Source organism: Triticum aestivum, chromosome 7A (genome assembly GCF_018294505.1).
Source record: "Triticum aestivum cultivar Chinese Spring chromosome 7A, IWGSC CS RefSeq v2.1, whole genome shotgun sequence".
NCBI classification, from domain to species: domain Eukaryota; kingdom Viridiplantae; phylum Streptophyta; class Magnoliopsida; order Poales; family Poaceae; genus Triticum; species Triticum aestivum.
In genome coordinates this window covers 577,285,385-577,357,473 of record NC_057812.1, presented here as the reverse complement: position 1 = coordinate 577,357,473, position 72,089 = coordinate 577,285,385, and the positions used below count along the sequence as shown (strand labels likewise).

Below are 72,089 nucleotides of genomic sequence, written 5' to 3'. Positions count from 1 at the left end.
CCATGGAGATGCTTGATGTGGATGACACGGCGTGTGCGAAATACTTCACCATGATACTTGAAGGAATGGCCCGTACTTGGTTAAAAAGCTTGCCAGCTAATTCTATCAGTTCATGGGCCCAATTACGAGCCCAGTTTATCAGCAATTTCAAGGATACCTGTAAACAGCCCATGTCGATAGTGGACTTAGCTGCATGCGTCCAGGAGGAAGGAGAGTCAACGACTCATTGAGTGCGCCGGGTTTCACAAGTGTTGCACTCCTCAGACCGCATCAACACTGACACCGCAGTATTAACCCTAGAAGGCAACTGCCGGTTTGGGCCCCTGAAGTTGAAATTGGGACGAATGAAACGTCATTGCACCGACATGGGGACCCTCATGGCCGCTTTGGTGAAATATGCTGATTCTAATAGTACCAAGGATCCCGAATCTGATGATGACAAGACAGGGAAAGGGAAGAAGAACAGCAGCTCCAAAGGTCAACAGCATCACTGGGTAGGCAATGGCGGAGGAGGCAAGCGTAAAGTGGATGGTAACATGGACTTTGTGGCTAACACCAACGCACAGGACAATGGCCAGCGATGCAAGGGTAGGCCGAAAAATCGTAATGGAGCACCCAACCCTAACCCAAACCGCCTAAACTATTTGCTAAGCCAGCCCTATCCAAGACATGGGACGAAGGAGGCACCAGCAAACCACCTTTGGAAGGATTGCTTTATTATGCAGGAGTTCAAGAATTCTAATAATTCCCGGTATGATCACGAATCTGGCGGTGGCTCAGGATCCGGGCCGGGTTACGGTGGAGGAAGTTCCGGTTCAGGATTTAATGGTAATCCGGGCGGACATAATGGTCAAAATAGTCAGAACAACCAGGGTGGTTACAACCAACAGCAGCAACAGTCAGGTTACCAGAGCAACCCAAAGCAGTTGAGTGGTGGGCAATACCATGTCTTCACCACTAGCTTGGACAAGCGAGACCGAAAGGTTCAGAGGCGGGCAGTCAACTCTGTTGAACCGGCCATACCTCGTTATCTACGTTGGTCTGAACAGCCAATCATATGGAGCAGAGAGGATCACCCACCCCAGGTCGATAATCCGGGTCAGTTGGCTCTGGTGGTGGCGCCTCAGGTGGGAGGTTATAAGTTCACCAAGGTGCTCATGGATGGAGGGAGCAGCATTAACATCCTGTACTATGAGACCTTCTGTCGTATGGGACTAACAGATAAGAATCTCAAACCGTCTAGTATAGTATTCCACGGTGTAGTGCCTGGCAGATCAGCATATCCCGTTGGTAAGATAGCTCTGGAAGTGGCCTTTGGGGATGATCATGCTTCCAGGTCGGAGACATTGATGTTTGAAGTGGTGAAAATCCAAAGTCCATATCATGCCCTGTTTGGGCGATCGGCCTACACCAAGTTTATGGCTCGGCCCTGTTATGTGCATTTGCAGCTCAAGATGCCGGGTCACAAGGGGACAATAACGGTTCACGGAAGCCGCAAGATCGCTTTGGAATGCGAGGAAGGAGATGCGGCTTATGCAGAGTCGGTTTGTGCCACCGAGGAGTTGAAGTACTATAAAGACAATGTTGATCCGGCGGACATGACTCCGTTGAAGAAGCCAACTACGGAGCATGATCCGGCCCTGAAGTTCAAATCGGCAGCAGAAACTAAGCTTGTTGACTTCGTACCTGGCGATTCGTCCAAGCAGTTCAGCATCAGTGCCAACTTGGATCCGAAATAGGAAAGCGCGCTCATCGAGTTCATCCGTGAGAATCGGGACATTTTTGCATGGAAGCCCTCTGACATGCCAGGTGTACCGAGGCAACTCGCTGAGCACACACTTAATGTGGATCCTAAATATAAACCGGTGAAACAGTTCCTCCGCCGGTTTAACGAAGAAAGACGCAAGGCGATTGGAGAAGAGGTAGCCAGGCTCTTAGCAGCTGGCTTTATTGTTGAAGTTTTTCACCCTGAGTGGCTTGCCAATCCGGTGCTGGTCCTCAAGAAAAACGGCACCTGGCGCATGTGTGTGGATTACACAGATCTTAATAAAGCTTGTCCAGCAGATCCTTTTGCCCTCCCCCGTATTGATCAAATTATTGATGCTACGGCGGGTTGTGAGCGTTTAAGTTTTTTGGATGCGTATTCTGGCTATCATCAGATCAAAATGGCAGTTAAGGACCAGGAGAAGACAGCATTTATAACTCCCTTTGGAGCCTTCTGCTATGTGTCTATGCCCTTCGGGCTCAAGAGTGCCCAGGCAACTTACCAACGGTGTGTACAAAATTGTCTTCACAAGCAGATTGGCCGTAATGTACATGCTTACGTGGATGATATCGTGGTTAAATCCAGGGAGAAGGAGACTCTGATTGATGATTTGAAGGAAACCTTTGATAACCTGAGAACATACAAGATGATGCTTAATCCGGACAAGTGTGTCTTTGGTGTACCGGCGGGCAAGCTATTGGGTTTTCTAGTGTCCAACAGGGGAATTGAGGCTAATCCGGAGAAGATCACGGCTATCACCTCCCTGGCTAAACCGAAGTGTATCAACGATGTTCAACGCCTGGCAGGCCGGATTGCTGCGCTAAGCCGGTTTATCAGTCGCCTGGGTGAGAAGGCAATCCCTTTGTATCAGATGTTGAAAAAGACGGATCAGTTTGTCTGGAGTTCTGCTGCTGATGAAGCATTTGAGGACTTAAAGCGGCAATTGGCCAATCCGCCTGTGCTCGCCGCTCCCATTGACAAGGAGCCGTTACTGCTATATGTTGCTGCTAATGTTCGGGCGGTCAGCGTAGCTATTGTGGTGGAGCGAAAGGAGGCAGGTAAGGAGCATCCGGTTCAACGTCCGGTCTATTATATCAGCGAGGTGCTCATTGAGTCCAAGCAAAGGTATCCGCATTGGCAGAAGCTGGTGTATGGAGTTTTTATGGCAAGCCGGAAGCTCAAACAATATTTCCAAGGGCACTCAATTACGGTGGTCAGTTCTGCTCCTTTGGGAGATATCATCCAGAACCGGGAAGCAACTGGCCGGATTGCAAAGTGGGCCATAGAGCTGGGGCCGTACGGTTTGAAGTATGTGCCTCGGACAGCGGTTAAGTCTCAAGCACTTGTTGATTTCATCAATGATTGGATGGAAATGCAAGCACCTGAAGAAAAGCCGGATCATACGTATTGGACCATCCATTTTGACGGATCCAGGCAGTTGGAAGGCTCGGGGGCTGGAGTCGTATTAACTTCCCCACGAGGTGATAAGTTTTGTTATGTTCTCCGTTTAATGTTCCCTTGTACTAACAATGCAGCTGAGTATGAAGCCTTGCTCCATGGTCTCCAGATGGCTAAGGAGATGACTCTAAGTCGAGTTAAGTGCTTCAGTGACTCGGACCTTGTGGCTCAGCAAGTGTCTGGGACTTGGGACTCCAAGGACCCACTCATGGCAGCATATCATCATGAGGTGGATATTGTTGCAGGTTATTTCAGAGGCTATCAGGTGGACCACGTGGGCCGGCGGAAAAATGAAGCGGCGGACGCTTTAAGCCGGTTGGGCTCTCAGCGCAAGCCGGTCCGGCCCAATGTTTTTCTGGATGTGCTGCACAACCCGTCGGTGAAGATCCTTGGTGAAGAGGATTTGGCTATTCCTGATCCGGGGGCTCAATTGGTGGCAGTTCTTCATGTTATTCCGGATTGGACGCTTCCTTACCTGGCGTACAAGAACCGGGGCAAGTTGCCAGAGGATGAGATTCTGGCCCGGCAGATAATCCGGTGATCCAAGTCCATGGCTATCATCAACGGCGAGTTGCATCATTGCAGTGTATCAGGAGCTTTTCAGCATTGCGTGTCTCCTGAAGAAGGCCGTGAAATTTTGCGTGAGATCCACGAAGGAGATTGTGGTCACCACGCCGGTTCAAAGTCTCTGGTGGCTAAAGCGTTTCGCCATGGCTTCTATTGGTTAACTGCTCATGCTGATGCGGAGGATCTGGTCAGACGATGTGATGGTTGCCAAAGGTTTTCAAGACGTGCTCATGTACCGGCTCAAGAATTGAGAATGATTCCAATTACTTGGCCATTTGCGACTTGGGGTTGGATATGGTTGGGCCTTTCAAAAGGTCCAAAGATAAGAAGACTCACCTCCTGGTGGCGGTTGACAAGTTTACAAAGTGGGTGGAGGCAGAACCTATTAGCAAGTGTGATGCGGCCACGGCAGTTCAGTTCATCAAAAAGGTGATTTTCCGGTTTGGCTTTCTGCACAGTATTATCACAGATAATGGTACCAATTTGTCCAAAGGTGCTATGAAGGAGTTCTGTGAACGGGAGCACATCCGGCTCGACGTTTCATCAGTGGCACATCCACAATCCAATGGTCAAGCAGAAAGAGCTAATCAAGAGATCTTGAGAGGCATCAAGCCCCGGCTCATGGTTCCTTTGCAGAGAACGCCGAGTTGTTGGGTAGAAGAATTACCATCTGTGTTATGGAGCATCAATACAACGCCCAACAGATCAACAGAATACACACCGTTCTTCATGGTTTATGGAGCGGAGGCGGTTCTCCCCAGTGATATCTGGCATGATTCACCTTGTGTCATAGCTTATATTGAAACGGACAACGAGACAGCACGGCAAGATGCTTTGGACCGGTTGGATGAAGAGCGTGACATCGCAGCCGCCCGATCGGCGATTTACCAGCAGGATCTTCGTTGTTATCACAGTCGCCGGGTCAGAACCAGAACCTTTCAAGAAGGAGATTTGGTGCTTTGGCTCATCCAAGATCAGACTGATATGCATAAGTTATCCCCACCTTGGGAGGGGCCTTTCGTGGTCAGCAAGAATCTGCACAACGGGTCGTACTATCTGATCGATATTCGAGAGCATAAGGACTCACGTACATCAGAGGAGGAGACTAACAGGCCGTGGAATATAGCTCATCTTCGGCCTTACTATACCTGAGCCATTGGCTATACTTATGTACATATTACGACAATGTATATATTATGATTAAATATAATAAACTGGAACCTCAGCTAAAGCGGGGTATCTGTTCTTTTACATCATGTGAGGTTACACGGAGTTGCTCTAAAGCGGCCTCCGGTTTACCCCTTGAGTTCGCTTTGCTAAAAACATCGTGTTATATCACTTGGAGGATTGGTTGTGTCCGAACCAATACCATGCCTCTTGATAGGCGAGAGCCACCAGATCACTTGGGGACTTGGTCATGTCTGAACCAGTCATGCCTATTGATCGGCCTAAGGCCACAGAATCACTTGGGGGCTTGGTCGAACCCGAACCATGACCATGCCATTTGGTCGGCATAAATGCCACGGTTTCATTTGGGGACCTGGCTGACTAGAACCATAGTTACACCTAACGGGAGCTTGGTCGTGTTTGGCCATGGTAACGCCATTTGATCAGCTTAAATAAACCTTTTTTGGCAAACGTTTTTGTCGTTGCTTTTGCTTCACACTTTTCTTTGAAGGTTTTTTTTTGCTTTTCATTGTGTTTTGTAAACCGACAAAGTTTTTTAACTAATCAATTGACGGAACATAGTTCATGTCAATCCAGAGACTATTTGTCCGGTTTGATCCTTATTGTTAACATCCTCTTATGGAGTAACACGGTGTTTATTATAACCCGGCACGGTTTGCATGGTAAACCAGCGCCATATATATACAGGAGCTGTTATCTCCTCCAACAGTGTGGGTTTGCAAAACTCCGCTTCAAAGTTGGCCAAGCCAACTTCACAATCAACGATGGCAGGTATTATGTATCTCAAAAATTTTATCATATACTTAAAATTTTGTTTTGGATATTTTGATTTCATATATACAGACATCATATTCCGCCTGAAGGTACAACCGCGGTGGCACTTGACGAATTTCTTATTTCAAAAATTGTTTTGGAAAGTTCATTACCACAGGAAGAACAAGTTATGCACGAAGGCACATCAACATCAAAGGTATCAGCTAGCCTATTACAAGGCAACATGGTGCCCATAATAATATAATTGTTTTTCACAAAGGAGAGGCAGTTTTAAACCGGCTTCTGGTTCAAGCCTGGCCACCAGCCTGGCCTGATGGTTGTGGGTCATCCTGCGCCGCTTCAGCTTCCGTTTCTCTACCCAATGGCTGGAAATCCACAGTTGTCCAGTCGATTCCCATTAATGCTTGAAAAACAGCTTCATCATGGATCAGCAATGACGGGTCAATATCGGGAGCGTAAGTATGCTTACGGATTGGAGGGATCAGATTTTCCGATTCATGGATTGGCGCAGCTATTCGCTTGTTCTGACTGTCATATTGTGCTTGATAGTGAGACAAGTCTGCTTCCTCAGCCAACTGACAAGCTAGTGGACGCACCTCCCGGTTTATTGCTCGCAGATCCGCTTCACCAAATTCTGACCCGTCTTCCTTCAAGCTGGGATAGCCCTGAGCCGCTTCAATAGCATCAAAATCCGGCACCCAGGCTTTGGCCCGGATTAAGGCATTGATTGCACCAGTTCGAGCAGCAGATTTCTTCAGCTCTTCAACCCGGGCAGGAAGCACTGACAGTTTCATCAGAGTATCTTGAATCAAAGTGGGCGCCGGTTTGTTATGAGACGCGGTACAGATGATCCGCTGGGCACCAGTATACAATTGTTCAACCAATGTATAGGCGGCCTTCAATTTCTTCCGCACATCTGACCCCAAGTGACCAATGCGTGTCCCTGAAATACCATAAAAGGGTTAATAAACCGGCGACTCTGTAAGAAGGCAAAGCCAATTCAGAAGGCAAGCTGACTTACCAAAGATAGCAGTGGTCATGGCATCAACGTGCCGCTTTATGCTGGTCAGTTCATCCGTCACTGGTTTTAGCGCAGCCTCGGCATCTCTGCTCATTTGATCAAAGCGGACTTTTCAGTGGCCCAATCCGCCCGTTTCTTCTTGAAGTTCTCCTTAAGTTGTTCCATGGCGCTTAAAGCACTGGCCAATTCCTATTTTGCTTTGGAGGTTTCAGCCTGTTGGGTTTTCAGGTTTTCTTGAAGATCGATGACTTGGTTTTCTTTCATCTTCAGCTCCGCCTGCATGCATATAGACATATGTTTCAATAAATCGGTAGAAGGATTCAAGTACCAACCACATAACAATGTATGCGCTTAGCACTTGGGGCTAATGCATATTTGATCTTCATCTTTCAATTGTTTACAAAGTCCCAAGATCAATACAAGTATTCAACTTGGCACTTGGGGGCTAATGGCTATTTGATCATATATATTCTGATGTGGCGATTTCAATTACTTAAAGTACCGGTTTAACTACGCTAAGTTGAACCGGCCCTTGGGGGCTACATCAGCAAATTTCAAAGCATCAAGATTTATATTATTAAGTCCCGTTTGAAAGAATATTTCAAACCGGCCCTTGGGGGCTAGGAGAGTCAGCAAGAATGGAAGCATACAAGCAGGAAGGAGCATATGGAAGTTACCTCATATTTATCTTTCATCATGTTAACCAGACCGGCTTCGTAGTCACGGCTGGTATACAGCCGGTTCAGATAGCCGGAATGGATATCTTGGGTGTTCAGAGCAGCGTAAGTCGTCAGATCAGCGTTCCACTTGCCTTTGCCAAAGGCAGCAAATTCTTCCTTGGCAGAATGTTTGGATAAAGCGACAGGATTGCTTGGCTCAGTATGGCCAGTGCCAGTAATGACAACCTCATCATCCTTGGTACCGCCGGTTTGCACTGGAGTTGTTGGCTTGTTAGTAGGTTTTGCTGGACCGGTGGAGCTTTCAATCCGGGTGGAAACTGTGGGCTGATGGGTAGGACCTGAGGTATCAGTAGGTCTCTCTTCAGCAATAAGATCATCATCTTGCTGCGGTGGATCGTTGGGAATATCCTCAGGAATAGCCACTTCAGCATTGGTTGTCTTGTCTGCTTCAAGAACAACATCTTCTTCGGTCGCTTTGTCCAGGCGGGCCTTCTTGCTTGGCCTAGGTTTGGCCCTGAGAAGAATAACAAAATCAAATACAGCATATGTTCTAAGGCAATGTACTGCAAACATCACAATAAGTATAGCTTACCCAAGCACCGTTTTGAGTGGTGGGAGCTGAGTAGCCGATGACTCGCCAGAAGATGAGTGGGAAGTAACCTGGTAATCGGAGTCAGACAGATTAAGAGGTTGACGAAAGCAGCCCGCTTTAGGACAAGCACTGGCAAGCAAATTAGAGACCTCGGAGTGGCGTTTCCGAACCGGACTGTTCGGTAAACCGGTGGAGGTAACTACCTGGCCGTTGTGCCGGGTGGTGCGGCGAGCTTCATGTTGTTGGGTCTTCATAAGAAGTTTAGGATCCAAATAAGCAAGAGGATGAGAAAATTTAACTTTCCGGTTTGCCTGACGGATTTTTTGTGAAGGCAAAGTTTCTGAATCGGAAGAGAGAATAATTACCTCTGCAACATCCGCGTGGCTGGCTTCGGCATCATCCTGACAAATATCATCATCAATAAGACGCATGAAAAATAAACCAAGTGAGTCAAGCTCTACCTCAAAGTCCGGATTATCAACCTCATCGCCAGGGGCCGGATTAGAAGATGCAGTGGTTCTTTTCTTGTGGGCAGTCTTTTTCACAGCTTTAGTCTTTTGCCGGGTTGTTCTTTCCGGTTTGTCTGGTTTTTCTGGTTTCTCCTGCGGCAGTTTTTTGCTCCAAAACAGATCATCGCCCTGATTATGCAGACACGGATATTAAAAACAATGACCAAAGATATCAATAACAGATTCAGCAAAGAGAAAAATTAAAGTCTTACAGCTGGCGGTTTGTTGGTGACACAGAAAGGAAGCAGACCAGTTCTAGCGCAGACGTGTTCCGGTTCATTCAATATCTTATGCACAGCCTCTGTGGTTTCTTCACCGGAGAGCTGGAGTTTTGAATGTCGCAGGGGGTCATCAACCCTGTTAGTATACTCGCACATCAAACCGGAGCGCTGACTAAGGGGCAGTATGCTCCATGATATCCAACAGCGAGCAAGATCAACCCCTGTTAAACCATTGGCCATAAAGGCTCTGAGCTTTGACAGCTGAGGAGCATATTTACTTCTCTCCTGTGCAGTCAATCTTTGTGGAAGAGGGTGTGTGTTGCTGAGCCGCTCCGGTCGAAAGCCAGGCAAGGGATTCTCAGCAGCAGGGGAGGTGTCTTTGCAGTAGAACCATGTCTGATTCCATTCTTTGGGGTGGCTATGTAGTTTGGCGTGAGGGTATGTGACCTCTTTCCTTTTCTGAATCGCCACGCCACCCAACTCCGTATTGGAGCCGTCGGTAAACTCAGTACGACGGTTTAGATGGAATAGGTCTCTGAACAATTCCACTGTGGGCTCCTCTTGAAAGAACACTTCACAGAGCACTTGGAAGTGACACATATTTGTAACAGAGTTGGGGCCAGTATCTTGTGGATGGAGATGGAAATCGGCTAAAACATCCCGATAAAATTTAGAACCGGGCGGCTTAAAGCCCCGGGCTAAGTGATCTACGAAAACAACAACCTCTCCTTCTCGAGGTGTGGGAGGGAATTCTTTGCCAGGAGCCCTCCAATGGATGGTATCTTTGCTGCCTAAAGCGCCAATTAGGACTAAATCGTCCAGTTCAGCCTCTGTGACGCGAGAAGGAACCCAATTGCACTCATACACTTGCTTGGCCATGATGGAATCTACAAGGTAAAAGATCCCGGTTCAAAAATGCATTGATTAAAGTGCACTGGTATGTACAATGTAAACCGGAGACAGCTCTATCTAAACCGGAGTTTCATGAAGCAAACAACATCTGGCAGTTCAACAAGGGGACTAATGGCATATACCGGTTTGGAAAATTTTCTATAAGGTTAAACCGCCTGATCTAAACATTGAAGCAATTGAGATTGTGGATGGTTAAGTAAGCAGAAACAGGTTTCACAAGGTCTTGTTACGGCGTTGGATCTGAAGCAAGTTCAGAAAATAAGAAAAATAGTCGAAGATCAAAGCACAACAGTATTGAATCAATGGGCAGAAGTATTTGTGAGATCTATGGTTTTGGGCAGGAAACTAACGGCGGATACTAAAAGTTACTGCTACACAAAGCAAGGGTTCACATGTGCATCCAGGAGCTAGTACATGAGTATGAACAGGTGATGAACACCGCAAGGACACGAAACCCTAGATCAGATCTATGTTGAGAAGAGCAGAAGACCTACCAGAGCTGAGGAAGACGCGGAAGGTCGCCGCGGTTTTTCTGGTGCGTTCAGGTTGATGCAGCGGCCAAGGATGATGCAGAAGACAACGGCGGCAGCGGAGCTCTGAGACTGGCGACGCGAGGAAGACGAAGAGGAAGGGCACGAAGGGGAGAAAAGAAATGACCCTTCGGACCTATTTATAAGGCAAAGGACATGTGTCAGGCGCGTGAATCAAGGGACCGCAGATTTTGGAAGTGGAGCTGTCACCTCGGTTATTGCGAATCTATTAAACAAGAAGATATCATGGATGTTTTCTTTATGACACATGATGTCACGCCGGTTTACAGCAAATAAAGAAGATGACATCACGGCGGTTCAACAACTACAAGAAGATGTTGAAGACGAAGATTTTTGCTAAGGATTGACATGAACCTGTTCAAATCAATCTGGGGCCTAATGTTGGGGATATTACTACTGGGCATAAACCGGCCTACCTGGGCCGGATTAACTTCATCAGTAGTTCAAAGGTGTTAAAGCCCAAAGAGGCAGATAAGGGCCTAAGGCCCGTAGTCGGTTTAAAACCTGCAGCCGTGCATCGACGTTTGTACATATACTTGTACTGTAAGTTAGGAACAAGGAGAGGCCAACCCGGATACGAGTATGAACCTGTGTTGGGACTCTCTGAACCGACAGGCATCACCCGTGTATATAAGGGGGCGACTCGGCGGCGGTTCAGGGAGAACGGACGACAACTCGAGACATAGGCGAAGCTTGTTTGCTCCCTAGTCATCAAAACCCCATCAATTCCATCACAATTAGACGTAGACTTTTACCTTCATTGAAGGGGCCGAACTAGTATAAACTCTCTTGCGTCCTTGTGTCCGCTTTAACCCCTTCAAGCTAACCCGTCGCGATGGCTCCATGACTAAGTCCTTTCTCTAGGACATCTGCCGTGACAAAACCACGACAGTTTCTGTGGTGATGTTCTGCACAGGAGCTCACCCGCGAGATGGAGACTGCCGTTGTCCGCCACTTGGGCACTGGCTCTAGTCGCGGTACAGAGGAGACCGGCCGATCTCATCATATTTGTTTCCTCTGACTCGCGGTGAGTCTCGCCACCTGTGGATGTCTACGAGCTTGCGGAGCGGTCTTCCTGGCACATGTCTCCTACTCCGTCGGCGATCCTCGCAGTTGCGTGATGCCGTGATGTGGGATGTGTTGGACACGAAGTTGTCGAATTGGAACAGGGGTGGTGTTCGTGCGCTGCACGGCCATCGAGTAGTCCGCTCTAGCGGCAAAGAATGGTGTTGTGCGAGGAGCAAGCACGAGCGTCGGCTTGGACAGTAGCCGTGCATGTCCACAAGGTACTCGACAGAATGCATGTGGCTCGGGATCGGGAGAGGAGAAATGGGAGAAAAGGGGATGCCTGGGCATGCTTCTGGGAGACAGAGTGAATCGATCTAGCATTCTAAGAGCAGCACCGGCTTGGCAACGGACGCCGTCCAAAGCCGATCGAAACACACGGCATACGCCTCGGCCTCCACGGGCAGAATGTGCAAGATCGGAACATCGTGGACGGCCGCATTCACACGCAGACGCTATAGCGACAAGCGCATAGCACGAGCTGGTTTTGGGAGCTGGCAATGGAATCGGCGAGAGAGATATGACCTATGTGATCAGGAGAGAAACAAGGGATCCTGGTCGGGATTGTCCTTCCAAATAAGTCTAGAGTGGATTTAGGGTTACAATTGACCGGGATCAACAAGATCAGCGTACTGACTTCAGGGATTTGGACGTGGGGGTTTGTTCGCATCGCGCGCTACAATTTCAGGGTTTAAAACAGACTTCACTCAGCTTCTCATGATCAGATAAAAGATTGTTATGTTGATCTTGAAGGGTGTCATACTTAGTATGAAGTCTCTGAAGACTTTCAGCCAAAGCTTTTAACTGATCCATTTCTTCACCCAACATATCATCGCTCTTATTTAGCATGTAGTAAACTTTTTCCAAAGCTCTTTGTTGTTTAGTGGCAAGGGAAGCAAGTTTGACATAGCTGGGTCCAAATTCATCACCAGATTCATCATCACTAGACTCGGATAGGTAGCATTCAGTTACCCCAGCATCTTTTGCCATAAGGCATGATGCAGAAGATGATGATTCTGATTTGAATGTCATCGCTTTGAGAGATTCCTTGAAGTCCTCAAACCAAGGATCATGACAGGTTCGATGACCTTCATAGACCTCAGAGAGACCGTCCCAGATGAGCTTCGCATGATTGAGATGCATGATATTCCTGAACTGATTTTGTGACAGACTGGAGCAGATGACATCCTTTGCCGTGAGGTTGAGAAGAGTGTACTTGCGAATGTCATCAGCTTTCGCCATCTTGCACAGATCGGTCAGACCAATCTCAGTGACGGTCCACAGATCGTTGTTCATCGCCATGAGGTGTTTCTTCATCATGGCCTTCCACTCGGGATACTCGTGACCGTCAAAGATGGGGCATGTCACTTTCATCATACCTGCGGTCGACATAACTAAAACTCCAGACGGTTAAACCAAAATCACACAGAACAAGGGAGTACCTTGCTCTGATACCAATTAAAAGTGCGTTATATCGACTAGAGGGGTGTGAATAGGCGATTTTTATGAAATTCTTCACTGAGGAATTTGCCGGTGAGGAAATTCCTTAGCGAAGAACTACTAGCAGCGGAATAAGTACTCAAAAGTAAACATAACAGAATACAAGCATAGTCATCATGATGAAATGAAGACAGGCACAGAGTATAGGAAGCATAAGCACAGGATAACACAGGATGAAGACAAATAGACTGAAGAAATTGAACTGAGGAAATTGAGAAAGTCTTCAGTCAAAGTCTTCAAACACAGATATGAACAAACACACAACACAGTTATGAGGAAATGAAAGAGTTGAGGGAATAGAACCCGTAAGCTTGGTGAAGACAATGATTTGGTAGACGAATTCTAACTGTTGTCTCAGTTGTACGTCTGGTTGGAGCGGCTGAGTATTTAAACTCGAGGACACACAGTCCCGGACACCCAGTCCTGAACACGCAGCTCAGGACACCCAGTCCTCACCGTATTCTCCTTGAACTAAGGTCACACAGACCTCGTCCAATCACTCGTGGTAAGTCTTCAAGTGACTTCCAAACCTTCACAAACTTGGTCACTCGGTGATCCACAATTCCTCTTGGATGCTCTAGACCATGACGCCTAACCGTCTGGAAGAAGCACAGTCTTCAAAGGTAACAAGCGTCGGATCCACGCAGGATCAATCTCTTCAGTGATGCTCAATCACTTGGGGTTTGTAGGTGTTTGGGTTTTTCGGTTTTTCCTCACTTGATGATTTTCGCTCAAAGTCCTCGGAGGATGGGTTGCTCTCAAATGACAAATGTCAGTTTCTCTCAGAGCAGCCAACCAACTAGTGGTTGTAGGGGCGGCTATTTATAGCCTAGGGAGCAGCCCAACATGATAAGACATAAATGCCCTTCAATGATATGACCGTTAGGTGGATAGATATTTTGGGACAGCTTGCGCATAGCACAACAACGGTCGGAATTTTGAGTAGCAAACTCCTCAGGGCTATCATGTTCCTCACTGTGTAGGCAATCCGCACTGGCAAATTCCTAACTCCTCAGTCAGGACAAATTCCTCAGAGACCAGAAGAATTTCGTGTCTGTCACTGAAGAAATTGACTGAACTGTATGAGATTTCCAATGGCTTCACTCGAAGGGATTGGTAGGTGTAGGATTTTGAGTTGAGCATCACATGGAAATTTTTCCTTAGTATTTCCTCGACCCCCTTTAACAGTACGGTGTTTCCTATGACTCAAGAAAGAGAAAATGAAACTACGAAAACAAAAGTCTTCACGCTTCATGTTCCTCGAATGAATACCAAGTCTTCAAGGTCACACCAATTTCTTCACTTTCAAAGTCTTCAGAAAGTCTTCAGAAATTCAAAGTCTTCAGTCGAAGAACTTCATTTTTAGGGGTCGACTTTCTCTGTAAATATCAAACTCCTCATTGACTTATAGACCTGTGTACACTCACAAACGCATTAGTCCCTTAACCTATAAGTCTTCAATACACCAAAAACACTAAGGGGCACTAGATGCACTTACAATCATGTTAGCAGTTGTCACATTTTATGAAATCTGGCAAATGGATGTCAAAACTGCATTCCTTAATGGATTTCTTAAAGAAGAGTTGTATATAATGCAACCACAAGGTTTGGTCAATCCTAAAGGTGCTAACAAAGTGAGCAAGCTCCAACAATACATTTATGGACTGGTGCAAGCATCTCGAAGTTGGAATATATGCTTTGATAAACTAATCAAAGCATATGGTTTTATACAGACTTGCGGTGAAGCCTATATTTACAATAAAGTGGGTGGGAGCACTACATTATTTCTGATAAGTATATGTGAATGACATATTGTTGATCGGAAATAATGTAGAATTTTCTAGAAAGCATAAATGAGTGTTTGAAAGGAGTTTTGTCAAAGAAATACCTCGGTGTAGCTACATACATATTGAGCATCAAGATCTATAGAGATAGATCAAGACCCTTGATATATTTTTAATAGTACATACCTTGACAAGATTTTGAAGTAGTTCAAAATAGAGCAGTCAAAGAAGGAGTTCTTGCCTATGTTGCAAGGTGTGAAGTTGAGTAAAGACTCAAAAACCCGACCACGACAGAAAATAGAAAGAGAATGAAAAGTCCTTCCCTATGCCTCAGTCATAGGTTCTATAAAATATGATATGATGTGTACCAGACCTATTGTGTACCTCACCATAAGTTTGGCAAGAGGGTACAATAGTGATCCAGGAGTGGATCACTAGACAACGGTCAAAAATATCCTTAGTGTAATAAGGAAATGTTTCTCGGTTATGGAGGTGACAAAGAGTTCGTCGTAAAGAGTTACGTCGATGCAAGCTTTTGACACCGATCTAGATGACTCTAAGTCTCGATCTAGATACATATTGAAAGTGGGAGCAATTAGCTAGAGTAGCTCCGTGCAGAGTATTGTAGACATAGAAAATTTGCAAAATACATACGACTCTGAATGTGGCAGACCCGTTGACTAAATATCTCTCAGATGCAAAACATGATCACTCTTTGGGTGTTAATCACATAGCGATGTGAAATAGATTATCGACTCTAGTAAACCCTTTGGGTGTTAGTCACATGGAGATGCGAACTAATCACATAAAGATGTGAACTATTGGTGTTAAATCACATGACGATGTGAACTAGATTATTGACTCTAGTGCAAGTGGGAGACTGAAGAAAATATGCCCTAGAGGCAATAATAAAGTTGTTATTTATATTTCCTTATATCATGATAAATGTTTATTATTCATGCTAGAATTGTATTAACCGGAAACTTAGTACATGTGTGAATACATAGACAAACAGAGTGTCACTAGTATGCCTCTACTTGACTAGCTCGTTAATCAAAGATGGTTAAGTTTCCTAGCCATGGACAAAGAGTTGTCATTTGATAAGCGGGATCACATCATTATAGAATGATGTGATTGACTTGACCCATCCTTATCTTAGCACGATGATCGTTACAGTTTCATTGCTACTGCTTTCTTCATGACTTATACATGTTCCTCAGACTATGAGATTATGCAACTCCTGTATACCGGAGGAACACCTTGTGTGCTATCAAACGTCACAACATAACTGGGTGATTATAAAGATGCTTTACAGGTGTCTCCGATGGTGTTTGTTGAGTTGGCATAGATCAAGATTAGGATTTGTCACTCCGTGTATCGGAGAGGTATCTCTGGGCCCTCTCGGTAATGCACATCACTATAAGCCTTGCAAGCAATGTGACTAATGAGTTAGTTACGAGATGTTGCATTACGGAACGAGTAAAGAGACTTGCCGGTAACGAGATTGAACTAGGTATTGAGATACCGACGATCGAATCTCGGGCAAGTAACATACCGATGACAAAGGGAACAACGTATGTTGTTATGCGGTTTGACCGATAAAGATCTTCGTAGAATATGTAGGAGCCAATATGAGCATCCAGGTTCCGCTATTGGTTATTTACCGGAGATGTGTCTTGGTCATGTCTACATAGTTCTCGAACCCGTAGGGTCCGCACGCTTAACATTCTGTGACGATCGGTATTATGAGTTTATGTATTTTGATGTACCGAAGGTTGTTCGGAGTCCCGAATGAGATCAGGGACATGACGAGGAGTCTCAAAATTTTTGAGACGTAAAGATCGATATGTTGGAAGGCTATATTCGGACATCGGAAAGGTTTTGAGTGGTTCGGGTATTTATCGGAGGACCTGCTTTCTCTTGCAAAAAGTTAAAGGGTGCCAAAGAGGACCTGCTGCCATGATGCGCGGTTCAAACATGGATATCCTGCCTTATTGGCTTATCATATTATTGATCACTTGGGGGCTTGGTCGTATCCGAACCATAGCAACACCTTTTGATAGGCGTAAAGCCACAGCATCACTTGGGGACTTGTGGTCACGTCTGAACCATAGTCACGCCTCTTGATGGGCGAGAGCCACCAGATCACTTGGGGACTTGGTCACGTCTGAACCAGTCATGCCTCTTGATCAGCCTAAGGCCACAGAATCACTTGGGGGCTTGGTCGAACCCGAACCATTGCCATGCCACTTGATCGGCATAAATGCCACGGTTTCATTTGGGGACCTGGCTGACTTGAACCATAGCTACACCTATCGAGAGCTTGATCGTGTCCGATCATGGTAACGCCATCTAATCAGCTCAAATAAGCCTCTTTTTGCAAATGGTTTTATCATTGCCTTCGCTTCAATATTTTCCTTGATAACTATTTTCTTTTATTTTTGTTGCGTTTTTAAACCGACAAATTCTCAAACCGGTTCGACTATCAAATTACAAATTGACTGAACACGGTCAAATCTTAATCCGGAGACTATCTTCCCGGTTTGATTTTCTGTTACCATCCTATTATGGAGTAAACCGGTGGTTATCACAACCCGGCATGGTTTTATCATAAACCGGCACAATATGGAAGGAGTTATCAATACTCAAGATTGGAGTTATCACTTTTACTACAAAAAGTTGGTAAAACCAACAACGTGATTCAATGCCACAGGTATGATCTATTTCATATTTGATTATTCTTAAGTGCAGCCTTGGTTATAAACTCGGGTTATATGTTGGGCATTATGACCCGTCCGGCGGTAAACCGCCAGGACACTTTAAACTTGTTGTATGCAGAAACACGTTTGTTAAACCGGCCTGGCTTTGGACTATAAGTCGCCAGTATATATATTTGGATTGCGCCATTGGAATCATGCGCTTATAAATCATTAGGTTATATTATTCAAATAGCCAAACTTGGCTGGATTTTCATTATGATATTGAATGAATAAGGTTTTCATACCGGATTATATTATCTTGAATAGGCAACATGGCTGGATTTTTTTGGTTATTAATAACCGGTATTATTGAGTTTTCAAAGTCGCTTTAGCGCAATGGTTATTATTTTATCAAAGGATATGATTTATTCTACAATGGAACCCGAGTCGCTGCAGGCTTACAACCCGGCACTTGGGGGCTACATTATTCAAATCGAGATTACATGCAAGTTTCATGTCGCTGCGAGCATGCATCATGACACTTGGGGGCTAATGCCAAGTCATTTTTAGTCTTACTGAAGACCCGACTCATCATATTATAATGAGCCGGCCCTTGGGGGCTACCAATTGCTCCTGTCAACAATTCAAGGTACACAAGTTTTTATCCATTATGTTGAAGGGTCCACTCCTTAGTTGATAAAGCACAAAGCTCTTAACCTTGTGGACGTGGGTTCAAGCCCCATGATGGGAGTTACATCATATGATGTTATTTTCAATGAAGTATATATAAAGTCCCAGCTCAATATTATCTTACTGAACCGGCCCTTGGGGGTTACACTGATTGAAGTTTATATAAGCAATTACAAGTCCCAGATTGCTGCAAGCATGACAACCCGGCACTTGGGGGCTACATATATGGAGCATTCAGTTTATATGATTGAGATGAACTAATCGGATTTCTTCAAGGTTGAAACACTTATTGGAGCAAGTCTTAAGTTATCACTATGTTCTCCTCTTAAGACTTGGGGGCTACAGATATTATGCATATAAAGGAGGAACATCTTCATTTTATCAGTTTTGAGCAAATCAGGAAGATCAATTACATGACCCGGTGTCGACAACAATTATGACCCGGTGCCATCAATGTTTATAAACCGGCCATTTTGGTAATATTAAACCGGCAAGTTTTACATCTTCAAACCGGCTGAATATCAGATAAGTATTTTTAGACCCATATTTCTTAAACCGGTGCTTTGGGAGCTGAGTCAAAGGAATTATTCTTCACAATATTTCTCGGTGACAAACCAATGTCGGCAAATTGAGTATGAAGTTGGCTTATTGATCTGGATTTCCCAGAAGGAGGAAATAACAAGGACTTAAGGATGATTAAGTACCGGTTTACAAAAATTCTTAACCCGGAGCATAACCTGTCAAATTTGTTCTTGTGTTTATTTTGCAGCATAAGTTTACCATGAATAAATCCAAGCTAAACTTGGGGGCTAATGTCGAGGATATACCCCGTGGTGTAAACCGGCCAGAAGTTAACCCGGCCGGACTTGGCGGTTTATCTGAAGACCCCGCTAACACTTGGCGAGTTACTGGCGACCCGCCCTGAGCTAGCGGTTTACAAGCAACCCACCTGGTCTTTATGACTCACTGGTGATCCGGCATGCGGGAAGACGGATGACAAGGCCCGCCCAGAAGGCCGGTTCACGTTTAACAGTGGGCCGGTTTAAGAGGAAAGGCATGAGGAATATTTGTCCTACAAGGAGTTAAGACCTGGACTTGTATCCGGTTTGTATTAGAGATAGACTAGTCCTAATCCTAATAGGACTCCACATGTAAACCGCCCCTTCAACATATATAAGGAGGGGCGGGGCTCCCCAAAAGGGGACAAGATTCACAAGTTCCACAAGAGGGATAAGTTAGGTTTAGACAATAGCTCTCGAGATAGAGCAATCTTGTAACCGTGGACATCATCATCAATATCAATGAAGCAGGATGTAGGTTTTTACCTCCACCGTGAGCGGCCGAACCTGGGTAAAACGTCGCGTGTCTCGTCCCGCTCAACCCCTCTCAAGCTACCACATAGATGTGTTGGCCTCGCGACTAAGTCCTGACACTAAGGACATCTACCGTGACAATTCCACGATAGTTCTTACCTACGCGTCAAAAAACCACAATGCAGTATAGTGATTGCTTTTTGATCTTCAGAAAGAACCATGTTCATTTAGTCCGATTCAACTAAAGTTGGAGAAACAGACACCCACTAGCCACATGTGTGCGAAGCACGTCGGGAGAACCAGTCTCGCGTAAGCGTACGCGTAATGTTGGTCTGAGCTGCTTCATCCAACAATACCGCCGAATCAAGAATCAACAGTCTCGCGCAAGCAATATGTATGTACCCACGCCCACAACTCATTTGTGTTCTACTTGTGCATATAACATCTACGCATAGACCTGGCTCGGATGCCACTGTTGGGGAACACGGTAATTTCAAAAAAATTCCTACGCACACGTAAGATCATGGTGATGCATAGCAACGAGAGGGGAGAGTATTGTCTACGTACCCTCGTAGACCATAAGCGGAAGCGTCATGACAACATGGTTGATGTAGTCGTACGTCTTCACGATCGACCGATCCTAGTACCGAAAGTACGGCACCTCCGCGATCTGTGCACGTTCGGCTCGGTGACATCCCATGAACTCACGATCTATCAGAGTGTCGAGGGAGAGCTTCGTCAGCACGACGGCGTGATGACGATGATGATGATGCTACCGGAACAGGGCTTCGCCTAAGCACCGCTACGATATGACCGAGGTGGATTATGGTTGAGGGGGGCACCCCACACGGCTTAAGAGATCAATGATCAACTTGTGTGTCTATGGGGTGCCACCTGGCCACGTATATAAAGGATGGAGGGAGGAGGAGGCCGGCCCTCATAGGGCGCGCCCAAAGTGTGGAGTCCTACATGGACTCCCTAGTCCTAGTAGGATTCCACCTCCTACATGGAATAGGAAAAAGGGAAGGGATAAGGAGAAGGAAGGAAGGGGGCGCCCCCTCTCCCTAGTCCAATTCGGACCAGTCCATGAGGAAGGGGCGCGGCCACCCTTGAGGCCTTTCTCTCCTTTCCCGTATGGCCCATTAAGGTCCAATACGAATTCCCGTAACTCTCCGGTACTCTGAAAAATACCCGAATCACTCAGAACCTTTCCAATGTCCGAATATAGCCTTCTAGTATATCGATCTTTACGTCTCGACCATTTCGAGACTCCTTGTCATGTCCTTGATCTCATCCGGGACTCCAAACAAACTTCGGTCATCAAATCACATAACTCATAATACAAATCGTCACAGAACGTTAAACGTGCAGACCCTACGGGTTCGAGAACTATGTAGACATGACCGAGACACATCTCTGGTCAATAACCAATAGCGGAACCTGGATGCTCATATTGGCTCCTACATATTCTACGAAGATCTTTATCGGTCAAACCGCATAACAACATACGTTGTTCCCTTTGTCATCGGTATGTTACTTGCCCGAGATTCAATCGTCGGTATCTCAATACCTAGTTCAATCTCGTTACTAGCAAGTCTCTTTACTCGTTCCATAATGCAACATCCCGTAACTAACTCATTAGTCACATTGCTTTCAAGGCTTATAGTGATGTGCATTACCGAGAGGGTCGAGAGATACCTCTCCGACAATCAGAGTGACAAATCCTAATCTCGATCTATGCCAACTCAACAAACACCATCCGAGACACCTGTAGAGCACCTTTATAATCACCCAGTTACGTTGTGACGTTTGGTAGCACACAAAGTGTTCCTCCGGCATTCGGGAGTTGTATGATCTCATAGTCATAGGAACATGTATAAGTTATGGAGAAAGCAATACTAGTGACATTTTATTTGTCTATGTATTCACACATGTACTAAGTTTCCAGTTAATACAATTCTAGCATGGATAATAAACATTTATCATGATATAAGGAAATATAAATAACAACTTTATTATTGCCTCTAGGGCATATTTCCTTCAGCGCGGGGATTCAAATCTCGCGATATCCGAAATAAACAGAGACTTCGACGCCAAAGATCCGAAGATGGCGGCCTATCGTAACACCATACTCAAAATATCATCTCGGTTCGAGGGACTCAAGTTTCATCATGTGGCTCGAGAAAGTAATCAATTGGCGGATGTCCTTGCTCGCATGGGTGCCAAGCGTGACCCCGTCCCTCCTAACACCTTTCTGGGAAGGCTCTTCAAGCCATCCGTGGTGTGGCAGGACGAGAGCAGCAACACCAGTCCGGATCTCATCATACCCTCAGATTCCGAACATAATACCAATATCATCGGGGGCTCAGCCACCGAAATAACACCATCGGCCCATCTAATAATGGCAGTAATTGCCCCATGGACCGAACCCTTCTTAGCCTATCTTAATAGGCGAGAGCTCCCTGAGGATCAGAATGAGGCTCGCTGCATTGTTCGGTGCTCGAAAGCCTACAAGGTCCATGACGGAGAGCTCTACAAGAAAAGCGCTACCGGAGTCCTTCAATGATGTATCTCCGAAGAAGAGGGACGACAGCTCCTGGCCGAAATCCATGCTGGTCCCGGCGGTCACCACGCCACGACTCGGGCCCTCGTAAGTAAAGCCTTTTGTACAGGTTTCTTCTGGATGACGGCCCGAGCAGATGCACAGGACCTTGTCCAACGTTGTGTCGGATGCCAGCTTTTCGCCAATCAAAGCCATATGTCGCCTACCGCTCTACAAACAATCCCCATTACTTGGCCTTTCGCGGTGTGGGGGCTTGATATGGTCGGACGCCTTAAAGGAGGAAGCCATAAGAAAAAATATCTACTCGTCATGGTAGATAAATTCACCAAGTGGATAGAGGCCAAACCAGTTAAAACGGCCGAAGCCGGACCAGTGATAGACTTTATATCCGGTGTCGTGCACCGTTATGGTGTCCCACACAGCATCATCACCGATAACGGCTCCAATTTTACAGCCGATGAAGTGAAAACCTGGTGTGCTAACTTGGGGCATTAAGCTCGATTATGCCTCCGTCTATCACCCATAAACAAACAGTTAAGTCGAGCGAGCTAATGGTCTTATCATGAGCATCATTAAGCCTAGACTAGTACGATTTTTGAAAGAATCAGACAAGCACTGGGTTGAGGAGCTCGACTCCGTACTCTGGGGGCTGCGGACCATGCCCAATCGCACTACCAGATACACACCATTCTTCATGGTGTATGGCGCAGAGGCCGTCTTGCCCCGCGACATCATTCATGACTCACCTCGAGTGCGCATGTACGAAGAGAGAGAGAGGCTGAGCTTGATCGGCAGGACAGTCTAGATGCCCTGGAGGAGGAGCGCGACATTGCAAAAGCCCGTTTTGCATTCTATGAACAACAGGCTCGCAGATACCAAAGCAGAGAAGTGCGGGCCAAGACTTATAATGTTGGTGAACTCGTTCTACGCTTGCCAGAGAAGAAAAAAGACAAACTCAAGCCAAGTGGGAGGGTCCCTTCATCAGAGATGAAGTTCTCACTAGAGGAGCATACCGCCTGCGTGATGCTTCGGACAACCGCTTAGAGCCGACCCCGTGGAATGCCACCAGACTCCGAAGATTCTATGCCTAGATCCGTACTCTTTGTTCGTCTTCTTCTCCCCTTGTTTCAATTTTTCTCTCTTTAATTTTTTTTCTCTAGCTCTATAGCTCTTGTGCGGCCAAACCGCACACCCATGACGCGCACATCCTTAAATGTACATTCTCATAATACCTGGGGGCTCCTTTTACAGAAGCTTATTATTATTTTCCACGCATCAAGCTCACCACATATGTGTCTTTTCCTCATATGTACATTTTCTTCGCCATTATATGCACCATTATGACTTAAGTTTTTTCCAAGCTGGGAGCACCTCTGCGATTGTTACAGCCGGATCATCCGGACTTGTACCTCAGACTGGGTGAAGCCGAAAGCTAGCGTATTTAAGGGAATATTCGGTCGGTGGACTAAAGACGTTATACCCTAATTACACTATGAACCCCCGGATGTTACGTATACTGTGATTTTTCAATCACAGTTCGGGCGTGCATACTAACGCATGTCCACCTAGGGAAAGGAACCCTTAACGGAACTATTCTCCCTGGAAGATGTTTCTTACAATCAACAAGTAATATAACATAGCTAGCCGGATACAACTTGTCTGTTCAAGCAACTATGACCCCTACGTCTGGTTTCCACACATACCCCGGGCTATGCTGCCGATCCGATATTCGGAAACACTCCGCACCTTCGGGTCCAGAGGCCGAAGCGAAAAGGTCTGCCATGAAAATTGTTTTACAATCCGGCTAGGGACAAATTTGTCAACTGAAGTACATAGTCACTTGGACTCAAAAACTTCTTCCTCTATGCCATCCAACAAGCTGTCTAGCTTACAATCCTGTTGGGAAAACTTGGCTGCTATCTTTACTTGGTCATATACCAAACTAACTGGAATTTCTTGTCCATCTGATCCCCGAGGTCCGACCCGGGCCATATGATTCGGATCAAGCTTGGTGTACCATGTTTTTACCATGGCCCAGGCCTCTCGCTCACCTTCTCGGCAGGCTGATATCTTCCATAAGCGAAAGCGCCGCCGAGCCCCTTGGAATAGCTTTACAAACTCCTCCATACTTCCTGGAGGGGAGGTGGATGGCCACAAAGCTTTGGCAATGCTCCGCATTGCTTGCCGAGCTCGCTCGTGCACCTGGGACAGCTCTTGCAGCAGATCGCCTTGAGCTCCGAGCATTTCCTCTCCGGGACGGCCAGTCAGCATACCTGCAGACATAAATCTGTCAGCTCATTTTTTTCGCTAAATTATACGGAGGTAGGTTCAAAAGCATACTGAATATGCCGCCTCGTAGCCTCCTATTTTCCTTTACGGCGTCAGCTAGCTGGGCTCGTACATCTTTTAGATTTTCGCCCAACAGGGTGTTGGAATCCTGCAGCTTGTTCTTATCATCCCTGACTCATGTCAGCACACGTTCGCCTGCGACCTGTCGCCTTTCGGCCTCTTGTTTACCTGCCTGCGCGGCTTTCAATTCCTCTTTTAGTTGATCTGCGGATCCTGTCATCAGAAACACAACAGTATTCACATTACTGGTACATGATTATACTTTTTCTGGATGACGGGGAATATTACCACGTGGTGCCTTCTTGGACTTCTTCAGTTCGGCGGTAACAACAGCTAGCTGAGACCGGCACTTTTCCAGCTCATGAGACAGCATGTTGTTCTTCTCCATGAGTACATGATTATACAATGATCCTTAAATCAGTTGTTTCAACTATTTCAAGTCTCAGGGGCTACTGGTACATGATTACCAGATCTGTATGATGTGTACTTACCCGCATATCTTTCAAATGCTGGTCAGTGGCTCTGGCAAGCCCGTCCCGAGCAGCTCGGATGTACGCATCAACTGAGCTGAAGGCATTGAATGCCTCTTTAGTAAAATCAGGGTCGCGAAGAACGGTCCTCCGACGCCGATGATTCATGGCGCTCTCCACTTCAGAGTTCGTGACAGATACATTTTCCGAATCCTTTGAAGGAGGACAATCCGGCGTCGCTCCCGTGTCAGCCCCCGCCCTAGAGGCGGGGTCTGGAACCTGACTGGTGGAAGCACGATCGGCAGGATCCCCGGACATAGTCCGGTGAACACTCTTCCTGATAAAACATAGCGGACAATGTCACAGTTCGATGTGACTGCCAGAGGGAATATTTAAAGCCATACCTCTTTGATGAAGGCTCAGCCATGTTGTCATTTGCCTTCCTCTACAAAGACCCGCCCGGCGTAGGAGCCGCTCTCTTATGAGATGCCTCTGGTGCGGCATGACGCGTCGAGCGCCTCCTCTTTGGAGCACGAGATAGTGCAGTGGGTGAGGCGTACGAGGAAGCTCTTTCGGAGGAGGTGTCTCCTGGTTACTTACATGTGAGGCAGGAAGGAGGCCAGGATAATCGGCCACGATGGGCACTTCTGTGCTGTCATAGCTCGCCTGGTAGAAGACTCCCTCTTTGAGTTCTACAAATATGTTTGGATCCTCTTCAAATCCAGGATCGAGGTCCCGGTTATGGTCCTTCGGCTGTGGACTGGGACTATAAATCTCCGTGATAGCCTTCTGCCATTCCTATTAAGAATGGACGGGTAGATGTCAATTAAACATGACTCGGGAAAAGGATTGAGTAAGGAGGTGGGATTAAAACTCACCCAGCTACGGGGATTGTACATAGAGAATCCCTCTTGGCGTTTGAGATGAGTAAACTCCTCTTTTTCCCCTTTATACAGATCGGCCAATATTGTGGCCAGGGCGGCAGGGGTATCCGGACCCTTCCGTACGTAGCGTGAGGCGTCATCTTCCCCATTATAGTGCCACATGGGGAGCCCTCTGAATTGGAGTGGCTGAACACCTCACATTATGGAAATTGCTATTACCTCGCTTATTGATAATCCGGACTGGGCAAGTGTCCTTATCCTGCCCATTAACATCTTGACCTCCGCACTATCTTCCTCCTCGAGGCTCCGAGGGCGCCAGCTGTGGCGCTTCTTCAGTGGAGCGCTGGAAAACTCAGGAAGGCCTTGCCAGATTGGGTCCAAGAGAACGACATCTTCGATATAGAACCACTCTGAGGGCCACTCTTCGAACACCTTCTTAGGCGTGCCAGATAGGTTTCCGGCTATGCGCCATATCTCGGCGCCGCCCACCTCGAATATAGATACCTTTTGGGAGCGAGGGACGAGGCAGGACAGTTTCCTCCATAGCTCAAAATGAGCCTCGCAGCCCATGAATAGCTCGCAAAGAGCAACGTAGCCGGCGATGTGCAGAATGGAGCCCGGCGTGAGATTGTGCAGTTGGAGGCCATAATACTCCAGGAGACCTCGGAGGAAAGGATGGATTGGAAATCCAACGCCTCTCAAGAGAAAGGAAACAAAGCACACTCGCTCCCCTTCTGAAGGATTCGGGAAATTTTCCGTCAGGGCTTCGCCCGTAAAAGAAGTTAATCCCGCTCGCACCGTGACTAGATCTGCAGGGGGAAGGTAGCCTTGCACCTAGAGCTTGGTCAGCTAGGCATGGGATACTGAACATATTTCCCAATCGCCTTTTTCGGAGCCGTGAGGGCGGGAGGAAGAATTGGGGGCGCTAGCCATGTTTGAATGGTTTCTTCTAGCAAGCTCTAAGGCCGTTTCTGGGATGCGGTGGTTGTGCGCCCAACGCGCGGCCGCATCCTGTCCGCGTACCTTTTTCTTTGCAAGCCCTTAACTTTTTTTCATCATTCACTTTTGGTACATGGGAATACATCACCAAATTTTGAATAGAAAAGTAAGACCAAAGAAAGAAAGAACCACAAGAATACATTTTAGAAGATATCCAACTTCCATAACTGCTCCTGTAAGTTGGATTAGTGCCTTCTCGATGCATTCATTGTTTATCTGCAGAGGAGGCTCGATCTTACATGCTTCTTTGTTCTTCGAGTCTAAAGAAGTAGAGGTTGCTTCCTCGCATCTAGTCTCGTGTCTAGCCTCTAATCTAGCAACAAGTGCACTTGTCTCATCTACAACCTCTATGCTAGCTAAAAGTGCACGAACATCTACTAAATTGCGCTCTATCAATATATCGATGTACTATTCTTCCCAATACCAAAACTTGCATCCATGCTACACAATAAAATTTGAAGTTAGCACAACTAGTCAAATCTAGAGCACAAACCGAAGCTAAAAAGAGCACATACCCCATCATTTAAGCACTTGATGAACACACATCCAGGATGGCTAAAAAGAGCACATACCCCATCATTTAAGCACTTGATGAACACCCATCCAGGATGTTCCGGTGTTGTAGACACGCGGCGCACGACCTTCTTTGGGCAGTGGTCGCACTTAATGAGTGGCAACGGTGCACCGACGAGCTTTTGGGCTAGCACCGAGCCCGGCCGACCGCCATTCGTGTATCTGCCGGCGGACCACCGACAGTGTAGATTCGAGCGGCTAGAGGAAGAGTCACTGCCTGCACGTGGCCTTGCGGCCCTGCCGGGCCTTCCGGCCCGGCGCCAGGCCAGTCCATGGCGCGGCGTGGCCTCCCACAGCCGGGCAAGCTCAAGACCGACCGGATCCACCCCAAATCCGGCCGGCCGGTGCGCAAATCAGGTGGCCGTGGTTGGGTAGCTCAGGGGCGTCGAGGGGAAGGGGCTGGGCGAGCGTGCGACCGGCGGGTGCGCAAATCAATGGCAGCAGCGAGGGAAAGAGTGGGGAAGAGTGGAGAAGAGTGGAGGGGTGCGGCCGGAGGGAGGGAGGGGGCGGATAGAAAAAGGCGCCCCTGTGCCACCGACGGGCGGGCCAGGGGAGGACACGCACAGACGGCCCGCTCGTCCGCGTGCTGTCCGTTTCATCCCAAAAGCAGTGCAAACTTGGGCTGAGGATGGGTCGAAAGCGGACAGAAAACGGACAAAAGTCCGTTTGCGCCCGCGCGCTGGGCCGTTTGGTTCGTCCGTTTTACCCCAAACGGACGCACGCGGATAGGATGAGGTCGCGCGGTGGAGTTGGCCTAACGATATCATTGGTCGTTCGGTGGTCCATGAAGCTTGATGTATATTTGAAGTGCTTTATACTTAGGGTGAACATGTAATAGAGTGAGTACTTTTCAGAAAAAGAACTCTCAGTCAACATTGGCACAGTCCGATTCGGAATCAAGATCTGTGCAAACCTTGTGCTGGTCCGGGCTAGACGGCACGGTCTGAGCTGCCGAAATGGTACGGTCTGAGCTGCCGGAATGGTACTGTCTGTCTCGAGACTCAATCCTACAGAAGTCAACTGTTGATTCGTGGTGTTTCAGTTGGAGCACATTTTTCGAAGCCAGACAACAAAGTACTCCCTCCGTTTTTATTTACTCTGCACATTAGAATTGACTGAAGTCAAACTTAGTAAAGTTTGATCAAGTTTATAGAAAACAATATGAACATTTATCATAACAAATCTATATGATGTGAAAATACATTCATTAATAAATCTAATGGTATTGATTTGTTATTCCATAGATTAAGATTTTTGTTTATAAACTTTGTCAAAAATTACAAAGCTTGACTTTGACTAAAGCTAATACACGGACTAAATAAAAACAAAGGGAGTACAGAAACAGGGTTGCATGATGATACCAGCTTCTAAGAACTCAACTGTTGATTCGTGGTGTTTCAGTTGGAGCACATTTTTCGAAGCCAGACAACAAAGTACAGAAACCGGGTTGCATGATGATACCAGCTTCCTCTATTTATCCGTGGTGATAAACTTATACAGTTGTGAAAAATGCTAAATACATCAATTCTCCTGGAAAAATATAATGCCTAGAACTTTTCTTGCAAACGGATTTGATGATTAGGGGTGGTATAAAAGGCCGTTTCATGACCAAACAAACCCTCTTCGGAAGAGGAATCTACCTCGAGGTAACAGCAGAACATAAAAACTCAAGGGATAAGTTTTCACAAGGAATGCTGGAAATTTGAACGGCCTTTCTAGCAACAGTTCGCTCATGTGCTGAGTCAGCAACCCAGATACACACAAAATAATCTTACAAGTAATATAACCGCTTATGTTACTGCTTTTGCCGTCTGCTCCTTTTCCTCGTGGGCATTTGGCTTTGCTCCAATAGTTTTTTCTCCTTGAAAGCCTTCACCATATTGTAAACCTGAAGTGAAAGCATCCATGTTACATACAGTTCTGAACAAACCTGGGAAATTTTGACATTCCAGATATTTGAACTGCAATTACCTTCCGAATTCCCGATGTCAAGCCCATGGAATCGATTGAACTTTCATCGACAAGTTTCAGTTTCGTGCTACCTTGTCCCTTGTTGCATACTTGACCCACATCACCTACAATAGAAGAATTAATTAGGTTGCAACATTAGAAGCCAACTGCTAGTGAGGGCAGCACATGACCCACCTTTGATCTTGAGAACCATCAGCTCCACATGCATCGTCAAGCGAATGTGGGAGAAAATGTGAACATGCTGACCAACATCCTCCCTGAGGACCAGATTGGATTCCTGTTCAACATCTATGTCAACCAACTGCTTCAAATACCTATCCATCTCTTTTCTCCTGTTGAGCGGGTCGGTCTTACGTTCGTCAACAAGAACCGATGGGAACTCCCAGAGCCCTGCAAGCAGGCCCTCTTCTGGCCTCTTTATCAAGAGAAAGGAATTACATTTGCCGGCTGCCGTCTCTTGCTCCAAGCCTTGTGCAATTTGAACAACACAAACAGCAGCGAAATCACGACGCGGTTTAGCTTTCGGAACCACCCGTGGGTAGTCTGTAACTCCGACCAACGGATTTTCATGGGAAAGCGCAAGCGCTTGGCAGTGGCCAGAGACAGGGCACTGGGAGCAATCAGGCTTAGTCTTGCTGCACAATGTTGCTCCTAGTTCCATCATTGCTTGGTTGAAGTCTCCTGGCCTTGATGGATCGACCAGTTGACCAGCGAGCTCCCTATGATCCAGAAATGTATCAATATGGAACCAAAACTGGATACAGCTTGCACTTAAGTTGGGTGGAGATTGGCAGCCACAAAACAAGCTTATAAATTGATACATCAGCAATTGGTAATGTCCATTGAGGGTATAGCACAGTACTGTGCCGATTAGCTGTTTGGTGCAGAACAAAAATGACAATAAATTACCACACTGATGCTATTTTACACTAAATGTTAAGCATTATTGCAAATATATGACAACATAAAAAAATTACTACGACGGTCAACTCTTTCATTGCTCTCCAAGGGATCAAAGAGGATCGTGCTACTTACCAGAATCTCTTTACTGTTGATGATTCTTTTGGGTTATCAGCAATAGCAAAAAGTCTGCTGATAACACGTACAACATTTCCATCCACAAGTGGGGTGACCTATAGTACAGAAATGAAGCAAAATCATTTGAATATGCAAAAAAGCACAAAGATGCTTATTTCAAGACAAGCTATATGGTTGCACAACCTCATTGAAGGCTATGGAGGCAATGGCGCCTGCTGTGTAATCCCCGATGCCGCGAACCTGACGAAGTGTTGATGCTGTGCTAGGGAATTCCCCCTTTTCCACAATCTGGTTTGCTCCCTATTTCCCCATAAATAGAAACACGTCATCCACTATGCTGCAACGTTCTATGACCAAGAAGCACTGAAGATTTTTTTGTTTTTGTTTTGAGGATTCCACTGAAGATAATTTATGAGATGAGGAGTCAATCAGAAGAAAAAGGCTCAATTACTGAATACCCATGTCACCTGAACTACCCAAAACGTTATCCAATGAGCTGACAACTTGGCACTGGCCACTGACCGTAATGCAACAAGACTCAAGAACCTCCCTCATTTGAGACTAGTCACAATGGGAGTAACTTAACTAGTAACATCACACATTTCAATACAAAATTGCTTATGTGGCAGCTAATTAATAAGGAGAGAGGGGTTTGTGGTAACTTTAGGTAGTTCCTGTAACATCACACATTTCAAGGCATAATGAGTCTATAGCCTAATAAATGAACTCTTTCATGATACCACTCATATGTTACTACTCACTAGTATGAAGGTAGTAACATATACTAGTAACATCGGCAAGTTACTCCCCACTGTGAGCAGTCTGAAGGGAAAACAAGAAACTGAATCAACTTCCAAGCTCTCTCAAGCAAAACGTCAAACAGGACATGGGCACTGCGAAGGTTGCAGAAACTACTGAACAGTGCTACAATGGGCACCCCTTTCCTAGGGTTCTACGCGTAACAGCTTATACAAATCTCACCTCCAGAAGAAAGCGTGCCCTCCGGTAGTACCCAAGACCGGCCCACATCTCATTCACCTCCTGCAACAAGGAAACCCCGAATCAACCATTCGATCTCCACCCGCAAAATATGCATCAAAGACTGAATCTTTCGTGCGCAGGGGGTGAGCGCGTTTCTCTCTTACCTCCTGAGTGGCGGCGGCGAGGGTCTCCACGGTGGGCCACCGCGCCATCCACCGGGAGTAGTAATCGATGACGACGGGCACCCTCGTCTGCTGCAGCATCACCTCCGACACCCACACCGCATACGCCCTCTTCTCCCTGCCCTCGCGCCCCGGCGCCGCGGAGAATCGCCACGGAAGGTCGCGCCGGTGCGCGTCGTACCACCGGAGCAACCCCGAGCGCAGCGCGGGCGCCGCCGAGGTGGGCCCCGCCAGGACACCCGACGGCGCCAGGTCCTCGATGTCCGCCGAGGGGGGCACGGCAGCGGGGGAGGCCCGCGGTTTTCTGGTGGGCCGCCGGCTGGTGGTCGCCTTGGGGCTCTTGGCCATGGGCGGAGCTCGATTTTGAAATGTCGAGGGCCTTGGCGCCAGTAGGGATTGGGAGAGGAGTCGGGAGCGAAGAAGAAGAGTCTTTTTATGTCAAGGCGTCCCCAAACGAAAATACAAAAGGAGAACCTGGGTACCCGCGCACTCTATATAAAAAAAAGAAATTAATAATTTTAAAAAAGGTTCAAAAAATTCCAAATCTTTTTTTATCAAACATGATCAAGTATTGTAGTCGTATAAAAAGATTCATCGGAGAATGACTTCCGTTGCATTCTGGGTTGAAGATTTAGCAAAAAACGCTATATATAAATACTATACACGCTATATTATCGTCATAAACTTCTCTTTTTTGCCCTGAAGTCAAAATGAATCATTTCTTGTTCAAACTTTTTATACGAGTAGAATACCTGATCATGTTTGATTCCAAAGAAGATTTATAATTTTTTGAACTTTTTTCTAATTACTAAAAAATTTGGCGCATATAGGGTGTGCCAGAACCCGAGAGCACCAAGTTCCCGTCCGTCCCACAAACGCTATCTTTCGGCGGACGCATCCGGTGCAATGGCCGGCCATCCAATCGTATGTTCAAAACGCTCACTCGCATTTAAAACGAAAATTGAATCAAACAGCTAAATTCATGCAAACCAAACGAATTTATTGTAGACCGAACCTAAAAATTTGATATATTTACATAAACCGTACATATTCATCCGTTCAATTAAAATTTTTAAAAAAATCTAAACTAAACTACATCAGGTCTCGGACGATGAACTCGTGCGCATGGCGGGGTTGGCTGGTGGCACCTCCGTCATTATCCGGTCCGTTGATGTCACCGCTCCAGTCGGAGTCGGAGTCGGAGTCGTAAGGGTCGCGGAAGGGCAGGTAAGGCCGCGGCAGCCCTGACCGGTCATCGCATGGTGCCTGGCGTAGGGCTGTGTCAGCCGTCGATGCAGCCACGGTCTGCCTGCCCCTAGCATTGCCATTGCCCTTGCCGGCCACGACGACGGCGATGCGCAGGGACTCGGGCACCCCCAACTTGAAGAGGGCGTCGGAGATGCGGCGTCGGCACCACACAGACATCTTCGCGGTGGTCCTAGATTAATCCTCAACCCATGCTAACCAAGCAGGGGCTGGCATCACACCAAGCAGACATCATCGGAGAAGCACCACACGACAACGAACAACTCGAAATCCATCACCACGGACGCCGCGAGCAGCCAAGACAACAACTTAATGAAGGGGATGGCGTCGTGACACCGCTACCGTCCGATCCAGATACTCAATTACAGCTACATGGTCGACTCGGTCCTTGTACTACTCCGCCTCCTCAGCCCTATATAAGGTGGGCCTAGGGCGCCCTTGAGCGGGCAGAAAGCATGTGGGTAGATACACATGTTGATATTCATAGATTCAAACACTTTTAAATCATCATACGAGACTTGATGAAAACACTCAGCAAGAGTAGGATATTACCTCTAAGACGGAGGACCCGAACCTAGGTAAATCACTCATGTGAATCCCGTAACTAGATCCTCCTCATGCGCCTTGCTTCACAAAATACCCTAAATCATGAGTATTGCCGTGAAATCCCCGTGGCATTTACTTATTAATTAAAAGTGTTTGGATATTTAAAAATACATTCATGCAACTAAGAAAATCATTCGCTGCATATAATGATAAAAGGATGTTCACATATTTAGAAATATTCATGTAATTTTAAATATTGTTCACGTCTTTCTAAAATGTTTGTGTACTTTAGAGAAGTGTTCAAACATTTTTTAAATTTCCATGAAATTAAAAAAAGCTTTCATGCATTTATTCATAATTATACAATTGCTCTAATATTTTAGAAAGAAGATCATGTACTTTTTAAAAAGTGTTCATGTGTTTTTTAGAATGTTCACATATTTTTTAAATAATATATGTGCAAACTTCAATATATGCAACTAGGTATTTTTTTAGGTCTCGTTATTTCCGAAAACAAATTAATTTTACATTTGTGTTTGCCCACGATCATTTTGTGATTTTTTAGATATACATTTTCAAGCACCGAAACTTACAAATATCTTTCTCGAGAGATAGAAATGAATTTTCGTGATGTCAGGGCAGTGCCGCTGTTAGAAAGCGAACATGACCATAGAAAAGAAGAAGAAAGATGATTGGTCAAGTTGATTGATTTCCAAGAACAAAAGAAGACGAAGCAGAATCACACATTCACACTTAAACTTGATTGTTTTTTCCTATTTGAACTAGGGCGCCTAATCTTGATTAATTTTTTGATGGGTGCTAACATTTTTTTTGTTTTGTTTCGAGAACTAATCATGTAAACATACATAGAACACTAAGAAAATACTAATTAAATTCTCCCCAAAAAAGTGGTAAAACCAATTCCAAGAGCAGAAACTTCACCATAAAGAAAGACTACACAGTCAATCTAATTCAAACTGACAATCTTATCATCCTTCGCAGGCACGTAGGTCGATCTGCTCTTGATGAACTCCAAGCAGTCTGCTATGGCCTCGTTGTAGAAGGAACTCTGATTCCTCTCTGCCGGCGCCGGACGGCGACGGCAGCTACCGCCAAGGGACGCCGCCGGCCTGCGCACTCTCGACGTCGAGCAGCCGATCTTGCCACGGGCGGAGCAGCATCTGAGCTCCTCCACGCTCCTGACGAGCAGGCCGACGATGCCGGACAGCCGCACGCGCAGCCGGAGCAGCAAGCCCAGCCGGACACCACCACCGCTGCGGCGCACACGCCGGCGACCTCGCCGCCGGGGCTTGCTGCAGTTCGTCTGTTGGATCAGCATTGATCGTCTCTTAACCACTGCTGGGACTGGCGCGAAGCTGTGTACAAATGGGGTATATGATGAGCTGACCGCATTGGTGTGCTTATATATACAGCGAGATGCCTTCACTGGTGTAAGTTATTGTTGGACTAGACTTAGGAGTGGGATGTGGCAGGCCAGGGGTGCACCGGGACGTACACCATGTAGACCCATGTTCGTAGTCACCGTTATTCAACATATTTCGGCAATGATCAGTCCTTACCCGCTTCCCTATGGGCAATTACTCTATTTATTTAATGATTAGAGACATGGATGAACTAGTTTAACGCACATGAGAAACTCTTGGATACCTTACCCAAGAGGTAAGACGGGGATGGGATAGAATAGCATTACCCGTATCCGTTACCCACTTTATCCGTAAAGGCTTTATATGTGAGCTCTAATTCAGCAAGCCCCAGGTATTTTCCACTCATTTCCAGCCAAATTTCTACCCATCCCGACCATTTGGCCCCAAAAGGACAAAGAAAACCTTAGCCTAGCCACAAAATATGCCCAAAATGCGTTACATGTTGTTTATTGTACTAAAACAATGTTTTTTCTGCTGAAGGATGAAAAACCCGACATGGACATGGATGGTAAAGTTTTTATCACCGCGGACCAGGATGAAGACGGGGATGTGCATGAGGAGCCTATGACGAGGACAGGGATGGAAGTCCAATACCCGTCTAGGTGATCCCCATTGTCGGAAATGTGTGGGCTGTACTATACACTTGGTAGACTATTTGATTATACTCATGAGGTTTGTAGGAAAATGCGCACCACTTGTAAAATGCCACTACTTCCATAGGCTATGTTGTCAATCTGAGGCTGGAGGCTGAGGCTGACTAGTGAGATGTGAGATTCTTGCAAATACAATGGAACAAGATCTTCATCAAATAACTACAAACGTCAATTAGCTATTACCAGATCTACTAGACTTTTTGTGTCCTTACACTAGAGCATTTGACATGACATACCACCAAATATTCCAGATCTAACCACATTCCTTCCTCAGCCTACATAATTAACCGGGAACTTGTAGATAGTATAGCAGGGACGGAATCTAGCATAGCACCAACCCTATACTCAGACAAGAACAAGAGAGTAAACTGATCGTTGGCATCTCTCGTGTGCGCACTGTTGCAAGTTTGCTCGTGTGAACAAGTGCACAGTTTGCTCTGCAAACTCCCAGTCGGCTAAATTTCGTGTTTTGACCCTTTTCTGAAACTTATTCAAGATTTGATCCTAGTTTGAAAAAAATTCGAAATCTGACCCTTTTGCTAACGCCAGGGACCATGGCAGTAGGGTATAACAGCCCACCATCAATGTCCCTGGCGGTAGGGTTGCAAGCCCCACCGCCAAAAACCTTCTAAGTATTGAACATAATGTGTGCTCGTGCCTACCGTCAAGGTGCTTGGCGATAGGGTTGTGCAGACTACCGCCAGCCCAGTTGGCGGTAGCGATGTTTCCTACCGCCAAAGTCCCTGGTGGTAGGCTGTTAGACCCTACCGCCATAGACTCTGACGATAGCAAAAGGGTTAGAACTTAAAAAAAATTCAAATTATGATCAAATTTTGAATAGGTTTTAAAAAAGGGTCAAAACACAAAAATTTGCCCTCCCACTCACCCAGAGGACCAGAGGCCCGGAACCGGGACAAACGCGGAGTTTAGCGAGGGCCCGTGAGATGTTTCCGTGCTGGGTGAACCCGGCGGCAGCGCAGCGACACCGATGGCGAAAGGCTCGTCCTCTGCCGCCGCAGCCCGTTCGCTCCCAATGCTCGGAGTCGAGCGTGCGCTGCGGCGGCCGAAAGATCGTGGCGCGCCGACGGACCGCACTTCGCCGAGTCTCACGTGGTGCCGATGTGACTGAGGACGTGTGTTTTTCCGTGACCGGCCGGGGCACCTGCGCTTGTCTCCGGTGTCTCTCATTGGACGTCAGATCGACGTGGAATCGGAGGAGGTGGAATTCGGTGATTGGGCGTCGCCGTCGTGTCGTGCGCCCTTGCGGCGGCTGGCCTACCGGCCGGTCGAGGGGCCGCGGCTCGTTCTCGTTGGCTTCTGAAGTCACGGGAGCAGCTTGTCACGAGTAATGATGGCCGCAAACTCGACCAGCTACACACCTCGTCCGGCCAACTTGTATGACGGCTTTCATTCACTTTCAGCTCTCCGGCCGGGCGGTAGGCAGAGATCGACGTCGTTGACGCATCGACGTGAAAAAGGCCAGCATGAACTCAGGTTCTTGAAACCATGCGGTTTTCCCACGTTGTTTGGCGAGAATCGCGCATGGTGCGCTGCACCAAGCCAATTCCTCTGTGCTTCACGTTGTTATCGTCGCTCATATCTGGTCGTGTCCAGAGGGTGCTCCGGGCACGCTCACCGGAGCCCCTGCATCTTCAAAGCAGACCCGTAAACCGTCTGCATCTTTTCAGTTCGTAAAAGTTATCTAATGTGGTCCTGTATCGATCCACGACACGGTCCGGACACATTTTCGCCTACAAATTAGAAACAAAGTGGGGAAGGTTTATGGGAGTCCGGACAACATACACATAGGACTCTGACATCCCGCCCAACCAATCCCCCTCCCAATCCTCTTTTCTTTCACTCCGTTCTTTCTTTCCTTGCTTTGCATCTACACCCTACACCTCCGGCGTCATTGTTGTACGTCTCCGGCCGCCACAGAGGCATTGCCGGATGTCCGAAACCAGCACCGACGCGCCCGCTCGCCATTACAACGGAGTTGTCCATCATAGAGCCGTTTGTACTCAGGTACACTCCGTCCCCTTGTCCACGAACTCCATGGCCGACACCACGGCCAGAAGGTGTTTGGTCAAATGTCGTTGAACTTATTTTTAAATGTTATGTCGTTTTTTCGAGTACGAAAGATGGTGAGCTACTCGGCCATGGAGGATGAGTTGTTGTGCAATGTGTGATTGGCCGTATCCGCGGATTTCGTAGGCAGGAGCAAAGGGGAGGCCTTCTGGCAGCAACTGCATGAAACGTTTCAGACACGAAAGCACGCTGCGCTCTATGACATGTACATCATTCAACATTGTAACGGGAGGTCATTGTCGTACCATTGGCACACTATCCAGACCAGCGTCACCAAGTTTTGCGACGTGATTCGTCAGCTCAAGGCAAGGTGACCATTGCATGCAGCAGATCGTAAGTTTTGCTTCCTCTTGCTCAACTTGTTGATTAATTCATTCACTCAATGTTGTTCTACGCATTATATGTAGCCGGCACGCGTTGCCGTTGTGTACCACATGGCAGATGGGCGACCATTTACGTACACACATTCTTGGATAAAGCTGAAGAAGGAGTTTGTGTGGAAGGACATGATCCGCTGATGAAAAACTTGTTGGACATTCAGAATTTAGTCGAATTTGAGCCATTGTTGTACTAGATTTAATTTGCATGCCATGTATGAATAATTTGTACTATTTTCTATCCGAACTTTGATGAATATACCCGCTGGTTTGCATGAAATTCGTTCGATTTGCTTAAATGCAGGTTGAAATATACATGGCTATGATTGAATGACGTCCTCTTATATCCGTGTTCGTGGGCTGTATATAAAAAGATGCGGAAGAAAATTTACGGGATGTCGTTGAAGATGCCTTTACGTTCATGGCACACACAAAAAAGATGACATGTTTACCGTCAAAACATTGCCGGCCTGCTGCTCGTACTGACTTCGCACAAAGTCAGGGTGGTAGGAATCACTTCTGACAAAATGGAATGGACGACGTGATCCTAAGGCAATTGTCCAAGCTCTAGCTCTCAGAGCAGGCCTGCAAGCAGTACGAATATGTCGTCATATTTTCATCTTATGGTCGTCGCATGCGCGAGCAACGAGTAGTGAACATGTCATGCCAATAATAGGATGCTATGAAAGTAAGAAACACCATGGTTGGCACCCCTAGGTAGGTTGGGTATCCTCTAGGCAAAATGACAATCCAGTCTCCGCCTCTACTAATTGTTTAGGTAACAATCATGCGAAAGTAGCAAATTTTCCATTAGTAAAAAACCAAACATAGCACAGCCAAAAAAAACAAAAAACATAGCAAACGAACTGTGGTAAACCTACGTTTTGTTTTTACGGTAAGGTACGTACTACACCTACGAGGGTCGCCAAGTTTTCCTAGGGAACGAAACATCCACATCTCATAGACCGATAGAGGAAGGAATTCTTCTTTTACGGGGAGATAAAAGATGGACGACGATAACTGTCACATGTGCAGGCGTTAAGAAGTCCACCCACACATTTTGTGTGGTTTTTAAGAGAATCAGCCCATACGCTAAGTGTGGGCAAAACAACTAGCGTCCACACGCCTGCTTTTACGGGAAGATAGAAGATTTCACATCTTTTAGAGAGGAGACATGTAAGAGTGTCTTATATCTGATACCCCCTCCGTAAATTTTTATAAGATCTTTTAGATTATAAAAAATTACAGAGAGAGTAATTATTAAGAAAAATAATAGGCAGTATAATGAAGAGACAACAGTGACACAAAGCGACGAGTAAAAAAATAAATCTACATTGGAAAGTGGAAATCATATTGCCGTCTTCTTTTGATTGCAGGTCATCCATCGGACCCTGCAAATAACGCTGAACTGGCAGTAAAAGAAAGCGAGACATACAAAAGCCTTTGTTGTATCATGTTTTGAAAACCGCAATAGCCACTCATCACTAGAAACAAGATCAATAATCGGTGAAGGAATCGTTAGAAACATACTGCAGGCTTACTATCTTTCAAGGGTTTGTCTACGTCTCGGTCAACTAAGATGAAGTCTCAGTCAGCTGACGTCACCTTTTTCTTTTGCTTTATTATCCAGCCCATACCATGTCGCAGCTGGTTCTTTTTTGGGCTGCCCTGTTTGTCTTTGCTTTGTGTGTTTTTGAGCTGCGTTGGGCCAGAGATTGGGCAGTATTTTTGTTCCGTGTTGCTGCTCCATTGACTATGTGTGGTGCACCGGCCAGATGTATTAGTTGGTTGTTCGTGCAAAAAAATTAACATGCGGTCAACTATCAATTTTATCCGGTTTTACTTTTCAGTTTTCTCCTTTCATTCATATTTACATTATTTTTGTTTCTAGAAAATGTAAGCATTAGTCGTGATATTTTTAAAAAATATGTGTTCATGCAATTTCACAAATATTTATCATGTATTTTTTTAAATAGAGTGCCATTAGAAAATGTATAGTATTATTTGAAAAAAATCATCATGAAATTAGAAAAAATGTTAAGCATTATTTAATGATGGTTTTACCTTGCCATTTTTCTTAGATTGGGTCTCATCTACAATATTATTTGAAAAATTCATCATGAAATTAGAAAAATATTTAGCATTATTTAATGATAGCTTTACCTTGCATTTTTTTTCCTTTGATTGGGTCTCATCTATTTGTAATTTTGCTATCATCCACAAATAGACAAAATAAGAGAGCCAATCATATTCAGTTACACATGCGATGTAGAGGTGCAACTGGCGTTTAAAAAAATATCAAAACACCTCTTTTCAGATAAATAGAAAAATAAAAATAAAAAGATATTAAATATGAAAACAAAGTAAATAATGGGGTGTGGATACGGTCCAGTCGATTGAGATTTAAATAAGTCTTAATCAGCAGGCACCAAGGCAACATGCAGGTGTAGTCCGAGATGACACTTGCAATTGTAGGCCTAGTGGCAGGCATGCAAATATCCCTCTCCCGACAATACACCACAGAGTTGCATTTAGTAGCAAAACTAGTGTCAGAAATGCAAATGCCCCCTCCCGACAAGACATCACGGAGTTGCCGTCGCATTGAAGACATGCTGAAGATATGCAGTTGCAGCCAGGGGGCAACACTTGCAGTTGCATCCCTAGTGGCAGATATGCAACTGCTCCAACCCCGACAAAACACCATAGAGTTGCAGTCGCATTAAAGCCATGCACTTGCAGCCTGGGTGACGTTTGCAGCTACAGACCTAGTGGGAGACATGCAACTTTCTCTTGGAGAAAAACAGTATATCCTTGCAGTCGGAGCGACAGTGTACTTGTGTGCCTAGTGGTAGACATACAGCTTCCCTCCCTCGACAAAACACCACAAAGTTATAGTTCACGTTGAAGAAAATGCAATTGCAGTCGGGTGCAACACTTGCAGTTGCATACCTAGTGATAGAGAGCAATTGTCTCTCCGACAAACACCAAAGAGTTATCGGGTGCGTCATTGGCAGTTGTGTGCCTAGTGGCATGCTTTCAACTGCCTACACCCCCGACAAAACCCCACGGATTTGCAATCGCGTTGAAGACATGCGGTTGCGGTTGAGTGCGACACTTGCAGTTGCATTCCTAGTGTCGGACATCCCGCCCCCTCTCCCGTCACCTCTCCGACAAAACAAAGGTCCAGTTGCAACCATGTTGGGGGACATGCAGTTGGGGTCGGGTGCGGCGCTTGTAGTTGCGGGGATGTTGTCGGGCATGCAACTAGCCCACTCCCTCTACCGGCGCCCCTCCGACAGAACAAAAAAGTCCAGTTGTGGTCGGACTCGAACACATGCAGTTGTGGTCGGTTGCGACACTTGCAGTTGCATTCGTAGTGTCGAACATGCAACTGTCCCGCTCCCTCTCCCGCCGCCCCCTCCGACAAAACAAAGGTCCAGTTGCAACCATGTTAGGGGACACGCAGTTGCGGTCGGGTGCGGCGTTTGCAGTTGCGGGGTTGTTGTCGAGCCTGCAACTGGCCCGCCCCTCTCCCGGCGTCCCCTCCACAGAACAAAAAAGTCCAGTTGCAGTCGGGTTAAAAAGACATGCAGTTGCGATTGAATGCGACACTTGCAGTTGTGAGGTTGTTGTCGGGCTTGCAACTGACCCGCCCCCCTCTCCCGACGCCCTCTTCGACAAAACAAAAGTCGAGTTGCAACCATGTTGGGGGACATGCAGTTGCGGTCGGGTGCAGCAATTGCCGTTGCGGGGTTGTTGTCAGGCTTGCAACTAACCGACCCCCTCTCCCGGCGCCCCCTCCGACAAACAAAAATCCAGTTTGCAACCATGTTGGGGGACATGCAGTTGCGGGGCTGTTGTCGAGCTTGCAACTGGTCCGCCCCCTCTCCTGACGCCCCCTCAGACAAAACAAAAGTAGAGTTGCAACCATGTTGGGGGACATGCAGTTGCGGTTAGGTGCGACACTTGCAGTTGTGAGGCTGTTGTCGGCTTGCAACTGGCCCGCCCCCTCTCCGGGCGCCCCCTCCGACAAAACAAAAGTCGAGTTGCAACCATGTTGGGGGACATGCAGTTGCAGGGCTGTTGTCCGGCTTGCAACTGGCCCGCCCCCTCTCCCGGCGCCCCCTCCGACAGAACAAAAAAGTCCAGTTGCGGCCGTGTTAGAAGACATGCAACAGCCGGGTGTAAGAAAAAATATATGCTAATATTCTTTTACGCATAAGCAAGGAAATAAATGAAAATGCTGGTAACAAAAGTCATGGTTTAAAAACCCGCTAACAACCAACATACCCACTAACATTTATGTCTACATGGTTCAAAAATCCCCACTCGTCGAAGAAAAAACATTTCCTACATTATACAAGCATAAATAAACAAAATGCATACATAAATAAATCCACAAATATAGATCTGGCATAAAAGAGGGGAAAACAGAAGAAAAAAATGCAACTGAAGAACCCCAAGGGGCAAAGACCCCTCCCCTGAGACGAGTACTCCGCGGTAGATATGGTGTGTACACGGCAATTGAAAAGTCCAACAACAACAATGAAAAACGCCTCTCACAACCAGCACATCGCGCATCAATACCAAACACGAGAAAGAAAAGAAGCGGGTGCTAAAGAGGTCGGGGTAACACTAGACAAGCAGTGTGGCGTGAATCTTACGGAAATAGTGATCTAACGACTGTATATGTGTACCGGGACTTCGGTTAAACTCAATCGACTGGATTTTAGCAATCCATCTAATAAAATTTCAACTATTGCAGCCAACATTTACTTACAAAGTATCTGATGAATGTGCAACTGAAAATGATTAACAAAAAAATTGGTGGGCAATTTTGTTGCTAAAATAGGGCAGCTAGAAAGTTGGAAAATATGCTAAAATCAAATAAAATAAAACACAACATTAATAAGCAAGGACAAAATAAAAAAATGAAAAATTAAATTAAATAAACAAGAATAAGAAGGAAACAAAAAATATGAAACGGGATAAGCAAATAATAAATAAAAGAAAAAGGTAAAGGAAAAAGAAAAAGGAAAAAGAAAAAATATTTTGGGAAAAAGAGAAGGCACCGTGACTTCCTTTCCTACAGGCAAAACTCACTTGTGTAGGGCGAGAAAAAAGAAACAAAACAAAGTACTTTTTTGTAGGCTGACAAAAATAATTAAAAAAACACTCTCGGGAAAGTTGGGCTGCACAGCAAAGGAACAAGGCCCAGAAGAAAAATAAAAGAAGGGCTCTCTCATCTCCACCGCCCGTGCAGTGACAAAGAAAAGAGCTCGTACGAGCCAACATACACGTACACGTACACCAGCCTGTGCCATCGACTGAGACTTCGCTAAATCTCGGTCGACTGAGATTTAGCGTAGCCGATCTTTCAATACTAACTGAAGAAATCGGGTCATACCACAGAACAAATCGAAAAACAAGGTCGAAGTCACCGCATCAAAAGGCAGCCAATTAATTATATCGGGTCATATCACAGAACAAATCAAAAAACGAGGTCAAAGTCACTGCATCAAAAGGCGATGCAGCCAATTGCTTCTCTTAATTGACACTCCAACCACCAAGATCAAAAGAGAGCCAACAAGGATACCCCTTCTTCCAGTACCCCCCCCCCTCGAGCGGGGCGACCGGGGCGGCCCTCCCTCCCCTCGCCACCCAGCCCCCACCTCCTACTCCTTCTCCCGCCGCTGCCGCCGCCGTGCGTTGTTCGGGCGGTGCCGTGGCGAGGCCGGCGGTGGCGGCCCTCTTCTTCTTCCCCTAGCGGTTCATCGGCTCGGGCGATGGTCTCCGGCGACGGTGCGCCTCGGCGGGCGGTGCCCCAGTGTAGATTGGGCGCAGGCATGGCGGCGGCTGGCGATAGGGGTTGGCCGACGGAGCCCTGCAGGCCCAGATCTGGGCTCTTTTGGGCTTGATCTGGTCAAGGCGGGTTGGTCTGGTCTCCGGCGGGTCGTCTCCGGCTAGGCTGGCGAGATGCGGACGTTGGGTCGGCGGCTACTGTGCTGCGTCGGCAGGAGCTTAGCGGGCCCGATCTGGGTCCGGCTGGGCAGGGGGTCCGGCATGCTCCTGCTCCTGCGTTCGGTCTGCTACTGCTTGTGCCAGTGGAGGTTGTCCCCTCCCACGTGGTTGCGGTCCTACCGGTCCCTATCGTCGGTGGCCTCGTTTGGTTCGGCCGACCTCGTAGCGTCTGCAGTGGAGAGATGACGGTGGTGTCCTCGTGACTGTGGTGGCGCATGTTGGTGGGCGGTTGGAATGGTGGACCCGCCGGTTGGTCTTGGGTTGTGGGTATGATGGGTAGGGCGAAATCCCTCTCGGGTCTGCCCGGCACCGACACGGTGACGTCTGCGGGTGCCATCAACCTTTTTGAAGGGCGTCGGGTGTACCTCTCCTCTGCTTCCCTTTGTTTATCAGGAGAAATCGTAGGATTCGTTCGGTCAGCAGCGTCGTTGTCGTCGCAGTCCTTCTTGAAGGTGTTACTTGATACGTGACGACTCAGTGGCATTGGAGCGTGGTGGATGTATCCGGTGGGCGCAACGGTTGCAGGATACTACAACTTTCGTTGATCCGGTGTTGCTGGCATTTCTTTCTCTTGTTTTTCTTTTGGACGTGATTGTGTTGTTTGCCCTAGCGTTGGACTTCTTGTTGTATCGGGCGGTTGCTATATTAACATAGCAGGGCGAAAGCCTATTTCGTCAAAGAGAGCCAACACATCTAGCAACACCTACCCTCATACTCTCATTATCGGCGACAATCAAACATTGTCGAGGTTGGAAGAGGCTGGAGAAACCTTATTCCAGCACATCATATTGATTGTGTGTCATGTTCTTATCATTGTTCATATCTGGTCATGTCTAGAGGATTCTCCCAGAGTGATCACTAGCGCCCTTGCGAAGGCTTTCAACGATGCAAGGTATCGAGACAGACTGGCTTATGTGTCACTGACACAACAAAAAATGGGCATATTCAATGGAGTCTATCAAATGGACGGCCCCAAATATTCGTTGACACGTTCAAATGTGTCCACGGACATCAGATCGAACGGAGGCCATCCAACACTATCCCCCATTCCCATCTTTCAAATATTTCAAACACGCCATTCATATGAAAATTTACTGAGTTTGACAAATTTCATGCAAACTAAACAAAGTTTAACAAGTTCAATATATATGACATGCAAACTACCCCAAATTAAACTAAACTAAACTAATTCAGAACTAATGAGTGGCAGTGACCTCATAGGCATCACTTTTGAGGCCACTCAGACCGTAGTTTTTTGTCGTCGTTGTCGTCACTAAGGAAGTCGGGCCAGCCACGGTCGCAGCACAATCATGCTTCAACAGGTGTGCATCCGCCTCCACCTTGCGCTGCCCCTTCCCCTCCTTCTCACGGAGCCCTCACTTTGACTAGAGAATGCTGAGGTGGAGGAGGTCCTGGCTGGTTTGATGGCGGCAGCGGGCAGCGTTCTCCTTGGTGGTCTTAGACTGGTCCAAGGCTCACACCATCGTGAGCTCCTCGTTGGCGAGGACCTAGTCTGTCGCCATCTACGTCTTGGCGAAGGAGATCGAGCGCTGCTCCGCCTCAATGAGGGCCTTCGAGCCCCCAGAGAAGGTGGAGGACGCGCTACACGACCCGCCGCCTTTGAAGTAGTATTCGAGGCATGTGCATGACTAGGATGACGAGGAGTATAACTCCTCCTTGACGGTGGTTGGGTGCCACTGGATGCATGGCTAGCGACGCGACGAGGATGGCGGCTCCTCCATGACGCATCATTCGATGTAGACATCGAGGTTTTGCGGCGGGGACGATGGCTCCTCCTTCACGCGGTGTTCGATTTGGACGCGACGGTTCCGTGTCTGGGACAATGACATCTTATAGATGTCCCTTCCTTCCTTCGTGTCTAAGCGCTGGTAGAGGTTCTCATATGCCTGACCCATTTCTTCACTCGCAGCTTGCTTCACGGCCTTCTTTGCCACATTGTACTTCTCTATGTTGTCTGCACTCCTATCCAGGTGTAGGCATCTGAAACAGATTTTCTTCTCCTTAACAGTCTTTTGGACATCATTGTTCCACCACCAGGTATCTTTAGCTTTGCATCTACTTCGTCTGGTCACCCCAAACTCCTCTGAAGCCACCTTACGAATGCAATTCGCCATCTTCATCCACATATTGTTTGCATCACCTTCTTCCTCCCAAGGGTACTCCTTAATAATCCTCTCCTTAAAAGCTTGAGTTGCTTCCCCCTTGAGATTCCACCACTTTGTTATAGCGACTTTGGCGTGCTTATCCCGCTGGACACGAATCCGGAAGTGAAAGTTAGCCACCAAAAGCTTATGTTAAGGGATATCACTCGCTTTAGGTATCAATTTACAATCTAGGAAATCATGCATGTCTTCTCTCCTTGGGAGGATGAAATTAAGTTGACTAGTGAAACTAAAAGATACTAGATGGGATTCTCTCTTTTTAAAGAGAGTGTTAGTTACCATAATGTCGTAGGCTAGAGTAAATCTTAAGACATCTCCTTGATTCCTGATGTCATAGCCAAAGCCCTCATGCACCCCTTCAAAACATATGTTAGATGTACCCACATGGACATTGAGGTCCCCCACCACATACTTCTTGCTAATAGGTACACTACTAACCATGTTCTCGTGGCCTTCCCAAAACTCCCTTTTGGTGCTCTCATTGTGGCCTACTTGCGAGGCATACATGCTGATAACATTGAGAACTAAGTCCCCAACTATCAGCTTGACAAGGATAATCTGTTCTCCTTGCCTCTTGACGTCCACCACTCCATACTTGAGGCTCTTGTTGATCAAGATTCCTACTCCATTTCTGTTTGTAGTTGTTCCCGTGTATCACATCTTAAAGTCGGTATCCTCCATCAGTCCACCTACTTTGACTTCTGTCCCCTCTATTTGGTTTCTTGGGTGCATATGATATCAACACCTCTTCCCGTTGTTGTATCAACTAGCTCTCCTAATTTACATGTCAGGGACCCTACATTCCAACTACCTAAGCGAACCCCAATAGGCTCGGCTAGCTTCCTCACCTTTCACATTCGTTGAGTCAATTACTCAATTGTTACTACACCTGGGCGTCCATGTAGCGCACCACTAAAGATATGGCGACATGATCCTTGCTCACTTATCGCAGTATCTAGATCAAGATATGACGCTCCACCAAGGAGGTGACGACCCGACCGTTGCCCATTTAACACCACACCTGGGTTCCGATATGGCGTGACGCTCAGATGGTTACGCTCCAACAATGGCCTTCTAGGTTTCATCTCCATAAGAGTGACTGAGTTTTGAAATTGGCTCGCAAGGCCTATCACAACCCCCTCTCCTTACCCAAGTTTGGGACCGACTGTGTAGAGACAACATAGGCGGAATTAAACTAAGGCTAGGTGTTAGAGGAGGGACAAAATCATGAAATAATTTATAATCTAGGTAGCTCCCAAATATTACATGAAACCGTGTGCAAGGTTTGGAGGTGGGGCTAGGTGTAGAACACCAGAAGCCTAGTTATTCACCATTTAATACAATGGCAAATAAAAACAGAGCTTAGTTTAGTAAAATATATTAAAATTAATCCTTAATAAAATGCCATATGATGCTTATGAGATGCACATGATGTACAATCAATATCTAACGTAAGTGTTGGTCATGGGCTATTACAAGAAGCTCAAGCCTCGGTCAGCATATGCGATGTGAGATCTACATGTAAATTCATCAAGAAGTTGATACAACACCAAATAAATACATGACCCCATACAAGCCGCACAACAAAAACTAAAACGCTATATTTTTATTTTCTGTTATATGTCCCAGTGCTTCCACTTTGTGAACCAAACAACTGGTGAGCTCAGTATACTATACGTTCCACAACAAGTAGTGCTCCTGATGCAAACCGTTAATTGTTCACGTTGTGGCATTGTTGAATCTAGCCAGTCATGTCTTAATAAGCACATATGTGCGGAACAGCGGAAAGTCCTCAAATGCACCTTCTTCCTTGCATTCATTTTGGATCCATACAAGTGTTTCTCCACCTTCCAACAATCTTTCTCTGCGTACGTTGCATTGCACTGTGTGATATTTACAGCATCTGATGGGCAGGATTTACGATTCCGTTCAACAACCTTGCCAAACGAAGCTAGTTAAACGTGAAAGACCTATTGAAGGCTGTCTGATTACATCTCTTCATGGTCTATTCATGGCCTATCGATTATGGTGGCTCTTGGAAGTACGGATGGTTCAATGCTTCATCAACGCTTAGACGGTCCTCCTGCGAGACAGGTAATTTATTGCATGTTAAATCAATGGAAACAAAGAAAATGGTAAAATCACACTAAGAACTGCATTATTGTTTAACTTGATCAAACTCAATTGGCCAAATTATGGTTTAACATGGTTCTTTTCAAGTTTAATAGGACCCACAGGACCGAAAATGGGACAGCCATAGCCTAATCAGTGCCTTATTATGCACAACTGCACATTATGTCCACTAATTGCTGTGATAAATCTTCATCCTTTCGTTCAATTGAGACCTGGGTGTGGGACCACAGTTAAAACAACTCCTATCAGGATAAGAGGTATTAGAACTTAGACAACATTAGGCACAGAATCTTTGTTACAGATAACAGAATACTGCCCCAAGTGAGGTTTATTACCTACATGCATAGTAATTGAACTTTCCTGACGGAGATATTTCATAACTGCTACGGTTTTTCACATCATGTAGCAACTATTCCACATCACGCATTCGTAATAGCCAGATTCTATTGAAACAAAGGGTACAAAATGCCTCTTTTGCAGAACTGGGTTCAAGACACTTACATGATGCCACACTAGTAGCTGGCGCGCTAGTCGCAATGCCCACAAATTAGGAAAGCTGGAATACGTTAGCAATGTGGTACAATTAGATATGAGGAACTGAATAATCGGGGTCTGCAGAAAATGGTGATAAGAAGAAAAAAATACCAACCCCATTTTAAGAGGGTCTAGGATTTTCACTTGACGGGCAAATGATTCTTCAGAGCATTTCCAAGAAGCTAACCCGCCGTGGCCCTTAAATAATGAAAAGGAAAGAAGGAATCAGGTGATGTCGAAGCTTAAAGCATAGTAATAAACTAATAATGACAGAATAGGTCGACGCAGGGAATAATAAAGGATGTATATGCAGATCTGTGCATTTCCTGGAAAAAAAATCTCTGCCAAAAATATAGCTTTCTGAATTTTGCCGTCCTGAACAACTATGTGAACACAGGCATTTATCTGACATTTTTGGAAGAGAATGACATATAATGCACACGATCATTACAAGTTAATCTATAGATAATGTAGTTGTTGTACTAACCCGTTCGGAATTAATGCTGCCTTGCTGCTGCGTAGAAATCCCCGGTACTAAAATGCACAGTTCCATGTAAGACCTCAACCTAACATCATAACAAGATAGAAGAAACGCTACGTCTCAATACTCCACAGCATTTACCAGGAAAAATAATACTGCACAGATAATTTGGAATCACCATAATTCAAATAATCAAGCAAGTTGACACTAATGGTTCAGCAGTGCCCCAAAACAGACAAATTGTATTATGGCACTGTGACATGCTGATAATTAAAAAAGACATTTAGCTAAGATGCTATATATTGTTAGAAAACCATTTTTTTGTAGTTTTCTGTGTCGAAGGTCGAATTTCAAGAAAAACCTGAGTTCTGCTATTAATCACTCACTTCAGCTTAGGGCATCAATTTCTTATGTTGGCTTACAGCATTGGTTTGTTCCATGAGCCTAAATGATGTTTGTATTATTTCATTCACAATGAACATATTTGATTTCTTAGGATTGGTATGAGAATCAAGTTGCAAACTATACCAGCTTCACTAATCTAGGAACAGAAAATGTACTTCATAACTCACACATCAAAAACCAAAACAGTGTCTCACTTGTATGCAAGCTCCTTTGTTTCCTCACTCCACCCTTCAAGGCGTTGATCCATTAAAATACGTGCACGGTCACTTATCTGGAAAACATGTGGAGAACCAACTATCAACTCCAGCATGACAACTCCAACACTCCAGATATCATATCTGTAAACAACACAATGAGAATATCAATGACTTTCAGTGCGGCTGTGCTGACAATGGTGGCACAGGGAAGCATTTGCACAAGTAAAACAAATGGACAGAGACATACTTAAGTCTTGCACTTTTTGATCCCTGAAACCAGCTTGAATTAAGGAGTGCCTCTGGAGGAGTGTATTCAAAAGTCTGCTCAGACCTAGAATTGAGTTCAAAACTAGGATTAGAATGGAATGAAATAAAAGAAAGCAGGATCATGCAGTCTTCTTCAACAAGCATGTTGGACAGTGTAGAGTATAGCCGTCTGCAACTGCTAAAAGAATACTGGGCAGTAAATTGACGGCCAGATAATGTCCAAAGTACTTAGCATGGAAAAACACCTTTTTCGAGAAACAAAATGTTGCAGTTCGGCACTGAACATGTCCATTAAGTGGAAAATCATGCAAGTTGGCACAAGAACCTACTCTAAAAATTAACCATTGGCATAAACATGATGAGAAAATAAAGAAATTACTTGAAAAAAATCTAAAATTAAAAACACACATACTAGCTAATAAATTCATAAATCCTGCACGTCATACAGTTCACGTGCTTCAACTTTGTAACCAGCGTGTAGAACCGTTCGAAAAATATATCATGGATTAGTTCATTGAACTCTTAAAGATACATTCAGTTCCAAAAGAACTTTTAGAAACAAAAGGTCATATTTTCACATATTGGATTGTAAGATCTATGTCCAAAATGAATCTAACATTTACAGAAAGGTCTTGAAGCACTAAAGTGTACATGCCAACTCAATGAAAGAGGCTACGTTCTTCAAACCTAAACATACAACATCATTGGCGGTCAAGAATTCAAGTACTATGATTTTTTAAAATATATGGTTGAGTTACACAATGATCATATAGGAGATAAAATGGAGAAGCATTACAGAGCAACCTAATTAAGAAGTGATGACGATTTTCAAACTGCAACATCCAAAAAATAAAAATAAATAAGTGTTCAGTGCCTAAAGCCCAACAACCTCATAAATGTATGCTCTGATAAATGATAATAGGGAGAAAATTATCACACACCGAGTAGGCCCTGAACCATAAAGATGCTTCAAAGTGAAATCATCAATGGCACTGCCGAAGTCAATAAGACGCCTGCATATAAGAAGTCAGTGAGTAGTGCCAGAAGTATGCAACACCCTGCTAACATTTTTATATGTGCAAACATGACAGTTCACCATGTCACAGTTTGAGTATTAATATCTCAAGTTAGAACTGAAGTTCACCTAGCAAGAGCACACCACTTCAAGCCATGTGATGGTATATGTCATATAATTGAACTTTCTCTACACTGGCCCCTTTAGCGACTTGTTGGCAAATGAGAAACAGAAATGAAGAACATTATTGTTTGTTCGGGAAACTTGGCCAACGTATTCTTTAGGGCTGGTAGAGCTAGACTACTGTACATGTGAGGTAAATTTCTTATAAACATTGTGCTACTGTTATCCACTTTGACTACTTGGTAATATTTCTATAAAAAGTAGGGTGCTTGAAAAACTCATGTGGAACCTGCATACACGCCTACAACACTCATTTCAGCTATCCGAATGTCGTTAGAATTTTGTCATCCAACTATCAAGAAAAGTGAAATATCCAAGTAGAAGATAAATAAACTCAACCTAACTGTAAGAGGTACATCTCATAGAACATCTTAGTTCTTACATGTTCAGCTTGTTTTCCGTTGCTTCAGATGGAATCTCTCTTAAACATTTTCCCGTCTTCAAATCCTCAAAGCAGATGATCATGTTCTCTACCAAGGCATAACACAAATCATGTTAACACAACTCGTTGATAGAATATGTCTGGAAAAAATGATGGGAAGATGGGGGACTATGTTCGGCTCAATTAGTGTGGTAAGGAACTAAAGAGTAGAAGTCAATGGAATTTTTACCAGGTTTAATATCCCTGTGAGTGATGTTACGATCATGACATGCCTTCAGACCCATCAGCTGAAACAAGAAGCAAGAATAGAAATGTATATTAATCTACTAAGTATGAAATCATAAAAAACAAGCCAGCACCCTAAAAATTATGTCTTCCTTTTTTAATTAAAGAGAGGTAAAAAAAATACAACGACCTATGTGAGAATGCTGGTTAACTTATTTAAACTAGAGAATGCCCCGCGCATTGCTACGGGAATTGATTGCAATATATTTTAGTAATATGATTGTATGAAACATGCATAGTTGAAATAATAATATATGAACTAAAACTTTTTTTTTCGAGAAAATGCAAAGGGCTTTTGCATTTCATTGCATTGAAAAGATGGAGTTTTGATACAATCCTCCTAGGAGGTTAGATACAAGTTAGTGCACGTCCCAGGTGGGCGGCAGAATGACGCGTAGGCCGTGGGCGCCCGCTCTTGCCCACTGCTACTAAAAATGAATATTATATATTGTACCCCCTCCGTCCCATAATATAAGATGTTATTACAACCAATATATGAGTACATTGGTTGTAATAACATCTTATATTATGGGACGGAAGGAGTATTTGATTATTGTGTAGTCAAAACATACTTTCAATATAAGTGGCATAACATAATGGAAAACTTTTTACCATGCATGTTGAGTGCGCCTTTAATGGGGTGGCATGTGTGATGAGGGGGATGTGTGCATGGGATCAACTAATAATGGATTTTTTTTCCTCATGCATGTTGTGGTGGGCCTTTGATGAGGTGGCATATGTGCATGTTAAGATAATAGAGATAATGAGGATGAACTATTTAGTTATATAGGATTTCACAATGACTAAAACCACAATAAACTATGTGAGAAGCACCTAAAGGGGCAGCCGTGACATTCGTTTACAGGACTATAAAGATTAGAATAAGCATACCAGTTGCCATAAGAGGTTTTGCATTTGCGTTTGCCCAGCTTTAGTAGTCCTTAACCAATACCACCACTTTGATGGTTGCAGAACTTGAATATATCTGACCCTCTCATTATCATCACCAGTAACTAACTTTGTTTCTTCAGCAGCATATAACAATTTTGACAATGAGCGGCCTTCATTGCGGTACACAAGCCATATTTCCCTTGATTCTGATTCAAAAGATTCTATAAACCTAGCCACATGCTTCAGTGATTCTTCAACAGCTGAGATGTTCTGTTCTGGAAAGGTATACTCAATGAATTGCATGTCCATCGGAAACGTTGCAGATGATGATTCCATCCTTGACAAAACTTCAAGAGTTTTTGAAGCATTTGAAAATAATTCTCCAAAATACTTCTCCCGCAATCCACTCAAGTAAGCAGCATTTCCTCTTTCCACCTGCAGTTTCCAAGCACCAGAGTCAAGACAGAGATAGGACAATAAAGCTTTTCAAGAATCTTACTTATTGTAGGGTAAGGACAATGTTGCTCTTAAATGTATCACATGCAATGGCGGAAAAGTGGTCGGACCCTTCCCCAGACCTTGCGCAAGCGGGAGCTACATGCACCGCGCTGCCCTTTTTTATGCATTAGCGGAAAAATTCGAAATGCCAAAGATGCCCGATATGGTCATTATGCCCAATATGATCATTTGAACCACAGCAAGAATATCAAAACCCAGCATTCGGTGAAAACTAATATATGCATGAACATCAAACATTCAGCAGATTAGTGGCTCCTAGCACTTACCAGCTACCGCAGCGTGAATCAAAATACATCAAGTAGGATCAATCACTGTACCTCTAAAACTAGATAATGGGAGCACATGACAGAATGGCAGATAGTTCATTGGAAAGAATAGTGGGCTTACCATTATGCGCTTCAATATGAATAAATCACCATCTATCATGTCTGAGCCATGATTTTCATCAGATGACGATGTTGTGTTTGAACTTGTGCAATTATATGAGTCTGGTGTAAGTATAGTGCTAAAGTGGGAAGGATCTTTATGTACATCTACATCATCAGAGCAGTTCCAACGAAATGCCAACCAGACTTCACCATATGAACCGCGATCAAATCTTCTCTTCAGCTTGTACCTAATTATCATTACAAAAAGGAAAAGCTCATGCTTATGTATACATGACTTGAACTATTACCATGAAAATGATTATACGCAACTTGATGTGAGGAAAATGGTTTCAAAGGAAAAAAAAACTATCTCCAGCAGCTCTTCTCGAACTATGCCCTTACACCTGACCTGACACCTCACCTGACCAATAAATTGTGCCACAAACAACTCTTCCATCATTTCACTAATGGTACATTCATGAATGAAATACAGCGATAATCAGGATATAAACTATTACCTCCATCCCAAATTAGTTGTCTTAGATTTGTCTAGATATGGATGTATCTAACACTAAAACGTGTCTAGATACGCCCGTATCTAGACAAATCTAAGACAACTAATTCAGGGTGGAGGGAGTATAAAGTAATATCTTTCTGCTGTGCAATTACCACTTACGTGTGGTTCTTCATTTGGAAAAGTAATAGATGTATTGCACTCGTTATCACCTAAAACTTGAAAGCAAAAGTACAACAAGATAATATATGTATAAGTGATTTCGGGCGGAAGTTTGACTGGCATAGACTCTACCAGTAAGAAATATAATAATATCCACTTACGTGTGGTTCTTCATTTGGAAAAGTAATAGATGTATTGCACTCGTCATCACCTAAAACTTGAAAGCAAAAGTACAACAAGATAATATATGTATAAGTGATTTCAGGCGGAAGTTTGACTGGCATAGACTCTACCAGTAAGAAATATAATAATATCACTTTTCACGTGACGGATGACGATTAAAAAGCAATTAAACCAAATAATCTAAACTTCAGCAAACATCTACAGGTTGTTATCCGAATATGCTGAAAGGGTACTCAGGAAGATGCTCAACAATAGAAATGGTACCTGATGTCAGCTATCTTATAGCCAAATGCATGTGAACTGCTTGATCTGCTTCCATTATGTGAAACAGAATCAAGCAAGCCAAAATAATTTGCAAACCCTTCAGGACTAGTACACCGTCCCATTTCATCATCTTGATGGACAAGGTGCCAGCAAAAGTTTCTGTCCTTGTATTTTTCAAGATTTCCTGTACCCCAATGTAGAAAATTTTTACAACTGAGGGCATGAGCAAGCAAGCATCACATTACAAATCCACGTCTATCTCAGGTACCCAAAGTCTAAGATCAAAAATCAAATGTATAGAAACGAATTTAAAAAAAAAAACTCAAACATGCCCAAATCAATATGTATCAACTATCAAGTCTTAAAAAGAAGATTACTAAGCCATTGAAATAAGACTACACCCTCCAACAAGCTAAAACCCTACAAAGAAAAGGAAAAAAAAATGACCTTGTTGCTAAAAAAAGATGCATCCCTGAAAAAGGTAACTCACCATCAGAAGATAACACATTTTCAGTTGCCATGTGATTGAAGTCATGGACTCCTTCATGCTGATAGTCCTTGGGTACCCTAAATATAAAGTCCATGTCTTCATCAAGACTCTCAGATAAGTAGAAACAACCGAGTCTCTTAAGCTTTGCATCAACCTAATTCAGAGCAGGCAGAAATACAATTAATGGCATAAAAGATTCCACAATAAACTCCAACAGACATTGAACATGTAGCTTAATAAAGGAAAGTATGAATGAAGATAGGGCTTTCTTGTCAAAGAATTCCAAGTTCATGCAGAACACTAACATGCTAAGTGAAATATAGTTTCCATTCACACCGCACATGGAATGTAAATTCTCTTTGTTTTAATTGGTAATATCTAACTTTCAGGGCAGACAGTGACATAATATATTTCCCACTTACCAAGAATCTCTGGAACTTTGCCGATGAGCGCTTGAAATACTCCATTTCAATAACAGCTGAACTAACCCCATCGTCTGCAAATACATTGAAATACATGTCAACAAAAGTAAATACGGACAGAGAAAGACTTCACAGGAGACATTGAACAACCTTTGAGTGCAGAAAGTGAAACAACGAAATTTGATGGGTAGGCTAATGGTCAATACAAGTTAACTAAATTAGAACTTCAGATTCACAGAATCAATCCAGTTATGTGTACTTATATATCAAACAATCACTTCAATAACAAACAATCACTTGGATAAAACAGAATGTAGCAACAGGGCAGCAAAAGAAGAGGATAACATCATAGCACAAGGAGTCATGTTTCCCCTTAAAAAACGTGACCCTCCTGTGAATATTTCAGCATACCTATTTAGGGTGTCCAACATAATAATAACAGGGAACTGACTAACATGCAAACATCAATCAGCTTAAGATTGAAAGGAAACTTGAACCAAACTGATAAGAAAATGCACGGATTAGCAAATTATTACTTTATTAGTCATCTGCAATCGGTGGGTGAAATTACAGTTTTGTTATGATTAAAGTCAAACAAAATACAAATGCTTTCAAATAAAATTGCAACATACAAATTACAGAGTAGTTGCAATTAACAAATATAAGTAATCAGAGACTAAGCCTACCTGACTTGTGTTGGTATGGAATGGTCTGTAAAGGCAAAACAGATGTCACTGAATTTTCTTCAAGATGGTGCCAATCTTCTATTCTAGCTCCAGAGCTACTAGGAGATCCCAATGGAACAACCACAGCTGCTACATTGTCTGTTGTGCCTTTCTGTAAAGCAAGATGAACTATAAAATCCGCCAAATTCTGTTGCATGACAGCAAGGGGTTCAAAATCCTGGTTAACACCATATTTTGCATACAGCATCATGTCGCAAACATCTTGCATACTCATTTTCTCAAAGACACCATCAGAGGAGGCAATAAGAAAGCTATCGTTTGCTGACAGAAGCTGCCACCCTGTCAGTTCAGGTGTCGATATTACACCATACCTACAATAAGAATGAGCCAGAACAATTCAGCATGTCCATGCAACTAACATATCAAGGAACAGAGAGAGAGAGAGTTTTGAACATCAAAACGTCACATTCAACAAGCCACAGACATAAATTCTTAGTCATCTGAAACTTCCGCATGGGCTATCTACAGATATACTCCCTCCGTAACTTCATATAAGACGTTTTTTGACACTGTCATAGTGTCAAAATAAGTCCTATATTAAGTTACAGAGGTAGTATCAAATAATTCTATGGCACGATATTCTGGCTGTCTCAATATTCTAATAGTTAATCTGCAAATGCTCCTCTCACTGGCTTGATATTTTCATCGATTTCATTGCAGATTGCCTTGGGATCTAGTAAAACATCTCTTCTGTTGTAAAAATGTTTAATCACCCTTCTGTCTCAGGTTGGTCTCTCCCTACCCATCCTATGCGACAGATGGGCCATCCCTGCATCTCACTTGTAACATGAAGCCCCAGTGCCTTGCTCCACAAGATCTCAACTTCAAGTCGGTGTTCCTCGTTTGCTCTCCACTCCCCTTCCCAGTCCCTAACCTAAATCGGATGACTATCACCACCAGGCCCTAATCACCATCATGTCTCCTCCCAACCCTGAGGCCTTACCCTCACCCTCTGCCTCAACTGACCCTGCACACACTGCAACTCTGGAATCACCATGCACTAGTTGCCGACCTCCACGTGGCATCGGTGCACCACCAGCGCAGCGAAGACGAGATGTGGGTGTCACATCACATCATTGCATGTAAGGGGCATAGGACAGAGATATCCTCATGGCACCAGTAGCCTGGAGCCAGTGGCGGACCCTAAGCGGGGCACTTGGAGGGAGGGGAACTGAGGAAGCGTCCAGGGACGACGCCAACCAAGAGTTGTAGTGGGGCACCTTCATTTACGCCATGGGTTCAACTCTAGTTCTCTATGGAGGAATAGTGGTTTACCATAGGATTCCCCGAATTTATTTGGGGTCAGCTGACCTCAATGCTATACTGCTAGCTCCATCGCTGGAAGCAACTGTGCAAGTAAGTCCAGAGCAAAATGGGTACCAGGCCAAAAATGGAGCTGAACAGCTGGGGACCCAGATAAAACTATGACGATGGTTTGAATTTTTGTTACCATTGTGATTGATACAAGGTATCAACAACTAAGTAGTAAGTAGTAAGTACAGTTCTTTGATAAGTTTTCTATTTGTAAGTACAAGAATGTGTGTCTAGAGTTATTGAGAGCCTAGTATACTGGACAGTCCTTGGTTAGGGTCAATGCTTAGTGGGTGTTTAGTTAGTTGGTTCCTTAATTCTGGAGTCTGGACAATGAAGCGATGAACAGAATGGTGGCCATTCAGCTTTCTGAGAACTCTTCTCAGTTCTCACTATGCCGTCCAGGCGTCCACATTCAACCCAGTGAGGGGAGTGTCATGTTGAGGCTGTGCATGTTGAGTTTGGGCGAGCTCAGTATGCACACTTCATACTGTCTGTATATGTTGAGCATTCTTTTATTTGGCTTTGTTATGATTACTTCAAATCAAATAATGTTGCCCATGTATGCTAGTAAGTAATGGGGTTAAGCATCTGTCATAGTGAGGTTGGACAGAAACGACTTGAAGAAAGAATAACACTTGTGCCTGCTGGGGGTAGAGACAAACTAGAGCAAGGACTCTGGGAGATATAAGACTAGTTCATTCTTTCTTAATGAACAGGGATGGGGTGCCATGCATAATACAGAGCCGGACTGTAACAACTTATTTTAATATTTCCAGTTAACAGAGATACATCCCAAACCAATAAGATCCTAAATCTCTTCTGTAAGTAACACTATAACTCGCAGAATGACAGGTTTAAAACTACAGGTTCCGTGATTAATTACATCAATTTTCATCGTGCACCGACTTCCGGTGCGGACTGACCATCTGGGCGCACAAGCCATCCTCAGAGAATTGTGCAGCGGTTCTATGAGTAAATTCCAATTGATCAGCTCTTATCTCGTTGCCTGGAACTGGTGCACTATTTTGAGAGGCTGTCTTGTGGCCCAAGTTAGTAGACCAAATGGAATGTTCAGTGCACCCTACAACATGCAGTTATGTGATAAATCATAAAACTGAACCATCTATAGTTCTTGGTATTGATCCCCAAATCCGTAGTTTTCTGAGAGTTTGTACTTTGTACACGATACTTGCAGTTTGGTGAAATTTACTCTTGAATAAAATGCAGTAGGGCTATATGTAACTTTTCTATTTTTCAAGATGCAAACTCCAATACATTAAAAACCTTGGGAAACTGGTAGGTTATACATAATTGGAGAAAAAGAACTCAATAGATTGCGTACTAACCGTTTAAAAGGCACGTCGCCAATAGCTCGAGATAGTGCGAGCTCACCATTAACACGGTATACACCAGCCCACTCAAGAACATAACCACCAGCAGCTTCTACACGCCTTCTCTCATCCTCTCTATCCGGATGATGGTCCCTGGTTAACTCCTTTACATTGTAAAGTGGTCCACCATAGTTTGCCAAAGCAAAGTCCTCATGATTGCTAGAGTTTCTCTTTCTTCTCCGTTTCCCTGATAATGGAAGCTTTCTGATTATTGTTTCTCCACAAGTCCACAGTGCAAGTCATCATACAAGCAGATCAGGATGTAGAGACCATTTAAAGCAGAAGGTATTATCTGTATGAAGCAGCAAAATGTGTAATTTTGGAGCATCTCCTGTTCAACTAGAAGTCTAGAAGTGAAGAATTTTTGTTACCACAGTTCTTTCATGATTTGATCCATAAATGAACCAATATTGGTCTTGGTTACTGCAACCTGCCTAAATTATTACTCAGTAGCCTAACAGAAAATTTTCTACCATGATATTATAAGTACAGAATTGTTTTTCCTTGAACATGCATCAAAATTCATGTCATTTTGTATTAGAAGGGGCACCATGATGGGGCGAAACTAACAACCAAAATGGAAAAGAAACTAGCAAAAGCAAGAACAAAACTGAAAAACTATACTACCCTAAACTACCTAGAAAAGATTAAAAACGATTATTGAACGCAGCCAGCTAGGCAATGTCTTAAGACTAATGCACATGCAGGTAGTCACATAAAAGGATGAAGGCTAGGCCCCCTAACAGCAAAGCATGCACTAATGTCTAATGAGGAGAAGCTTGTACTAAAACTAAGGCCATGCTAAGACAAGAGATAATGATGCATCACGACATGAACAATGCAACGTGGCAGTTTCAAAAGTTACAGTTAAAAGCTAAAATGTGGCGTTTTCAACATTTCTCACCATATGTACTTCGGCTATATTATGGTGATTTTGATTTTTGTTTTTTCGCCAAAGTCATGGCGCACCTATACTCTCCCAGATTGCCACTTGGTTTCTGCAGCATTATCTACAAGGATGTCAAATCCCATACCGAGGCAATGTGGATCACCAGACAGTGCTAATCGTGTCTCATACAATCTATTATAAACATTGCTCAAAGAAACATGGATCCAAGGAGGATAGGAATTAGGATAACATTAGTAGTATGCCTTGATATTTTCAGCCCAGATAAATATAGCCTATAAATCTGTAATATGTATGAGACTGAAAGAGTATGGGATCTGGAGAGACAAGGTAACAGGGGGAGGGAGAAAATAAAATGCAAGAAAATGCTTGCCAGCAAGAGTAGGAGAGTAGTTGACAGGACAGAAGTATCAGTGCTTAAACATCCAGAATAAGCAACATCCATTTGGGTAAGTTATTTAAATAATAAAAGAAAGAAGACTAACTCTTTTGGCGGTATGGGGCATGACTTTGTGAGCACAAAAATGCTTTTGAATCTCCTACATTAGCTGTTATGATTTGGCCATCGGCTATCAAGACCACAGTAGCTGTTGAACCGGACTTGAAATTTTTTCGTAAAGCTTCCTGCATTACAGATGCCAAATAACTCTTTTCAATTCTTACGAACGTGCACAATGAAGTTTAAATTTGCTTACGAAAATGAGACCTTCCTTGGAGAATGTTAGGTCAATATCCTGAACTGCCCTCAATAATGATTCCTTCAGAATTTCCATGTGAAAAGATCGATCTAGAATAGTGGGTGATGTCCAACATGACCTGCACTTTTTTAGAACCATGAACAACTTTTATTTCCCTGAAAACAAGGTTCAGATTCTTTGAAAGTGGCATATAAACATTAATACTTTAATAGCATTCGGAGATCAAGGAAACATCAAAATCATCATGCTGTAAACAGGATGTAACTCCATAGTGTAAACACAACCAGAACTATTTACATGGATTAAAGGGCATGATAAAAGACAAACCTCTGGCCGTGATTGGACTGATCCTCTTTGTACAGGTTAAGAACACTGTTAAGAATAGTAACTTCCTTATGTGTCAGCTTTCCAGTTGAGTTTCTGAACATGATGGAGTATATACCATCAAGAAGAAAATAAACATGAAGCAACAAGTACTCCAGTAAGAGCTTAGAAGCCATCTCACTGGCCTCATCTCCATTATGACCATCAAATATTGCCATCACTCCTACATCCACCTCTTTAATCCTCATTTGCTCTGTATAATATAGCAAGTTAACCAGGATCAGATTACAAATGAACAGGGTGCATGTTAAAGGATCGAGCATAAAATCACAATGACCAAAGCACTTTGAAAAGTATTTCTACAAATCATTTGGCTGACTACGTAATAGGCTAATAGCAGCTTGTTATCCCTAGACATATGAGTCATGAAGCACTAGTCAACTTGAGCAACTCGCAGTCTCACAATATGCAACCTTAATGGCAGGAAAAAGATGCTGTGCTAGGCCTAATAAACTCTGCCGGAAACTATTCTGCAGAAAGCGCCCAGTACATTCACAAACTATTATCCTTCCAACATGATATCCAGCTTCCCACTCCCATTTTACAATTTCTTAGTGACTACACTCTCTGACATGAGATGCCAACTAACATTCAGGAGCAAAAATCATAGTACCAGTAAACCAGAAGCAGAATACTGTTTTCATTCCTCATTTCTAGCTCAGAGTTCATGAAGCATAATAATAAGTGCATTCTAATTAATAAGCAAGGTCGCCAGTACAATCCTGGAAGTTCTGGTTAACTGCACATGATTTCTCAATACTCCCTCGTCCTTCCCCCTCATAGCTGCAATGCAACACCGCGTGTAAATTGCGGATTTGATTTACTAACTCCGTGTTGTGCAGGTACCTATGAAGGGGATGCGGATGCCGAGCGCGCAGACGGCGCGGTCCTCCTGGGAGCGGCGGCGGCCACGGTGAGCCGCCACATGGCACCTCCTCGGCTGCGGGGGGGAGGAGCCCTTGTCCCCATCTCCCTCGCCGTCGGAGAGGATGGTCCAGCGGGAGCAGTGCGCGGACTGGTACACCGCGGGCGCGCCGCCCTCGCGGTACACGGCAAGGCACGTCGCCGACTCCCCCGCGCACCGGAGCGGGACTAGGAGCTCGATGAGGATGAGAAGGAGGATGGTACGGTGGCCGGATAGCGGTAAGGACATCGGCGAGTCGCCGGAGCAGAAGAGGGGAAGAGGAATTTGATTTATTTTTTTAGACACAAGGGGAAGAGGAATTATGGGCTTGCGTATCGCGAGCTCGTGGTGGGCCCCGAGCAACACTTTCTTCAATCCGAGCTGGCGAGTAGAGCGACGAAGGGGAGCTACTATACACCGCCCGCTGCGAGCGATACGACCTGGTCGCTCACGCACGTCTTTCATGGGCCGGCACAAGTAGCGCAGGTTTTTTAGCTAAAAATGTAAAATACACTAATGCCCTCAAAAAACAAAAGGTTAAAATACACTACTCACTCGGAGGGAGTAATATATTTTCAGACAGACACAAAATTTTTTTATTATATTTAAAAGAAATAAATTGTCTTACTAATTTATATAAAGATAACAATTTTAATAATAAACAACTAAAAAATATGTGTGTGTGCACATATATAAAATAATCATGTCCTCCTAAAATTTATTTTATGCATTTTCTACAAAGTGTAAACGCATTTGAAAAATATTCCTGTAATTTTTCAAAAACTAAACATGTTTAGAACAAGCTCATCATGTATAAAATTTGTTCAACATATGTTTAGAAAAATCAATGTATATTTAAGATATATTCAAAATGTTCCTCATGTATTTAGGAAATATTCAACGTGCATTGGAAACAAAAATGGACAAAATGTTCTACGTTTAAAAAAATTAATATATAGACAAAATGTTTACATTTTATTCTAACATCTAAATTTAAAACAAAAATGGAAATAATAATAAGAAGAAAAACAATGGAAATAGAATAAAAATAGAAATAAAAAAACCAAAAATGGAGACAAACCAAATAAAACATAAAAGAGAAGCAAAAAAAATACAAATAAAAAAAACATGCAGAATAGGGAGAAAACATGCACCCTTACGTGACTTTTGGGTCGTCCCACATCAAGGTGTCGTTTTTTATTCTTTTCTGGTTTTTCTGCAAATTCACAAGTTTTATGGAAAATGTGAAAAATAAGTTCATGAAAAAATGGAAAAAATTTCACCTTCTATGGGAAATGAATAAGACTTCAAAAAATGAAAATGAATTTTCTTTTCCAAAATACCTCTATGATTTAAAAATTGTAAAAATGTGTGCAGACTTTTAGAAATGTCACAAAATGATAGAAAATATATGCAAAATTTATAAAGTATCTTTGGTAGGCCACGTCTCGCCCGCACTAGGCCGGCCGGAAATGTGGCATGCTCATTTGCTTGGTATCCACGAGTCCACGTGTATGCATGGAATAGGATTTGTTTATAAACATTTGCAAGAGAAAGGCTAGTGCTGAAAACGTGAGCATATCTTATGTGGGCCTACAATTTTAAGCCCGTTGAATTTCGCACTGCAAATTAGGAGGAACTCGAGTGTGCACCATGAGTTGGAGTTTGGCCGGTCGGTACGCACCACATCAAACCCTGAACAACCACCGCCAAGCAAATCCCAGTCGACCAGTGTCCCACCGCAATCAGCCTTACTAGAGAGGAGGCCCGGGGCGAGAGGCGTGAGAGATCGCGGGCATTGTGGCTCCTCGACGGCTTCCAGCTCGAGCAGCGGCCACCATGTCACAAACCAAATCCAATGGTGGACACCTCGTCACCGCCACTGCGCAGTTACAACCCCTCCCTACCTCCCACGCGATCGCCACCTGTTGCTAGTGTCCCCTTCCCTCACGTGCCTTTGACTCCCCTCCATCGGTGGCACCGCCGTCTCATCGTCCCCGATTCTAGGTCTCCCATCTGAGGCCTTGTCGTGGTGTCTCCATCGTCGCCTGGGAGCTACTCTCCAGAATTCGATTAACCCGAATTTCATTTTCAGGTAACTTGCCCAATGGCAAACACGAGAAAGTTTCCATCCTTAATCTTTTGCGGGTTCCGAGGAAGAGTATGTGAATGGTCTAGTAGAACGTACGCACCATCCTCCCATGTACCCAACCATTTATGTTCCATTTTTTGTTCCAAAATGGTATTAGTGCTCTGGATGGGAATGGGCCGGCATGCTTAGAGCCGGACCTGGTCTTGCTGGCCCCTTTGTTATGTTCAGAGTAACATGATTGGACTCATTTAATTACCGATTGCACAAGAACAATGAGCATATGCCCAACCACATTATTTCAACTATCAACATTTAGTCGTAGGGAATTCTAGCAAGTTATAAGATATTCAGATTTGTTAAAACAAAAAAAGGAACGTAAATGGTTATGCAATGTGCAAGCAGCTAATCACTCTTCCATGAAAATGTACAACCAGAAAAGGGACATAAACGGAATTGTCATGTCAAGATGGTGGTTCACGTGTAATACTCTCTATTCCATTCTTTAATAGATGAGACGAATCTTTTGCTTCCGTTTAAAAAAAAGTACAAACATGTGATAGAAGAAGAGGAAGGACATCCAATCTTCAAACTCATTTGGAGCAGCTCTAGCAGGCTAAAACATAAGTTTTTTTTCTGGCTGATAGCACACAACAGAGCTAACAACAAGAGCCCTTCTTAGAATAATAAGGCATGCATCTGGAAAACCACTTCTGTCCAAACTGCAGCCACGATGCATAAGAAACGCCACTCCTTTTGTTTTGAGACGGTGACTTTGCACAATAATGTTGGAACACTTTGACCCCCAATAAAAGAGGGGAACTTCAATTCTTGAACAAATGGAATCGACAACTGCAAAGAGTTTCAATACAGAAATTGTGATCTTTGGATGCTAGAATATATGGATACAAAGAAATGGTAAAGTTTTTATAGAGCAACAACCAACTATTCAAGTTTGGAGACACTTCCTCAAGCACGATCTGATGCTACTTCAGTAGAGAATAAGAGAGAAGCTTGTTTTTCCTTCCGTCAGTGGATAGCCAGTAACATCTACTCCCTCCGTCCCATAATATAAGAACGTTTTTGATATATACTAGTGCCAAAAACATTCTTATATTATGGGACAGAGGGAGTAATCATCATGTGTTCGATGCCTAGAAATGGTGTTGTTGTTTTTCAGAAAAGGAGGATTACCCCCACCCTCTGCACTGGGTGATGTATATAGCCATTTTAGTAGTACATCACGTAGTCTAAAGCCATCATCTTAGCAACAGTTGTCGCTACTTCTATCCACTTAATGAAGGGATTTCGATAGTCCGAGCCTAATATCAAACAGACATTGCACCAATACCTAACATCTAAAGTCGAAGATCTCAACCAAGCCACATACTGGGTTTGGGGTACAAACCGGTCCAACGCACTCTTATGTGTCATCGTCGTCGTATTCCACCAATCCATCTTCAGGGCAGAAACTAAGGCATCGACCTTGCCAGGCTTCTCTTCCATCGATGGCACCATGACACCAGACAATGTCCTCCTCCTGCGCGAGTTCATCTCCGCACATCGGACACCGAGTCTCCACTGCGCCACGCTGCCGAGATCCGCCGCCATCAATGTGTAGGATGAAGCACCCCTTCACCAAAGAAGGCGTCCACTGGTCCATCGCTCATATACACCTCCAAGAATGACGCCCCCAAGGGGAAAACAACACCAGAGCTCCACCATCATCCGATCTACTGATCTAGGATTTTCGCCGAAGGTAGCGAATAGAGATATGGAGCTTCTCCATGGCGATGCCTTCAAGAAGGTAACGATACAAAAGAGTGCTGCCATCATCGGCCTTGGCAACCAGTCGAGAAGGCGGTTTTCACCCGGATCCGCTCGAGAAACCTCCATCAAGCATCGTGTGCCCGGGGCATGATACGTCTCCAACGTATCTATAATATTTTATTGTTCCATGCTATTATATTATCTATTTTGGATGCTTTTATATGCATTAATATGCTATTTTATATTATTTTTGGGACTAACTTATTAAACCAGAGCCCAGTGCCAATTTCTGTTTTTTCCTTGTTTTTGAGTTTTACAGAAAAGGAATATCAAACGAAATAAAACTTTACGATGATTTTTCTTTAACTATAAGACACCTACGTGACTTGGAGAGAGGACCAGAAGAGTCCCGAGGAGGCCACAAGCCTCTAGGGCCCGCCCGCCCTGAGGGCTTGTCGGCCCCTCGGGAGACCTCCAACCCTAATACCACCTCTGTATATTCTCAAATATTCCCCCAACATTAGAAGCATCCATCAAAATATTTTTCCGCCGCCTCAAGCCTTTGTTCCCGTGAGATCCCATCTTGGGGCCTTTTCTGGCACCCTGTCGGAGGGGGATTCGATCACGGTGGGCCTCTATGTCAACCTTGTTGCCCTTCCGACGAAGTGTAAGTGGTTTACCACTGACCTACGGGTCCATAGCTAGTAGCTAGATGGCTTCTTCTCTCTCTTTGATATTCAATACAACGTTCTCCTCGATGTTCTTGGAGTTCTATCTGATATAATATTCTTTTGCGGTGCGTTTGTTGAGATCCAATGAAATGTGAATTTATGATCAGATTATCTATGAATATTATTTGAGTCTTCTCTAAACTCTTTTATGCATGATTAAAATATCTTTGTATTTCTCTTCAAACTATAGGTTTGGTTTGGCCAACTAGATTGGTTTTTCTTGCAATCGGAGAGGTGCTTAGTTTTGGGTTCAATCTTGTGGTGTCCTCACCCAGTGACAGAAGGGGTAGCGAGGCATGTATTGTATTGTTGCCATCAAGGATAAAAAGATAGGGTTTATATCATATTGCTTGAGTTTATCCCTCTACATCATGTCGTGTTACTTAAGGCGTTACTTCGTGTTGGGGAACGTAGTAATTTCAAAATTTTCCTACACACACGCAAGATCATGGTGATGCATAGCAACGAGAGGGGAGAGTATAGTCTACGTACCCTCGTAGACCGTAAGTGGAAGCGTTATGACAACGCGGTTGATGTAGTCGTACGTCTTCACGATCGACCGATCCTAGTACCGAACGTACGACACCTTCGCGATCTGCACACGTTCAGCTTGATGACGTCCCACGAACTCACGATCCAGTAGAGCTTCGAGGGAGAGTTCCGTCAGCACGACGGCATGATGACGGTGATGATGATGTTACCGACGCAGGGCGTCGCCTAAGCACCACTACGATATGACCGAGGTGGAATATGGTGGAGGGGGGCACCGCACACGACTTGGAACAATCAACTTGTGTGTCTATGAGGTGCCCCTGGCCACGTATATAAAGGAGCAAGGGGAGGGGGTCGGCGGCCTCATAGGGTGCGCCCCAAGGGGAGAATCCTACTCCTACTAGGAGTAGGTTCCCCCTTTCCTAGTCCAACTAGGAGGGGAAGGAAAGAGGAGGAGAGGAGGACGAAAGAGGGGGCCGACCCCCAAAGCCCTAAACCAATTCGGTTTGGGCCTAGGGGGGCGCACCCCACACTTCCTTGCTGCCCTCTATTTCCACTAAAGCCCACGAAGGCCCATTGACCCTCCTGGCGAATTCCTGTAACTCTCCAGTACTCCGAAAAATACCCGAATCTCTCGGAACCTTTCCGATGTCCGAATATAGTCGTCCAATATATCGATTTTTACGTCTCAACCATTTCGAGACTCCTCGTCATATCCCCGATCTCATCTGGGACTCCTAAGTACCTTCGGTACATCAAAACACATCAACTCATAATACCGATCGTCACCGAACGTTAAGCATGCGGACCCTACGGGTTCGAGAACTATGTAGACATGACCGAGACTCATCTCCGGTCAATAACCAATAGTGGAACCTGGATGCTCATATTGGTTCCTACATATTCTATGAAGATCTTTATCGGTCAAACCGCATAACAACATACGTTGTTCCCTTTGTCATCGGTATGTTACTTGCCCGAGATTCGATCATCGGTATCTCAATACCTAGTTCAATCTCGTTACCGGCAAGTCTCTTTACTCGTTACGTAATGCATCATCTCGCAACTAACTCATTAGTCACATTGCTTGCAAGGCTTATAGTGATGTGCATTACTGAGAGGGCCCAGAGATACCTCTCCGACAATCGGAGTGATAAATCCTAATATCGATCTATGCCAACTCAACAAGTACCATCAGAGACACCTGTAGAGCACCTTTATAATCACCCAGTTACGTTGTGACGTTTGGTAGCACACAAAGTGTTCTTGCGGTATCCTGGAGTTGCATAATCTCATAGTCATAGGAACATGTATAAGTCATGAAGAAAGTAATAGCAACAAACTAAACGATCATCGTGCTAAGCTAACGGATGGGTCAAGTCAATCACATCATTCTCTAATGATGTGATCCCGTTAATCAAATGATAGCTCATGTCTATGGTTAGGAAACATAACCATCATTGATTCAACAAGCTAGTCAAGTAGAGGCATACTAGTGACACTCTGTTTGTTTATGTATTCACACATGTACTAAGTTTCTGGTTAATACAATTCTAGCATGAATAATAAACATTTATCATGATATAAGGAAATATAAATAACAATGTTATTATTGCCTCTAGGGCATATTTCCTTCAGTCTCCCACTTGCACTAGAGTCAATAATCTAGTTCACATCGTCATGTGATTTTAACACCAATAGTTCACATCTTTATGTGATTAGTTCACATCTCTATGTGACTAATACCCAAAGGGTTTACTAGAGTCAATAATCTAGTTCACATCGCTATGTGATTAACACCCAAAGAGTGATCATGTTTTGCTTGTGAGAGAAATTTAGTCAACGGGTCTGCCACATTCAGAGCCGTATGTATTTTGCAAATTTTCTATGTCTACAATGCTTTGCACGGAGCTACTCTAGCTAATTGCTCCGACTTTCAATATGTATCTAGATCGAGACTTAGAGTCATCCAGATCGGTGTCAAAGCTTGCATCGACGTAACTCTTTACGACGAACTCTTTGTCACCTCCATGACCGAGAAACATTTCCTTATTCTACTAAGGATATTTTTGACCGTTGTCCAGTGATCCACTCCTGGATCACTATTGTACCCTCTTGCCAAACTTATGGTGAGGTACACAATAGGTCTGGTACACAGCATGGCATACTTTATACAACATGTGACTGAGGCATAGGGAATGAATTTTCATTCTCTTTCTATTTTCTACCGTGGTTGGGTTTCGAGTCTTTACTCAACTTCACACCTTGCAACACAGGCAAGAACTCCTTCTTTGACTGTTCCATTTTGAACTACTTCAAAATCTTGTCAAGGTATGTACTCATTGAAAATATACCAAACATCTTGATCTATCTCTATAGATCTTGATGCTCAATATGTAAGTAGCTTCACCGAGGTCTTTCTTTGAAAAACTCCTTTCAAACACTCCTTTATGCTTTCCAGAAAATTCTACATTATTTCCGATCAACAATATGCCATTCACATATACTTATCAGAAATGATGTAGTGCTCTCACTCACTTTCTTGTAAATACAGGCTTCATTGCAAGTCTGTATAAAACCATATGCTTTGATCACTTTATCAAAGTATATATTCCAACTCTAAGATGCTTTCACCAGTCCATAGATGGATCACTGGAGCTTGCTCACTTTGTTAGCACCTTTAGGATCGACAAAACCTTCTGGTTGCATCATATACAACTCTTCTTTGAGAATCCATTAAGGAATGCAGTTTTGACATCCATTTGCCAGATTTCATAAAATGCGGCAACTGCTAACATGATTCAGACAGACTTTTAAGCATCGATGCGAGTGAGAAAATCTCATCGTAGTCAACACCTTGAATTTGTCGAAAACATTTTTGCGACAATTCGAGCTTTGTAGATAGTAACACTACTATCAGTGTCCGTCTTCCTCTTCAAAATCCATTTATTCTTAATGGCTCATCGATCAACGGGCAAGTCAATCAAAGTCCATACTTTGTTCTAATACATGGATCTCATCTCAGATTTCATGGCTTCAAGCCATTTTGCGGAATCTGGGTTCATCATCGCTTCCTCATAGTTCGTAGGTTCGTCATGGTCAAGTAACATGACTTCCAGAACAAGATTACCGTGCCACTCTGGTGCGGAACATATTTTGGTTGACCTACGAGGTTTGGTAGTAACTTGATCTGAAGTTTCATGATCATCATCATTAACTTCCTCACTAATTGTTGTAGGAATCACTAGAACTGATTTCTGTGATGAACTACTTTCCAATTCGGGAGAAGTCACAATTACCTCATCAAGTTTTACATTCCTCCCAATCACTTCTTTCGAGAGAAACTTCTTCTCTAGAAAGGATCCATTCTTAGCAACGAATATCTTGCCTTTGGATCTATGATGGAAGGTGTACCCAACAGTTTCTTTTGGGTATCCTATGAAGACGCACTACTCCGATTTGGGTTTGAGCTTATCAGTTTGAAACTTTTTCACATAAGCATCGCAACCTAAAACTTTAAGAAATGACAGTTTTGATTTCTTGCCAAACCATAGTTCATACGGTGTCATCTTAACGGATTTAGATGGTGCCCTATTTAATGTGAATGCAGCTGTCTCTAATGCATAACCCCAAAATGATAGTGGTAAATCAGTAAGAGACATCATATATCGCACCATATCTAGTAAAGTGCGATTACGATGTTCGGACACACCATTACGTTGTGGTGTTCCAGGTGGCGTGAGTTGCGAAACTATTCCGCATTGTTTCAAATGAAGACCAAACTCATAACTCAAATATTCTCCTCCACGATCAGATCGTAGAAACTTTATTTTCTTGTTACAATGATTTTCCACTTCACTCTAATATTCTTTGAACTTTTCAAATGTTTCAGACTTATGTATCATCAAGTAGATATATCCATATCCGCTCAAATCATCTGTGAAGGTCAGAAAATAACGATACCCGCCGCGAGCCTCAACACCCATCGGACCGCATACATCAGTATGTATTATTTCCAACAAGTCAGTTGCTCGCTCCATTGTTCCAGAGAACGGGGTCTTAGTCATCTTGCCCATGAGGCATGGTTCGCAAACATCAAGTGATTCATAATCAACTGATTCCAAAAGCCCATCAACATGGAGTTTCTTCATGTGCTTTACACCAATATGACCTAAACGGCAGTGCCACAAATAAGTTGCACTATCATCATTAACTTTGCATCTTTTGGCTTCAATATTATAAATATGTGTATCACTACGATCGAGATTCAATAAACCATTCACCTTGGGTGTATGACCACAGAAGGTTTTATTCATGTAAACAGAATAACAATTATTCTTTGACTTAAATGAATAACTGTATTGCAATAAACATGATCCAATCATATTATGCCCAACGCAAACACCAAATAACATTTATTTTAGGTTCAACACTAATCCCGAAGGTAAAGGGAGTGTGCGATGGTGATCTTATCAACCTTGGAATTACTTCCAACACACATCGTCACCTCGCCCTCAACTAGTCTTTGTTTATTTTGCAACTCCCGTTTCGAGATACTACCTTTAGCAACTGAACCAATATCAAATACCGAGGGGTTTGCTATAAACACTAGTAAAGTACACATCAATAACATGTATATCAAATATACCTTTGTTCACTTTGCCATCCTTCTTATCCGCCAAGTATCTAGGGCAGTTCCACTTCCAGTGACCATTTCCTTTGAAGTAGAAGCACTCAGTTTCAGGCTTGGGTCTAGCTTTGGGCTTCTTCATGGGAGTGGCAACTTTCTTGCCATTATTCTTGAAGTTCCCTTTATTTCACTTGCCCTTTTACTTGAAACTAGTGGTCTTGTCAACCATCAACACTTGATGCTTTTCTTGATTTCTTCCTTCGTCGATTTCAGCATCATGAAGAGCTTGGGAATCGTTTCCGTTATCCCTTGCATATTATAGTTCATCACGAAGTTCTAATAACTTGGAGATAGTGACTAGAGAACTCTGTCAATCACTATCTTATCTGGAAGATTAACTCCCACTTGATTCAAGTGATTGTAGTACTCAGACAATCTGAGCACATGCTCACTGGTTGAG

At 44.4% G+C, this 72,089-nt stretch overlaps 3 protein-coding genes across 3 annotated transcripts; all 3 read right to left on the bottom strand.

Moving 5' to 3' along the window:
• Positions 1-28,719: 28,719 nt before the first annotated feature.
• Positions 28,720-31,742, bottom strand: LOC123148385 (adenine DNA glycosylase). The gene is made up of 7 exons (XM_044567780.1): positions 31,282-31,742; positions 31,118-31,177; positions 30,320-30,436; positions 30,134-30,231; positions 29,273-29,817; positions 29,099-29,202; positions 28,720-29,015 (listed from the first exon to the last, which is right to left on the bottom strand). The coding sequence occupies exons 1-7, from the start codon at positions 31,645-31,647 to the stop codon at positions 28,923-28,925; spliced, it is 1,383 nt and encodes a 460-aa protein (XP_044423715.1). The 5' UTR covers positions 31,648-31,742; the 3' UTR covers positions 28,720-28,922.
• A 2,121-nt stretch (positions 31,743-33,863) lies between these two features.
• On the bottom strand, positions 33,864-34,486 carry LOC123155002 (uncharacterized). The gene has a single exon (XM_044573586.1). The coding sequence runs from the start codon at positions 34,448-34,450 to the stop codon at positions 34,079-34,081; it is 372 nt and encodes a 123-aa protein (XP_044429521.1). The 5' UTR covers positions 34,451-34,486; the 3' UTR covers positions 33,864-34,078.
• Positions 34,487-47,244: 12,758 nt separating this feature from the next.
• On the bottom strand, positions 47,245-62,223 carry LOC123148384 (uncharacterized). The gene is made up of 20 exons (XM_044567778.1): positions 61,860-62,223; positions 60,957-61,206; positions 60,638-60,747; positions 60,417-60,551; positions 58,980-59,211; positions 56,260-56,630; positions 55,574-55,647; positions 55,152-55,305; positions 54,662-54,845; positions 53,558-53,786; positions 52,652-53,086; positions 51,705-51,762; positions 51,476-51,563; positions 50,837-50,908; positions 49,876-49,959; positions 49,626-49,769; positions 49,033-49,111; positions 48,661-48,743; positions 48,513-48,567; positions 47,245-47,961 (listed from the first exon to the last, which is right to left on the bottom strand). The coding sequence occupies exons 1-20, from the start codon at positions 62,164-62,166 to the stop codon at positions 47,902-47,904; spliced, it is 3,204 nt and encodes a 1,067-aa protein (XP_044423713.1). The 5' UTR covers positions 62,167-62,223; the 3' UTR covers positions 47,245-47,901.
• Positions 62,224-72,089: the final 9,866 nt, after the last annotated feature.

Bases quoted from the DNA above. Each gene is read 5' to 3' on its own strand.
- LOC123155002 (XM_044573586.1), bottom strand. From the start codon at position 34,450: ATGCTGATCCAACAGACGAACTGCAGCAAGCCCCGGCGGCGAGGTCGC.
- LOC123148385 (XM_044567780.1), bottom strand. From the start codon at position 31,647: ATGGCCAAGAGCCCCAAGGCGACCACCAGCCGGCGGCCCACCAGAAAA. The intron at 29,818-30,133 runs GTAAGTAGCACG...TCTGGATCATAG, and splicing joins TCAACAGTAAAGAGATTCTG to GGAGCTCGCTGGTCAACTGG. The intron at 29,203-29,272 runs GTGGGTCATGTG...CTTCTATTGTAG, and splicing joins GATGGTTCTCAAGATCAAAG to GTGATGTGGGTCAAGTATGC.
- LOC123148384 (XM_044567778.1), bottom strand. From the start codon at position 62,166: ATGTCCTTACCGCTATCCGGCCACCGTACCATCCTCCTTCTCATCCTC. The intron at 56,631-58,979 runs GTTAGTACGCAA...TTCTTATTGTAG, and splicing joins GGCGACGTGCCTTTTAAACG to GTATGGTGTAATATCGACAC. The intron at 55,306-55,573 runs GTAAGTGGGAAA...GCTCTGAATTAG, and splicing joins CAAAGTTCCAGAGATTCTTG to GTTGATGCAAAGCTTAAGAG.